Source organism: Juglans regia, chromosome 6 (assembly GCF_001411555.2).
Source record: "Juglans regia cultivar Chandler chromosome 6, Walnut 2.0, whole genome shotgun sequence".
Lineage (NCBI taxonomy): Eukaryota > Viridiplantae > Streptophyta > Magnoliopsida > Fagales > Juglandaceae > Juglans > Juglans regia.
Window position 1 is genome coordinate 22,167,720 of NC_049906.1, and position 72,089 is coordinate 22,239,808.

At 39.1% G+C, this 72,089-nt stretch overlaps 1 protein-coding gene, 1 long non-coding RNA gene, 1 other non-coding gene and 1 pseudogene across 3 annotated transcripts in view; all 4 read right to left on the minus strand.

Moving 5' to 3' along the window:
- LOC108998350 (probable leucine-rich repeat receptor-like protein kinase At5g49770) overlaps positions 1-338 on the minus strand; it is a 9,103-nt gene extending 8,765 nt beyond the window's left edge. Inside the window, exon 1 of the mRNA XM_018974875.2 lies at positions 66-338. Within this exon, the coding sequence (XP_018830420.1) occupies positions 66-144 (79 nt within the window). The 5' untranslated portion in view covers positions 145-338. The remainder of the gene's footprint in view (positions 1-65) is intronic.
- Positions 339-2,716: 2,378 nt separating this feature from the next.
- LOC118348811 lies at positions 2,717-2,823 on the minus strand. The gene has a single exon (XR_004801818.1). It is a non-coding gene; the product is annotated as a small nucleolar RNA R71 (small nucleolar RNA).
- Positions 2,824-22,583: 19,760 nt separating this feature from the next.
- On the minus strand, positions 22,584-24,356 carry LOC118348738. Its single transcript, XR_004801723.1, has 3 exons — positions 24,105-24,356; positions 23,547-23,692; positions 22,584-23,358 (listed from the first exon to the last, which is right to left on the minus strand). It is a non-coding gene; the product is annotated as an uncharacterized LOC118348738 (long non-coding RNA).
- Positions 24,357-26,424: 2,068 nt separating this feature from the next.
- LOC118348642 lies at positions 26,425-29,314 on the minus strand (annotated as a pseudogene).
- Positions 29,315-72,089: the final 42,775 nt, after the last annotated feature.

The window sequence follows — 72,089 nt, forward strand, 5'->3', positions numbered from 1 at the left end:
TTAAGAATATATATATATATATATATACACACACACACATGGCAGCGTGGTGATCTGTTACATACCATCATGAGGATCAGTAAATGAGTCGATGAAGTGAATTCCTGAAAGAAACAAAACCAGAAAGAGCAGCTGCAACTTCATGCCGATCGATCGACTTCCTGCACGTTAATCTCTCTCTTTCTCTCTCTCACAGCTCGATGATCTATCTCTTCTTTCTCTGTGTGCGGGTGCGCTTAATAAGTATCTCACCACACATTCCTATATCAAAGAAGAGATAAAGTCTACGTACAGGTCTTCGTCTTAATTTTTCTTCTTCGTGGAAGACGGTTCAGTTTGAATGGAGAAATATGATCAACTCCTCCCTTCTTATCCCATTCTATTATTGTAATTTTTATAAAATTTTATATAAAATATAATAAATAATTTAATTTTTTCAAAATTTAAAATAATAATAATATTAAAAACTAATATTCTAATAATTTTATTCAACTTTTAACTTTCATCTCAACTCATCTAATCTCAACTCACTATCCAAACTTAGGCTGCGCTTTGATGTTGAGTTGAGTTAAGTTAAGATGATAAAATATTGTTATAATATTATTTTTTAATATTATTATTATTTTAGAATTTGAAAAAATTGAATTATTTATTATAATTTGTGTTAAAATTTGAAAAAATTATAATAATAGGTTGATATGGGTTTAAGATCCAAACGTACCCGTAACCTAACTCACTCATCCCCCTGCTCAATACTAGACCAACGCATGATGATACTGTAAGTCACTCCTTGATGACTAATATTTTCGATGCTTGATAAGTGTAACTTTTACATGATTTTTATTACTCTTTTACTTATTAAAATTGTTAGTTTTCCTTTATTTATTTTTATTTGACTTGATTTTTATTTATTTTTCTTTATTTGCTTGTGTTTAAAGGAATGAGAAGTTTAAGTGCAAAAGAATGGCATTTTGGTACATTTAAAAAAGGAAACAAATGGGTTTAACGTAATCCTGAATTGGAAGCGTCTCTAGAAAGTTTTGAATATTCTCACCATATCTCTCGTGTTAGAGATCAGATTGACCTGATTCAAAAGGTGTTGGCAAGCTAACTTAACGGTCTACAATTGTTTCTGAAATAGAGTTGTTGTAATTCCCACATTTTCCAAGCAAAAAATGGCCCGCAATCTAAGCCTAAAAATATGCAGAATTGACAGCACGGATTGGGGATTGATTTTTTTTCTTTATGAGGATGGCTTCAACAAAAAAAGGAGAGCATCAAAAGTCTATGACTTGACTTTGGAGGGGAGCTGCCGACATCAAGGAAGAGCCAGATTTTTGAGTTTTATTTTTTATTTTTTAATTATTCCATATCTCTTTCAATTGCTGGATATTAAACTAAGTTCTCTTTTCTAGGGCTTCAATGTAGCCCAACTATGATTATATGAATCTTTCTTTAATTGAATTAATTTAGTATTTGTTTCATGTTGTTGAGTAGTTCATTCTGGACTTAATGCTTGTGAATGATTGATCACCGTTTACATGATTTATGATTCAATTTGAGATTGAGAAGTGATAATTGTTTCAGCCTATGTTTGAGATACCATAAGGAATCCGTAGGATAGAGATATTTATGGACTTGCGTAATCTTTATGAGGATTTTTTTGTTCTTAATGAATTTTGACATGTTTAGAATTTTAAAAGAGATGTAAAAAATTTGCTTGCTGGGATATTTTGTTAATGTTTGAGAAAGATTAATGAATAAATTAGAGAGACTTGATTATTAGCAATAGGAAATAATTATAATTAATTCAAATAAAGAATTCGCATAGGATTAGTTATGGTGAATCGGAAACCCTAGAATTGTTTTTATTATCTCTAAAACCTTAAGTTTTATTCTCTTTTCCTTTTAATTTATTTTTGTCAAGCACTTTAGTTTAATTTAGGTGTTAAAATCTTTAAAATTTTGATTTTATTTCCAAATAGTAAATAATTTGGTAAATTTCAATACTCAACAGCATAATTAGTCATTGTGGGTTCTACACTTTTTTCTTTAAAACTTTACTACTTGTTATGATTTGTGCACTTGCGATTTCAACCAACAAGTTTTTGGCACCATTGCTGGGGTTTAATTATTTGTTATTGATATTGATACTAGCTAGATTGTTACTAATTTGGATTTTTTTATTTTTCAAGATTTAGAAATGTATGCCCTGATCTAAACCATTAGAGTCTATATTTTTTTTATCCCGAGATTGAGAGAACTTTACATCGAATTAATAGAAAAAAGAAGCAAGAAGTCACCACATCTGTCATCACTATGGTAGATCAACGGAATGGAGAGGCCACTAGGGCTTTAAGGGACTATGCTATACCCTCGGTTAATGGGGCTACATCAACCATAAGGAGGCCGGCTATACAAGCTAGTAATTTCAAGATTAAGACATATATAATTCAAATGATACAACAAACTGTTTTGTTTGGGGGGCTATCGCAGGAGGATTCTAATGTTCTTATCGCAAATTTTCTAGAGCTTTGGGACACCGTCAAGCACAATGGAGTGACGGATAATGCTATTTGGTTGAGACTTTTCCCTTTTTCACTTAAAGAAAAAAGCAAAAACCTGGCTGAATTCTCTACCACCTGGTGTCATTACGACTTGGGAGGAGTTAGCACAAAAAATTTTGGCAAAGTATTTCCCTCCAGCCAAGACAACAAAGCTAAGGAATGATATTACCACATTCACTTAATTTGAGAATGAATCTTTGTATGAAGCATGGGAGAGGTACAAAGATTTAATGCGAAAGTGTCCTCATCATGACCTTCTGACATGGCTTCAAGTCCAAACATTCTACAATGGTTTGGAAGCTACAAGCAGGTCCATGGTTGATCTAGTAGTTGGAGGGGCTTTAATGAGTAAAACTCATGAAGCAGCTTATGAACTTTTGGAGGAATGCCAAGAAAGGTGGCTGGAATTTTTGAACTTGATTCTACTACCACATTAGCAGCACAAATGACAACTTTATCTAAACAACTAGGTAAAATGAATATTAATGCTATTCAAACTAATGTTGTGTGTGATTATTGTGCAGGAAATCACTCAAGTATCGATTTCCAAGTGAGGAATCCTTTTGCTCAATCAAATTCTAGACAAGCTAATTACGTGTCCAATTTTCAACGTCAAAACAATTTTTATTCAAACACGTTCAATCCCAAATGGCAAAATCACCCAAATTTTTCATGGAGCAACAATCAAGGGGCAGCTAGACCACCTCAAAATTTTCTACAACAAGAAAAGAAGCTGATACTTGAGGAGATGTTCATGCAATACATGCAAAAGATAGATTTGGCAATCCAAAACAATTCAGCTTTGATTCGTAATCTTGAGGCTCAAATTGGTCAGCTTTCAAACATTCTTACAGAGAGGACAGTGGGAACTTTGCCGAGCAATACCGTTACCAATGCTAAGGAACATGTCAAAGCAACAACATTGAGAAGTGGCAGGACAATTTAGCCACAAACAGCAAGTACCGAGCAAGATAAGGTTAGAAATCATGTGGAGTCCGAGCCAAAGATGGAGGAATTGGAGCAGCAAGTGGCCGACCAGTAAGCTAGAAATTCTAAGGAGAATAAAGAAGCTTCAAAACCCATGAATTTATGGAAGTTTACATTTGAAACTAATTCTCCTTCAATTTATGATCTGTCAATTCATTTTCCTCAAAGACTTAAAAAAAATAAGTTTGATAATCAATTCTCTAAATTTCTTAGTATTTTTAAGCAATTGCATATTAATATTCTTCTTATTGAAGCTTTGGAGCAAATGCCTAAATATGCTAATCTTTTTAAAGATATTTTATCAAACAAGTGGAAGTTGGAAGAGCATGAGACAGTAATGTTAACTGAAGAGAAGAGAGTAGCGCAATTTACAACAGAAGTTGCCTTCTAAATTCAAAGATCCAAGGAGTTTTACAATTCCTTGCACTATAGGAAGTTTTTATTTTGATAAAGTTTTATGTGATTTACGAGTAAATATTAATCTTATGCCTTTTTCAGTTTTCAGGAAGTTAGGTCTTGGAGAAGCCAAGCCTACTACGGTCTCTTTACAATTGGTGGATAGGTCTATCAAGCACTCGAGAGGACTCGTTAAAGACGTTTTGGTGAAGGTGGACAAGTTTATTTTTCGGCTAATTTTATTGTGCTAGACATGGAGGGGGAGGATAAGGAAATACCTTTGATTTTGGGGCGACCTTTTCTTGCTACAGGGAAAATTTTAATTGATCTCTAACAAGGGAAACTTATTTTGAGGGTTGATGATGAGCAGGTTACTTTTGATGTATTTAAGGCTATGGATTCTTCTTCCGAAGTACACTCTTGTTTCAAATTAGTGACTAAGACTTAGTGGTAGTGTAACACCTGGGCTCAGCCTGAGTCTGCTTTGTAAATATTTTTGGGCTCGTGTATGAAAAATTCATTTGAGATTTAAACGAATAATTTCAGAGCAAGTTACGGGCCCAAATTTTATTTTGGCAGAGTATGAACTTCATGGGGCTCAATGATTGGATAAAGGCAAAATTAATAATTCGCAAACCAAGGGGCCATAATAATTAGAACTTGGCCCAATAATTTTTTTTTTCTCTAAACATCAAAGATATTATTGCACAAGAGATTTGTTTTGGACATAAGTATTATGGCCCAAGTTATTTATCAAGTCTAAGCCCATTAACATGTCCAATTCCAAGCACACTAGAGTCACAATTTTGGAGTTCCCTTTGTGACAAAAATTTCCTTAAAACACTGTCTTATATATATATATATATATATATATATATATTGATCCATGGATGTAAATCACAGCGCACTTTCTACTTAAATTTCCATTAAGCACGACGAGGCCACCACAACACTCATCATGCACATCCCCACGTGTCCAAGAAGCAAGCACGACAGCAAGCTTTCCACCGCCTGGATTTTTCTTTCGGTGAAACAAATATTTCACGTCATTACTCAGCTCAAATGAAAACCGAATACCACCTTAAATTTTTCCCCCATAAACCACAACAACCCACGAACCACCTTAAATTAACCTCACCAAAGTCAAGCCCTTCACATACGTCAAGCACCTGTCCCCTCCGCATGCAATCACCTCTCTATGTGAGTTTGAGATTTTTCCATTGTTGCTAACCACCACCACGCGAAACCAGGATCTCCCTGCGACCTCCTCCACGAAATCTTTTGCACCGTAGCCCACTGCACCACCACCCAATGTGCTGAGACCTCCCTCGCAAAACAGAAATCGTCGGATCACTGCCTTAAAACCTCTACCTTACACCACCATCGCCCAAGCTACCACTGCACGTTTAAGAGGCCCCTGCTTTTACTTCTCAAAACAGAGGAATTTTTGTCTCCATCGAGTGCCTCAAACCTAGGGGTGTAATTTTGAACTGAAAAACCGGTCCGGACCATACCGGTTTTGAACCGGTCCGGGACCAGTTCTTATAATGTAAAAACCAGCCGGTTCCGGTCCGGTTCCGGTTTTGAGATTTTTTGGCCCGGACCGGACCGGTTAATTAAAAATATATATAAAAAAATAATATTTATATTATTGTATATATAAGTTTTATATATTATGTATAATTATAAATTTTTATGTGAAATTTTTATATATAATATATATAATTAATAATTATATATATATGAAATAATATCATATATGAAATAATTTCTTATTATAATTTATAAATTATTACATAAAATGTTAATACTAAATCACTAAAAGTTTATAACTAATACTAATATTAAATATATAGTTTATAACTAATACTAATATATAACTTATAACTTATAACTATACCAATAGTCTAATATATAATAGTTATAGACTATTTAACTATTTAACTAATACTAATAGACTAATAGTCTAATATAAACTATATATTATAGTTATACTTATAATTAATACTAAAAGTTTTTACTAAAATTTTATAACTAATACTAATATATAACTATACTAATAGGCTAATATTAATACTATTATATAGTCTAATATATTATATAGCTATACTAATATACAAGTCTATGACTATTTAACTAATAGTCTAATACTAATAGTTTAATATAGACTATAGACTATAGTTATACTTATACTAATATAGTTATACTAAATCACTATAACTAGTACTAATATATAACTATATTAATATGCTAATATTAATATTATTATATAGTCTAATATACTATTAGCTATACTAATATATAAGTCTATAACTATTTAACTAATATTAATAGTTTAATATAGACTATAGTTATAGTTATACTAATATAGTTATACTAAATCACCATAACTAATACTAATATATAACTATAGTACTATACTAGTAGGCTAATATTAATACCATTAGACTAGTCTAATATATTATATAGTTATACTAATATATAAGTCTATAACTATTTAACTAATACTAATAGTTTAATATATATATTAAATGTATTACAATTTAAAAATATATATTATATAGTCTAATATATAAAATATTTGACTATAGTATATTAAATGTATTACAAATATATATGCGACTATCGAGGTAATTTAGCTCTTAACTTACTATCAGGTTACTGTGTATGTGTGATAGGTAAGGGAACTACAGTTTATGTTCGTATGTTGCTTTATATGCCATGCCTTGCTATGTTATCTTTTACACAAAGTATTCTATCACGAAATACTTATATGTTACATAATATATTCTGTCTCATGTTACTATCTGTTGTAAGTATGTCACATTACGTATGCCATCTATTACATGTATTTCATGCCACGTAATATTCTCTGTTAGATGTTATGTCATGTTATGAAATATTGTCTGTTACATGTTATTCCATGTTACAAAATTTTGTCTGTTACATGCATGTCATGTTGTGAAATGTTGTCTATTTCATTTATGTCTCGATGTATGTCATGTTTGTTGTCTTACATTCATGTCACGTTACGCTACGTTAGGACTTCTATCTTTTCGTATTCATGTCATCCAGTCTCGAATACAGTTTGTGTACCTCGAGAACAGTCTTGTTAAGTTATTTATGTCAATCACGACCCTAAGCACTATGATAGGATAATATCCTAGTGGGACTCTTTTGTTCATGCTGGAGTGTCTAAATAGGTGTGAAATTCCCTGGGTTGACAAAGTACAGTCAACAGGTTGCGAATGGGGCCTAACTAGCTGGTCACCGGAGCGCGCCAGACATTAATACCGATGGAGCCACTTTATTTTACGTGTGCCCACAACAAGTGTGGCACAAACAAATCATTGGGTTACAACAACTGTGGAGCATACACTACGTGAGACGCAACAATTGTGACACGTAGAATACGTGGGGCCACAACAATTATGGAGTACGTATTAACGCACTCATAGCTCGTATAGACACTTATGTTGTGATGTAGTAATTAGCAAGGACACACGGCTTAAGGGGACCCGTGTAACATCCGTATGGTCACTTTTTTAATTAAGTCTACTGAACAAGATTTCAAGTTCATGTATTTCACGTTCAAGTCATGTTTCATCTTATGTTATGTTCAAGTTGATATTCATGTCAAGTTTCAAGTTTATATCCTGTCAAGCTAAGTCTTAGTTTCAGTTCAAGTTATGTCAGCTCATGCCATGTTATGTCAAGTCACGTTATGCTTATTATTTCATGCCATGTTATGTCAAGTCATGTTATGCTTATTATTTCATGCCATGTTATGTTAGGTTATGTTATGTTTACTATTGACTTTGATTATGCATTCATGCCTTTACTGTCATGCATGCATTATTAACCTGTGTGAAGATTTTTAATTAACTTGCTGAAATTTGTAATCAAATCTCACTGTGATAGTCCCAACTACCATTCCTCCCGAATGGTAGATCTTATTACAAGATCTGAAGAAGAACCAAGAATCTACCAATTGGAAACGGTCGTCTAAGCGACGATATGACTTAGATGTAGTTGCCTTAGGTTACTACTTGTATTTTGTGGAGTTCAATCTCCAACACTCTTTTGTTCACAACCATTTTGGACTAGCGTTGTGATCTCAGTTGTTTAGTTTGTCTTTATGTATGAAGTATGTTTTAAGTATTTGAGATATTATAAGTTTGGGCATAGTATTGTTAAAAAAAAAAAAAAATTATCCGCTACGAATATTGCATAATACTATATGCATGTTAGGAACATTGCATCTTATATGTCATGAACGGGATCAGGTAACCTTGTATTGCATGTGCCGATGCTTCAGATGTCCGTCCGATCCCTAGCGAAATCTGTGGGCGTCACATGCATGGAGTCAGTCATTCATGCATCCACGTTACATGTATTGCCATTATTGTGTATGATTTCCCTTATGTTACTAATGAATGATATATATGTTATGTGAATGTGTGATGATATATGTAAGTTTTTAAAATTAAGCCTAACGTTAAACTAAGTTAAGTTTATAATATGATGTGCTAATACTGAGTCTTGGACTCATTTGTTTGTTTCTCCGTTTTTATGTTTTAATGTCCCAGATGATGATTTCGCGGATACAGAGTAGGAGTGCCAGGAGTAGAATAAATTTCCAGAGATTTAGTGTATGATTGGAGTATTTAAGCAGTGTTCGTTTCACATAGAAATAACTTATGTCATTTCTATTATATTTTCAGCTTTATGTTATCAAAGACTGTTGTGTTAGGCAAGTTTTATGATCCAATAGATGAGGTATTTCATGAGACTGAATCTCTTTACTGGGCATTATGTTATGAATGTACGTAACATTCCAGATCTGCGGGAAGGGGTGTTACAGGCACACTATTGAAAGAGTGGAAATGGAAGATATCACTAGTGTAGAGGAAATAGCAAAGGGTCAAGGGTTTGATGAAAAGGTCGAAGTGTGCATGAAACATAAGTCCATTCAATCCAAAGAAGACATAGACAACAGTCACTCAAAGACTTTGAGTGAGCAGATTATGCGACTACCAGCGGACTAAGGTCACTTCACGAGGTTGATAACATGAGAGAGTCTATATCAGGAGATCCTAATATGCTAAAGGGACTTGAACCTAAGGGTGAATCCGTTATAGAAGATGGACTTATGACTCCTCTTTCAAAATCCTTCAATTCTCTTAAAGAACTGGATGATGAGGAAGGATTGTTACAAGCCATAGTCAGTACACACAAGGGATATAGGTCTGATTCTGAAAGACAGACCCAAGATGTTAAAAAGAAGGGTAAAATGAAAAAATACTTGTCTCAAGTTAATGGGACTATTCTTATGGATTCTTCATGATCCCGAAGACCCTAGTCTGGAATATGTGGGGGATTGGTAATATGCCCACAATAGGAAAATTGAAGAAATTAGTCAAAAAGTTTCAGCCTCATATGATTGTCATTCTTGAGCCTTTTATTGCCTTTAACAAGGCAAAAGTGATAGCTAAGAGATTGAATATGCATAATTTTTTATCCAATGAAGAGAAACATGGTAAGATTTGGTTGCTATTGATGGAAGATATTTTATTTTCACCTGTTTCAATTCATCAACAGGTCGTTACGGGGATTGTGGTAGTAATCTGTCTTACATGGCCTCTTTTATTTATGCTAGTTGTGGTTATTTAGATAGACGTATCCTCCTGGATGAATTACAACAAGCCTCCAAGTTGTGCACTAAATGGTTGATTTGTGGTGATTTTAATACAAAAATAAGCAATTCTGAGAAGATTGGAGGCAGACCAAAGCCGCAAGTGGTTATGGATGATTTTAATAACTTTATTTGTCAATTTAATTTGGTGGAACCTAATGCTAAAGGTTCTAAGTATACATGGTGTAATGGGCGTGCGGGGCAAGCTCATACATGGGCCAAACTTGACAGAACGCTAGTTTCACACAGGTTACTCACGAACTTTCCTTAGCTTTGTACTTCAATTTTGGCTAGGATATGTTCATATCACAATCCTCTTATTATTGAAATCTAAAAGGCAGCTCCCAGATATGGCCCTCTAGTTTTCAGATTGATGAGGATGTGGTGCACGCACAAGACTTTTACTCAAATCATCTCTAATAACTGGAATCAACCAATTTTTGGGGGAGGACTAATGAAATTTGCTGCTAAAATTAAAAGGTTGAAACCAACTCTTCAGACTTGGAATAAAGAGATCTTTGACAAGGTCGATAATCATGTGCAGAATGTTGAAGACAAAATTTTGAATCCAGAGGCTCAGTTAATGGCTAACTACAGGCATGATCTTGAATTGCAACTGAATTATAAGCAAATAGAGCTTGAACAGTTTGTACTCCAAGAAGAAATTCTCCTTAAACAGAAATCCCGAGTGAAATGGCTTAAAGAAGGGGATTTGAATTCCAATTTTTTTTTTTAATGTTGCTTTACATATTAAAAGGAATAAATGAATGATACAGCAGATGACGTTGAAGGATGGAACTCATCTTAATTCTCATCGAGAGATTCATGAGGAAGTTGTTGAATATCTTCAGACTACTCTTCATACAAATGGGGTGCACCAAATACTCTAAAATATGTCTTATTAATCCCTTGTTTCTTTTATCTTTTATTATTTTATTTGTCAGTTGGCACAGCTTTGATGATTTCACTTAAGGAAAGACCCGTCAACAATGTTTATGCACAATTGATAGTTTCAGAAAAAGAGAGATGAGAACTGTTCATGTAAGATGCTTTCGATTCGAATAATGATTATCTTACTATTCTTCTACTATCTTTCTATTATTTTTTTTAAAATTTTCTTTTACTTAATGATTAAAAAAGTGACTATGAATCAAATTATATATATTTTTAAATTTTTTTTAAATGATTAAATATATTAAAAAAAATACATTAAAAATAGTAAAGTGGCCACAAAAGGATTGTAATTCTTGATGCAGAGTAGCCAGCCAGAAGTTGCAATTATCCTACTCATAGTTCCTTTTTCAAAATGCTTGTCCTACCACCGAAAGAAAGGAAACTTCATGGACATTGCCTTTGTAAAAGAAAGATGCCAATCTATAAATTATTATTTATTTTGCTCATATGGGCAATAGGTTAACTGAGTGTCAGGTTTTAGTTGGTTATGAGGCTTGGGCTAACAAATTTTGTTTCTTGCAAGAAGTGAATGACCTCCCTCGTGAGATGTCATTTTGTCATATTGTGTTGCCCCTCTCTAAAAAATTATCTTGGTCTCCTATCTAAAAAATTATCTTGATCTTATAGATTATTTTGACTCAAAAGTAGAATAAAAAATATTTTATTATAGTTTTAGCTTTACTCGGCCCCCTTATAACAAATTTATGGTTCCGTCACTAGCCATATTGTGATACCTCATATGATATGGATAAAGGTAGGTAGTGTATGGGATCCCACATTGCTTGAGAAGGAGAAGTTCTTGCTCTTTATAAGGTTCCAATGGAGCTCTAATTGTATCATTGATTAGTCCTTTTGGAGTATAGGCCATGTGGTTTGGGCCTTCCATTGGGGCGTTACAAATGGTATCAGAGCCTATCCCAATCAGAATTGTGGGACTTGAGCAGTGCTACCTACAATGGACAGGCCCAACGAGGATGTCGGGAATTTAAGGGAGGTAGATTGTGATACCTCATATGATATGGATAAGGGTAGGTGGTGTATGAGATCCCACATTGCTTGGGAAAGAGAAGTTATTGCTCTTTATAAGGTTCTAATGGAGCTCTAATTGTATAATTAACTAGTCCTTTTAGAGTATAGGCCATGTGGTTTGGACCTTCCATTGGGGCGTTACACATATTATGTTTTCTGGGACGAAAGAAGTGAGTCAGCTACATGAATATTCATGAGGAGACAATAATTAGGGAAATTGGAATACATGAGCTCATAAATAAAAACAAAAAAAAAAAAATGTTGATTAGATAACTACGCCTCCATCTGTGCGGTAGAAATATTGGTGCAAAGAATAGTCAATAAATTAGCTTAATTTGGATTCCTTTTGGGACAACTGACCAATGTGGTCTTTAGAGGTGGGCTGCACTTCACACTCTTGGATGTAAAGAAATTTGGTTTTTGTGGTTTTCTACTTTTGTTTTATTATTCTTTTGTCATTTTTTGCTTTCCCCTCTCTTTAAAAAATGAAAAGAGATCACCTTTTATCTGGCACATGCTCTGGTCTTTTGATTGGTGGTGAGGTTTGAATTCTGTTTGTGATTGAATCATGCTTAATAAGATGGCCTACCACCAAAACAAAGGAAACCTCGTGGATATTTCCTTTGACTTGCAGCCAACAGATGTATCACAAATATTAATTCAATGATATCAATAAGCAAATCCAAGGTGACGGATGGAATAAAAACAAACATATATATATATATATATATCATGCATATCATGGTTTTTGATGGTGAGATTCCTGTCGATCTATTAATTAAATGGGGCCAAACCATGTGATGGAACCAAATTAATTAAGGAATATCAAGTTAAGGACAGTGCTATACTGTGCCAACAACATGCAATTGAACTGTGCCTCTTCAATTAATTGGCATTTTGAAAATTTGAATGAGAGGCAGAGCCTTCTTGAGAAGAGGTTTCTTAAAACTCATAACCCACAAGAATAGTAGCCACGAGAAAATCCTCTGCTCAGTGCTTCCTTCCATGCATTTATTAAATTTTTAAATCTTATCAATTAATTATTGTACAAATTATAAAATATAACTATGAAGTATATTTAATATATAGGCATAAGTAATTAAGTTACATATTATATATTTAATTATAAAAGTGTTATACTTATATTATTAGCTAATACATATATATATGTATATGTATATGTACATTGGTGTATGTATATATTTATCAATATATGAATGAGTTTTAATCGAGTCGAGCTAACGAGTCGATTTTGGTATAAATGAGCAGGCTTTAACGAGTCTTAATCGAGTCGAATTTTATCGGGTATTTTTCATTTACTAATCAAGCTGGTATCAACTTTTACGAGTGAGATATATATTTTGTTTTCATGAGTCGAGTTTGATTCGAATTTAATTGGCCGAGTACCGAACGGGCTATCAAACATATTGGTTCATTTATAACCCTAGTCTCTTGATGTGTCACCAATAACTGCCTTGTCAAGGCTGCTATTGTACATGTTGTAATGCTATCCTTTGATTTTCATTGCTCTTGTTAAAGAATCCTCATCTGTCCAAAGCTCAATAATCAATTTTCTGATTACCTGGTGACGTTTCAAGCAATAGAGAAGAATTGCATTAAAGATAACTGCTAATTCCAAAATAGTAGGAGTGGCAATACGTGACATGACCCGTAAATTCAACACAAATATGACATGAAATTAACGGGTTCGATGTTAATGAGTTTTGATCAAAATGGGTTGACCCGTTAAGACACGATTTATAAACGGGTCAATAACATGTCAACCTACTTAATACGAAATCAACTCGTTTTGATCCGTTTAGAATTTATTTCAAAATTAAAATTTTATTATTGTTAAGTTGTAATTGTGTGATCTGTCATGGAAGTTACATAGTTTTGCCAGATGAAGATGAACAAAATGGTATTATTGTACCCATTTGCTTTCCAAGAAGCGGGCAGCAAATCAGTGGTTGGTTTTATTTGACAAGCATTATTCTGAGTGCTCTTTGATATTTAGAATATTTCATATATTTGTGAATAGTAATGAAATGATTTGAGTTAATATGTTTTATTGAGTTTTGGAAAATGAGATAAAAAAAAAAAAATTGAATAAAAATATTAAAAAATTATTTGAATATTATTATTTTTATTTTGAAATTTAAAGAGTAGTATTAATTTTTATATTTTGTTTAGAAATTTGTAAAAGTTATAATGATTAAGTAATGATTAGATAAAAAAAATTAAAAATTAAAAATATTTTATACTTGAGTGATATTTCGAGAATAAAATATCTAAAAAATATTTAAGAATTACCAAACGGACGCTAACGTGAAAGTGTTTATGTTCAGCTTAAGTGATAATTATCAATGTTGGTTTTTGTGCCTATGTATATTTGAAAGTGAAGACTTCATAAAAAGGATCTTTAAAATATTTCAGAATAATTGAAAGGATATGATGTTTAAACCTTTAAAAACCATTACTTTTGCACACAACTTAGTGAAATACAATATAATAGGTTTTTTCATTTAATTATGAATAGTGGTGTTATAGTAATTCTTAAAAGAGTAATGTAATGGACAAGTCTTATATACACAAACATTGTACAAGGCCTTGGTAAAAAAGTAGACATTACTATAAAAAGTGATTTTTTACATTTTTTATTATAAGGTCTATTATTTTATAAAAGATTTACGAGAAGCTTATATATTTTGAGTTTGTATATATCATTATTCATTCTAAAAATTATAACACATTCAACATCGAGAAAAAAAATTGTGGGGATTAAGAAAATGGGCAATTATTTTTGGTTTATTAGATATATTTAATGTTTTTTCTTTTTAGAATAACAATATATGTAGTGTTGATTCAGAATAGAAAGTAATAAAGATTGAGCGGCAGCACTTTACAAAAGACGAGTCGAGTGGTCAGCTATAATGTCTAAGGAGTTGGCCTAAGGTCCATTTCATGCTACAGACGCCCCTCGTAACTTTCTCCGATGAAAAGCATCTTGCTAGAGAGATTAATGCCTCCCTCCAATGCCTAGGCTTAATTCAAATCATTTGAATTTTCTTCTCACTTATGGTGGGATTTCTATGACCTGATTGATAGGTTAGTATTCCTTAAGAAAACTTGAAGATTCATAAATAGCGAACTCAAATCTCAACCATAAAAATTATATCGTTCACGCCCACGGATGATAAAAAATATTTAAATTTATAAGGTTGATTCACACAATTAATCATTATTTAAAAAGTTGGTAAAATTATTACGAAAAGCTACGTTTGGATGTTGAACTGAATTGAGATGATAAAATATTGTTAGAATATTATTTTTTAATATTATTATTATTTTGAGATTTGAAAAAGTTGAATTGTTTATTATATTTTATGTTAAAATTTGAAAAAATTGTAATGATGAGTTAAGGAAGCAAACGTACCCTAAAGTCTTTTAATAAAAAGTTGAATTAGAAGTGAGCATGCATTATAAATCGGTTGATTGTTAACTTTCAATAGGGATGGATGAAGGCATAAATAAATCGAAATTATTTATTGGATAACTAAGTAAAGCTGCACTACTCCACATTTAAAACTCTATTATTGTAAGATAAGCGAAGACAATCCTACTTACCACTCTGAATATATAAATAAAAGTGACACATTATTTACTTAATTAAATTACGGAACTAAAGATAAATGAGAGCGCGAAAACAGATTTCTCGACACTTTGATAATTTTGTCTCTGTTAGTTGGCACATGCTGCATGCTCTGGTCTTTGACCGTTGACGGATTGCCGGTGAGATTCCTGTCGATCCATTAATTAATTGGAGCCAAACCATGTGATGGAACCAAATTAATAAAGGAATATCAAGTTAAGGGTAGTGCTATACTGTGCCTACAACGTGCAATTGCACTGTACCTCTGCAATTAATTGACATTTTGAAAATTTGAATGGAAGGCAAAGCCTTCTTGAGAAATGTTTCTTAAAAATCATAACCCACAAGAATAGTGACACGAGAAAATCCTCTGCTCAGTGCTTCCTTCCATGCATTTACCTTTTCAAACCTGGCAGCTCTGATCAAAGAAAACATCATTATCTACTGGTAGTCAAGACCGCCACTTTAGACCAAACAGAGAAAGAAAGAAATGAAATGAAATTATTATTTAGTTTTGCTTTTCGACTTTCTAAAATGTCCACAAAATCCATATATCATTAGATATAGAGAAGGAAGAAATAGCTTACAAACTTCATTTTATTTTAGTTTTTACTTTGAATTTCATTGAATATCCTGGAGTGAACCACTCTCAGAGTATTTTATATAGAGGGGTAAAAAATAAAATAATCTCTTGTTTCTTTATCTTTTATTATTTTATCTGTCAGTTGGCACATGCTCTGATCATTTTATCATTTCTTTGATGATTTCACTTAAGGAAAGAGCCATCAAGAATGTTTATGCACAGTTGACAATTTCAGAAAAAGAGAGATGACAACAATTCTAAGACGTTTTCAATTCTATCCTGGCTTGATGCAGAGTAGCCAGCCAGAAGTTGCAATTATCCTACTTTTTCAAAATGCTAGTCCTGATCAGATGGCCTACAACCAAAAGAAAGGAAAACTTCGTGGACATTGCCTTCTTGAACATGGGAATGGATGGTGGAATTAGAAGGTTATACTTAGCAATTGGGATAGGGTATGGAACTGTCTTCTTAAATGGTTTCTTAAATATTGGAGCATCATTTGGTTTCTTAAATGGTACACACTGAGCTCTGCACAAACAAAAGCACAAGACTGTGGTGAATCATATGTTAGGATGTCAAAAAAAAAAAAAAAAATGCCAATGTAAAACCATCATCTGCTAACTGCCAATGAGAGTCAAGATGTTTAACCCACAAAGGAAGCAACCTAAATAACTTGTGAAAACATCCTTGTGTTTAAAAAAAAAAAAGGGGGTATCTGAAGTGGCCAGGCCATAGCAGTTCACAGCAAACAAGAAGCACAAAAGGTAGCCGAGCCAAAGGGATTTGGTGCGCATACTGAACCCACCTTTTAATTTCCAGCTTAGTTTTAAGTGTCTGAATTTGATCATAGTCCTTTTTCTGTGCTTACATTGTTTGTTATAGTTTGGTCTCCTCCGAGTACAGAGCCAACTATGATTCCCAGTTCTCACGCTGTACAAGTTGACGCATGCATGGCTGATGTTTTTACTTTTTTCCCCTTGGACAGTTGAAGTTTTTAGTTGAAATGATATCCCGTGCCCTCGTGCTGTCTATTCAAATTGATTTCTTCTAGAAGCTAATCCAATCAATATCCTCCAAACTCGCGCCAATGCTATAAAAATTCAACACATAGACGTAGAAAGGGAGCCCACTCTTCGCCACTCAGTCCAACAAATCTCCTTCTAAGGTGCTGAATGTAAATCTAACCATACGGCCAGAAATAGTATTTTCGTGGGCTAACCAACGGAAAACCAGAAAGAAATATGGAAGTGAACCTTAAAAGAAACCAAACAATGAAGAAAACAAAATAATTGCATGCCAACAACAATTGGAGAACTGGAAGTGGAAGAATAAAAATGGGTTTATTATATATACAATAAATCAACTTAGATTTACAGATAAACAGTTACAAGTTTCAAGTGTTAACTCTGCAGCCAACACATGTATCACTAATCTTAATCCAATGACACCAAAGAGCAATCCAAGGTGATGGATCGAATGAAAACAAACAAAGATGGGTACGGGTAGAAATCAGAATGATTTATATTTTTTATCCGAGCAAAGTCATCAAGAAGTTTTTGTAGTCTCCTTGTGTCTCTAAAAGAAATTTGATATATTAGAACAGATGGAGAAATCTCACAACACGCAAATCAGTGTGTGATCATGTATATTTATACAACTTTCTATCTCTTTACAAAAGGATAATTACAAGATGAAATGCTAAATACAAGGCTGCTATCACGCTAGAATTATTGACAAAGATTTGATTGCAGGCTAAACACAAGGCTGCTATCACGCTAGAGTTTATTGACAAGGATTTGATTGAGCTGTATCCTTGATCTTCGGACTTGTATCTACTGAAGCTCCCAAGTCTTCATCCATGATTCCAGCAGAAATAATAGGCAATGAATCCGTTGTTTTATGCAATGAATCCTCTGTTTTATCAGTGTCCCCAATAACTGCCTTGTCAAGGCTGCTATTGTACATGTTGTATTACTCCCCTCTGATTTTCATTGCTCTTGTTAAAGAATCTTCATCTGTCCCAGGCCCAATAATCGATTTTTTGATTACCTGGTGACGTTTCAAGCAACAGAGAAGAATTGCATTAAAGATAACTGCTAATTCCAAAACAGTTCTACTTTCTTCATTTTTTTGATAACTTTACCACTGGTTACAGCTACAAAGACGAACATTTTTAATTTGTACACAATTTCTGATCAACATTTAGGAAGTTCAAAGATCATGTTCTACTTCAATGGCTATATTCAAAATAAAAGCTTGGTGATTGTGTAGAAAGTAAATACAACCAGGTTTCAGAGAAGTAAAATGGGCTACTTGAGAAGAAAAGCTTCTACTTTTCCATATCAAGTTAAGGAAACTGATAGTTGTATGATCTGTTATGGAAGCTGCAGAGTTTGGCCATATGAAGACGAGCTAAATGGAATTATTCTACCCATTTGCTCTCCAAGAAACTGGCACCAAATCAGTGGCTCTGCATTGTTTGGTCCACGAAAGCTGTTAGTGATAGTCAAATGTTCATCCCAACCCACTCCAATCTTTAACCACCCCTGAAATTAAGTTGACATCAATCATACCTTTCAGACTTGAATCTGCAGCCTTAAACTGCCCAAAGGTGAACACTGGAAGCCAACTTTCACAAGAATTGCACTGAAAAGCATGATATTAATGGCCTGATTTTGTCCAAGGGTAAATAGATCCAATCACAATACGATTTTAAGGGACTGTTTCAGAAGCCTCCAACAGGTGCCTGAGGACTTTGTCCTTGTCCACGTGAATTCAATGTTATGATGCCTTTAGCACTTCAGCCCCATTTTGTTGTGAAAAACAATGATGACAAACAAAGCAAAACAAACACAAGCAAATCAATCACACAACAAAAAAATTAATGTGGTTCATCAACGTGCCTATGTCCACAGAGTTGCAAAAGATTTTATTATTCCTAGGAATCACAAAATACACTTTGAGGGCGAAATCTCATTGTTCAGAACACTTAGAACATTCATCAAGTACATATTTATAGTGTCACACGGCGGAAACCCTAATTTTCACTTTTATGCATTATTTGCTCAAGCGGCGTGTCGAGCGCTCATCAAGCGAACTCTTTGTCTGAACTTCGCGTGTTGACCTCCTTGAAAATGTAACGCCCCGACCCCGAGGGTCCGGAGAGTTAACTCATAACACCTGATAAACAACTCTAACAAGGCTAGAGTACTTCCAAATTCAAGAATATATCCATTTTACCAAACCTCAAATCGAACGTAAATACTTCAATTAAATAAATCAAATAAACTCATTTATCCAATATTCAATCCAACAACCCAAATAAAATCAACTCTTCTTCATGTCTCAAATAACAACTAGGAATAATAAAACATTAACATAGTCTCCATAAACCGTCTAAATCCATTGAAGTAAACTTAAGAAAGATAAATAACCTCTAACACCAACACTAATATCATGAGATACCCAACAATAAATCAATGCTAATCTTTTCCATAGACTTTAATACTGATCCTCAGCCGAACCATCAATGTCATCTGAAATATTATGGAGATAAGGGGGGTGAGTTATCAACAACTCAGTAAGCAGAGAACATATACCAGTGTATAAACATGAGCATTTATAGAAATCAGAATGCAGAACAAAACATTTTCATTTTCAGAGTGCGGAAGCAGAACATGTTATTAAAATATCAGAGCGAAGATTTAGAAATAATTTCATTCAAAATATTCTTTGGCATAACATAAAAGATCATCATCATCATCAGAACATCATATCAGATCAGAGGCCATGTATAATCCCCGTGGTAGGGTTGTGCATCTGCGGATAGCCAAGCAGAACATGAAACACTCTGTCACCAAGGTGTGCACTCAAAACAGAGACCACTACTATAACCCGTGGCAGGGCCGTATCCACTATTATTACCCGTGGTTGGGCCGTATCCACTATTATAACCCATGGTTGGGCCGTATCCACTATTATTACCCGTGGTTGGGCCGTATCCACTATTATTACCCGTGGCTGGGCCGTAACTGAACAGAACGGAAACAGAATCAAATTCAGAATCAGAGAGTCATGCCAAAGGTTTTCAGAAATCACGTCTTATCCAAACAGAGTACTGAACAAAAATCTTCGGAACAGAACAAAATCATATCACAACATAATTAATGCACAAATTTCATATTCGCTCTCATTTTCAAAGTTCAGAAACAAAATGTCAAAAATTAAGCTCATGTCTACACCAGTCATGACAGAAAATACTTTCTTCTTAAACAGAATCTCATGAGTAATGCAGAACAATTATCTGAGGTTGTTTCCAGATTTCTTTTCATAACCAAAACATGCACATTTTTCAAAAAGGACCTCAGTTAATTTTATTTTAATGTAAAGTCTAGCATAGGAACCCCGCTTACCTGAACTTCTTAGCTTTTTCGAAATTCCTCAAAACGTCGGACAATAATTAATCGTCACCTATAAAATAATCAAGTAATTCCCGTAAATTCTCAATCAATCACGTATTTCGTATTTGAACCTAAGAACCTATTTAAATCCTCAAAACCTAGAATTCTAAAAATTTCCTATAATACCACCATTATCTAAAAACACCAATATTGTTTACTCTTAAAATAAACCTTTACTTAATAACATAAAAAAAAAATACTTAAGTGATTTACTTTAATCATAAATAAAATGTTCAAAATACACTTTCAATAAAATAATCGTTGCACATAGTATAATTAAAAAAAAATACTATATAAACTCGGTACAATATCCTATACATCCCACAAAGGGTAAAAAAGTAATTATCAGACAAAATATTTCCTAAACTACGGAAAGTCTACGGAACAACACAACACAAGCAACGTGACCATGCCGCGCGGTTGAAGAGTAACGGAGGACCTACCGAGAGAAGTGGAGCTGCGACGGAGCTGGGCGGGTGCGCTAGTGGTGGTGGGTACTGCGGCGGTGCACTGGAAGAGAGAGAGAGAGAGCTGAAACCGAGAGAGAGACGGTGAGAGAAAGAGGGAGAGACCGAGAGAATGGAGACACCAACAAGAAATGGCGTGAGCTTACCGGGGAAACAAAGGCTGCGTGCGGCGGACAGGGGTGCTGAGACGTCCTCCTCGGCAGTTTCTGTGTGGGCACAGCGCGGAGAGGCTTCGGTGGAGGATGCTTTCAGCGGCTCAAGGGGGCTGGAAATGCTCTGTTTTTGGATAACAAAACAGAGCAGTCCGATGCTTGCTGAAGAGGCTACGGGAACGCTAGGCGAAAGCTTCGCGTGATTGGGCAGTGGGCACGGTGGTTTCGTGTAGGTTTACGGCGGCTTAAGGAGGTATGGACCTGGCGGCTGCGGTGGCTTCCCGCGGTATGCAACTCGGTGCACGGTAGGCTGAAGGCAGAGGCTTTTCTGTTAACTGGCGTGGTGCTCTCCGAAAGGGTGAGGACAGGCTGCGGTGATGCTGGGGCGGCGTCGCGGTACGCGGATAAACTTTGGGGTGCTGCACGACTCGGGGTGCGAGGAACCGAGGGGATGGAGGCTGAGGAGGAAAAACTGGGCTATGGTTCCGCGTGGGAAGGCAGCGGCGCGAGCCTTCATCGTGAATATAAGTAGACGATTGAACATGAAAAGAAAACCCTAGATGAAAACCAAACGGACGCGGGACGTGCATGAGGGACGTGTGTGTGCCAGCATGCCGTGAACGAAAACGTGCGTGTATGCATGCTGTGCGACAAAAAAAAAATAAGCCGTGCGAAAAATTAAAATAGACGGAAAGAGAAAGAATTAAAAAAAATGAAACCTGCGGGAAAAATAAAAATAAAACGGCCAAGAACTCCAAATTAAAAGAAAACAAAATCGCTACTCAAAATCGTAAATTAAGAACTTAAATAAACAATCAAGTTATAAAAAAAAAAAAATAAATAAGTAAAAATCTAAAGTCCAACTATACCAATATTGGGTCCGGGTGTTACAGAAAATCCGCCAAAAAAATCATAACACATCCTTGTCGGGTCAGGTTATCAAATTGGGGTGACACACCAACAAACCAGGCTCTACCAATCCAACACACTTCTCCATTTGAATTTAACATTACACATCTTCAACTTTCAAGATGGCCTGTTTGGCTTCTCACAAAAAGTTTTGTGCAACATTATTAGTAGTCGTAGGTACCAAATTTGGGCATTATTTAAAGAAAACTAACATACAACTTAATAGGGGATACAAAACTCTTTTGTCATCATTTACCTACAATCTGTTGCATAGAAAGGAAAACCTTGTCTGCATCAATAAAAGCAGTTTGAAATGCTAACCAATGCATCTTGGTTAGTGAAGAAGTTAGATATGAGGTTCTTCCCCTAGCCATTATCTCTAATTTCCATGGCAAGTCAGAGATTTAAAAAAAAAAAAAAAAAAAAAAAAGAAACAATATAAATCCCTTGGTAAGGAGGAAAGAATTTACCTCTGCAAAATGTTTCTCAAGGGAGTCAATGCACCAAATTACCATTTCCAGAAGAGACTCCAAATCTCCATTCCCACCTTGTTTGTTTTGGGAAAATATCTCATCTCATCTCATCTCATCTCATTTAATCATTACAACTTTCCCAACTTCCAATACAAAATAAAATAAACAATTCAACTTTTTCAAATCCCAAAATAAAAATAATATTAAAAAATATACTCTCTAACAATATTTTATTCAACTTTTTAACTTTAATCTCATCTCATCTCCGAAAACAAACGAGGCTAATTGTGATGAAAATATCACAAATGATATTCCAAAAAAATATGTATCCATTGATTAGCTAATGTAAAAGCTAAACCTGGTCAATGGAGTTTCCAAAGTTTTGCTTGTATCAGGCAAAAGTTGCTTTGAGCTGAAAGACATTTATTGTGCAGAGTATCCACACAACAGGATCACAACTAATTGCTTTGTTCTGATGGCTTCATGTAGGGTAGCTGCCTCTGATTTAGCTACCACCATATCCACCACTTCTTTGTCAAACCTGTAGGGGCTCACTAGACTTGCCAAAAGCTGCACAAGATCCTCATTATGGAAATTTCAAATGGCCACACTCATTCAAATTGCACAGAACTAAGCTACGTGGACGGACCTGAGCACTAGAGACTGGACATCAATGCACCCCTGAAATAAGCTTATATAATATGCTGCCATGGGCATGTTTCGTGACACTAGACACAAGCCTGATCTTAATACCACTGTTTTGTCAAACGTTTGCATCTTATGTTTTATGATAGAGATTGCCTAACCTTTCTGAGTGGCATATCGACACTGAAAGTGATATCCTCTTCAAGTGAGCAATCAAAGAGAAAACAGTATGCCTACCTGACTGCCATCAGATGGTGAGGAGATGATGCACATGCTGCCACAACTATTACTTCTAGGTGTTTGATTCCTTTACTCTTTCTCTTCCATGCATCCTTTGCCAGTTTAGCATCCCTTTCTGGAGGATCTTGTGTCCACAAAATCACTGCTTTCTGTCACACATCAGGTGACTCAAATGTTACATGCATGTAAACATATGGAATTGCATATACAAGAGCAATAGCTTATAAGAATGGTATGCTCCTGTCAACAGATATTTGATTTAATGATTTACATCTCTTAATTTTGGGAACTCTTTTCACATTTTTTACAAGGGACCTGAAGGGAAGAGAAAACGTACTCTAAAATCACCAGAAAGTTCAGAATAGAGACGATCGATGAGTGATTCATTGTAAAGCTGCTGATATCGGTCTTGAATTATCCTCCTTTGGCTTGCATTCCTGCACCCCAATACTTGTATTATGGCCTTCTAATCCGTTCCGCATCCTGCATTTTTTTGTTATGCAGATACATCAAGAACCGTATCATAGAATCAACCACGGACAAAACATTCATTAAAAGATATTTTAGATGAATATTGTGGTTCTTTAACAATTGAGCCATCTCATGCCCTTGGAAGGAAAAAATGAAATTCATAAAGGAAATAGAAAAGAAACTGATGCGCAGATAATAACAGAATAAATTCTAATAACCCCAGGACAGACATTTGAAAAATACAGGGAAAATTAAAACCTTCGTTTCTAGAAATTTGAAAAACACGAAAAATTAACAGTGGAGACAGAGATATATACCCTTGTCTCTTGGGAAACATTTTTATTTTTCTTGGTTTTGAGAGATGGGAAGGATGTTAATCATAAAACAAAGAGAATATCCAGAGCACTCACTACCACACACACACCTACTCATCAGGGACACACCATCGAAGGCTTTCTAGAGTCGCCTACAGTATTCGTTTGCAGAAGGAACCTCATTTGCCACTCTCAACGTACCCATTTTTTCCCCTTTTCTATCCGATTTTTTTCTCTGCAAATCAGATTCACTGAGCTAAACTCAGTGTAAAAAGATCCAGTTTTAGTTCTTCTAACAATATGTGACTGAGAGGTTATCTAATGAAGCACATGATGTCTATCCTTCGGCTGACTTTGTTTTGTTTTTCTTGGCTCTTTCCTCTGTGTTAGTTGGTTTTATCAAACCTGGCCGGAATAAGTAATTGCTGGTCTATATACTTCGGAGATATGCTGTTATGGTCTTTCCTCTTCAGGAACTCAAGAACCAAGAACCAGCCAGTAACTATCAAGAAAACAACAAGAATGGTACAAAATCTTCTTTATTGATGGAAGAGAATTTCGAGCATTCTCCAAGCTCCTTACAATCACACTCAACACAAATTCTCCGATGCTCTGCCTAAAACCCTACCCTTCCTTTTATAGAACTATCGAAAGCTAACAGACTTCGAAAGCTAACAGACTAACAAACTCTAACTAACTCTTATTCTGTTATACAAGAAGACCCAAACGACATCGGCCAATTTACAGAGAACGTACCGTTTGACTAACTCATTATTACATGAATTAAAACACACCGTTTCATTAATTCTCAAAACGCCCCGTTTGAGGATGGCCGTTAATATCGTTGCTTCCCTTGTGATCTTCATCCGTCTGCTCCTTCCCTTCTATCCAGATCTCTTCACACCTCACATTCTCCCCCCCTTAAGAACTTGACCACAAGTTCTTCACGTAGAGCACACCTCACAACACAGTTCCCACAAGGTGTGGGTAGAGTTGTCTCAATTTCCACAAACTTTCCCAAGAAGACTCCTCGACTGCAGCCCCCACCCAACTCACCAAGACTTCTGTCACAACATGATTACCATGCTTAGAAACTCTTCTTTCCAAAATTTTCTGAGGCTTGGGTTGTAACTGACCACTTGAATCAGTGGGAGGTAACGTTGGTAAGGGTACAATGTGCTGGCCAAGTTTCTTTTTTAAACATGACACATGAAAAACTGGGTGTATTTTTGAGGAGCTAGGCAAATTTAATTTATAAGCGACAGATCCCAACCTTTTCACAATCTAGAAGGGTCCATAAAATCGTGGTGCTAGTTTCATGTTATGCCTCATTGCAACTGATTTCTGCCTATAAGGTTGGAGTCTTAAAAAGACCCAATCACCTTCTTCAAATGACCTTTCACTTCTATTTTTGTCAGCATAGAATTTCATCCTATGCTGTGCACTCTTTATATTATCTCTCAACAAGGCCCACAGTTCCTATCTTGACCTGAGCTGCCTATCAACAGCATCATTAGAGCATGTTCCTGAGACATAGGCCATCAACTTTGGTGGTGCATAGCAATAGAGAGCCTGAAAGGGAGACATCTTGATGGTCGAATGTATAGTAGTGTTGTAACACCATTCAGCAATTGGTAACCATGAAGTCCATTCCTTTGGTTTCTGACTGCAATAACACCTTAAGTACCCTTCCACACATTTGTTCAATGCTTCTGTTTGACCATCGGATTGAGGATGGTAAGAGGAGCTGAAATCCAAAGAGACCCCTTGCATCTGAAATAACTGTCTCCAAAATGAACTAGTGAAAACTGTATCTCGATCAGAAACAATGGACCTTGGTAACCCATGCAGCTTAAACACCCCAGAAAAGAAAACTTGAGCAACTTTAACAACTGTATACGGATGTGAAAGGGGAAAGAAATGGGCAGATTTAGTTAGCCTGTCTACCACAGAAAAAATCACAGAAAATCCATTAGAATTGGGCAACCCATCAATGAAGTCCATGGAAATATCCAACCATGGGGATTGAGGTATAGAAAGTGGTTGTAACAGGCCAGGATATTGCACATTTTCATATTTGCTGACTTGACAAACTTCACATTCTTTTACCAGCCTTCTGATATCTTTCCTCATGCCTTCCCACCAAAAATCTCTTCTTGCCCTTTGTAAGGTCTTATGATACCCCACATGGCCTGCTTGGGGATTGTTATGGATGAACTGCAACACCTTGGAGTGGAATGAAGTGGAAGGAATGACAACCAACTTCCCTTTTCTCAGCAATAATTCTTGCTGAATAGAAAAATGTTTTGGTGTCTCCTGACATTGCTGCAACTTAGTCAGAATTGCAGACATTTTAGGACAAGAGGAGTAACTTCTTTTCAATTCTTCAATCCACAAGGGAGTTGGAAAGGAAATCATTGCAAGCACAGGCTATTCTTCCTCATCTCTTCTCGAGAGAGCATCAGCTACTAAGTTTTCTTTACCCTTCTTGTAATCCACTGAAAAATCATAACCAATCAGTTTAGACACCCACTTGTGCTGTGACTCAGTGCCTATCCTTTGCTCGACCAAAAACTTCAATGCTTGTTGGTCAGTTTTGATTTTAAAAGGATGGCCCAATAGGTAAGGTCTCCATCTTTGGACAGCAGACACTAGAGCCAAGAGCTCCTTCTCATATGTGGACAAGTGTAGTGCTTTTCCTTTTAAGGCTTTGCTATAAAAGGCAATGGGTTGAGAATCTTGCATCAAGACTGCCCCAAGGCCCACACCAGAAGCATCACACTCAATGGTGAATACTTTGGTGAAATCTGGTAGTCTCAACACAGGAGGATTGCTCACAGCTTTCTTCAAGAGCTCAAAGGCAGCAGCAGCTTTATCATTCCAACAAAAGGAATTCTTCTTCAATAATTCTGTCAAAGGTGCTGCTATGGAGCCATAATTGCGTATGAACTTCCTATAATAACCTGTTAACCCTAGAAATCCCCTTAAGGACTTCAAGGTTTTAGGAACAGGCCATTCAATCATGGTTGCTGTCTTGGCAGCATCAGTTTGTACTCCTCTCCCTGAAATAATGTGGCCCAAGTACTCGATCTCATGCACCCCAAACTTACATTTAGACATTTTTGCATAAAGTGTATGCTGCCTCAGAATGCCCAACACAGTCTCTACATGCAACAAATGATCACCAACAGTTTTGCTATACACCAAAATGTCATAAAAAAAAAACCAAAACAAACCTTCTCAAGAAAGGTTTAAAAATATGGTTCATTAAGCTTTGAAAGGTGGCAGGAGCATTGGTAAGACCAAATGGCATTACCAAGAACTCATAATGGCCTTCATGAGTTCTAAATGCTGTCTTGTGAATGTCCTCCTCCTTTACACGAATCTGATGATATCCAGCCCTTAAATCCAGCTTTGAAAACACATGAGCTCCAAACAATTCATCAAGAAGTTCATCTATGACTGGTATTGGAAACTTATCTTTAATGGTTTCTTTATTAAGGGCTCTATAGTCGATGCACATACGCCAAGATCCATCAGCCTTCTTAACCAATAACACTGGTGAAGAAAAATGGCTTTGGCTGGGTCTTACTACACCAGTTTGCAACAATTCATGTACAATCTGTTCTATCTCAGATTTCTGATAGTGAGGGTACCTGTAGGGTCGAACTATAATAGGAGAAGCCCCATCCTTCAGCTTGATTGAGTGATCAAACTCTCTTTTTGGTGGCAATCCAACAGGTTCAGCAAACACATCCTGGAATCTGTCCAGCAACTCAGCCATTGGTCCTCCAGAACATACTTCATAAGGTGGTTGCTCCACAGGCCTCAGCTGTAACAACCATGCTTGTTGACTTATAAAATCTGATTTGATTGCCATAGTTCCTGACAACACGTGGACACTTGCAGCAGTCAATCCTTGTAACTTAACCATCTGCTCATTCCACTGAAAGCTCATTGACATATCAACAAAGTTCCAAGTAATATTGCCCAAGGTTTTTAACCACTGAACTCCAAGAACTATATCACATCCTCCCAAGGTTAATACATGAAAAGGAACAGGGAACTTCGAACCTTGAATCTTGATTAGTTCTTCCCCCCTTCCTTGGCTCAAAACTTTATCCCCATTGGCAACCCTTACTTGCAAGCTATAGTCTTTTCTGACCTTCAACTTAGCTTCTTGGACCACCATAGGATCCATAAAATTATGTGTGCTCCACGAATCTATAAGAATTTCAACTGAACAAGGGCCAATCTTGCCATGCAACTTCATAGCATTTCCATTATTGCAACCAGAAATAGCATTAACAGAAACTTCCAAAGAGTCCTCAGCATCACCCGATACCTCTCCTTCTTCTATCATCACTGATTCTTCAAGAACAGGCTGGATTTTTTCCTCCTCCCCGTGGATTACATAAACTCTGGGATTCTTGCATACGTGAGTGGGATTCCATTTCTCTTCACAATGATAACAGAGGCCTTTCTTCCTCTTCTCATCCATTTGTGAAGAAAAAACCCTCCTCGTTGGCACTCCATACTTCTGAAACTTGGAACTATCCTCCACACTTTCCCCATGGCTCTTAACAGGTAGTGTTGTATTATTCTTCCAAGATCTCCTTGATGCCAAAACATATTCTTCCTGAATCTTAGCAAGACCGAAGGCAGCATTAAGATTTATAGGGTTAAGCATTTTTACAGGAAGTCGAACTTCATCTTTAAGTCCACTCATGAAACAGCTTAGTTTATGCTTTTCTGACAACCCTTTCAGCCTATTAGACAAGGCTTCAAACTGTGCTTTGTAACTAGCCACAGAAGACACTTGTTTTAAACGTGTTAAGGACTCCATAGGATCATCATAGGCTGTAGAACCAAACCTGACCAGCAAGGCTTTTACAAAGGACTCCCACGTTGTAAAAATACCTCCATCCACTGCATCTTGGTACCATACGAGGGCCTCACCCTCCATATGATAGGAAGCCATTAAAAGTCTCTGATTCATCGAAACTTGATGATACTCAAAGTATTGTGTTATTTTAAAAATCCATGCTCCCGGATTAGAGCCATCAAAATGGGGAAAGTCAAGTCGAATGCCCCTCGGAAATCTCTCCTCTTGATTCAAACGCCTACCAAACGAATTATCTTCAATATTCTCCTCTCTACGAGAGTTAACTTGATGAAAGTCGACTAGTGACTTCAACATGTCAGACAATTGATCGAGTCTTGAATGAATGCTATTAATAGCATCGTTGTGGTCTTCTAATTGCTTCATAACAGCTTCCTGTTGAGCCTTCTTAGCAGCTGCGCGCGTGTTTTCTGCCATGGATCGCCAATCTGATACCAATTGTTATGGTCTTTCCTCTTCAGGAACTCAAGAACCAAGAACCAGCTAGTAACTATCAAGAAAACAACAAGAATGGTACAAAATCTTCTTTATTGATGGAAGAGAATTTCGAGCATTCTCCAAGCTCCTTACAATCACACTCAACACAAATTCTCCGATGCTCTGCCTAAAACCCTACCCTTCCTTTTATAGAACTATCGAAAGCTAACAGACTTCGAAAGCTAACAGACTAACAAACTCTAACTAAATCTTATTCTGTTATACAAGAAGACCCAAACGACGTCGGCCAATTTACAGAGAACGCACCGTTTGACTAACTCGTTATTACATGAATTAAAACACACCGTTTCATTAATTCTCAAAACGCCCCGTTTGAGGATGGCCGTTAATATCGTTGCTTCCCTTGTGATCTTCATCCGTCTGCTCCTTCCCTTTTATCCAGATCTCTTCACACCTCACATTCTCCCCCCCTTAAGAACTTGACCACAAGTTCTTCACGTAGAGCACACCTCACAACACAGTTCCCACAAGGTGTGGGTAGAGTTGTCTCAATTTCCACAAACTTTCCCAAGAAGACTCCTCGACTGCAGCCCCCACCCAGCTCACCAAGACTTCTGTCACAACATGATTACCATGCTTAGAAACTCTTCTTTCCAAAATTTTCTGAGGCTCAGGTTGTAACTGACCACTTGAATCAGTGGGAGGTAACGTTGGTAAGGGTACAATGTGCTGGCCAAGTTTCTTTTTTAAACATGACACATGAAAAACTGGGTGTATTTTTGAGGAGCTAGGCAAATTTAATCTATAAGCGACAGATCCCAACCTTTTCACAATCTGGAAGGGTCCATAAAATCGTGGTGCTAGTTTCATGTTATGCCTCATTGCAACTGATTTCTGCCTATAAGGTTGGAGTCTTAAAAAGACCCAATCACCTTCTTCAAATGACCTTTCACTTCTATGGATGCACATGGATGCACCTTTATGATCCACAATTTCTTTAAAACCAATAATTTTTTTATGCAAAATCCACTCACTGTCAATGTAGTGTGCTGTGATACACATGTAGTAGACGTTCTGTATGGAAGTCCATGTGTCAGTCGTAAACGACACTATCTGGCCAGTGGTAATAAACATCTTCCTCATCTCCTCCTTGTCCTTCGCATGCCTCTTCATACAATCTCGCATCATTATATACCGTGATGGAATGAGAAATCATGGCTCAACAATTTAGAAACTTTCGAAAGCCTCTTTTCTCGACTGTGGTAAATGGCATCTCATCAGTAATTATCATCTCTGCAAGCATGTCCCTCAACATCTTCTCACTGTATTGAGAGATGACCAATTTCTTAGTCTGTGTACCATCAGTGGCTGTAGAAGTTTGGTAACTGAGGTTGGTCTGATCAGTGGCTTGCAATCCCTTCGCTATCTTATATCGTTGGCAACCATTTAAATGTGCTATTAACACACTGGTACCTTGCTTCTTCGAATGACATCCACAAAGTGATCCATAGTAATGGCATCTTGCTACTGGGTTCGCAATATCACCAAGAATTTTGGTGAAATGCTCCCATGTCCACGACCTCTTTTTAGAAGGCCGTGGTGGTTGATCTTGCTCAATGGGCATTTCCTCCTCTTCATTGAACATATCCTCATCCTCTATATCAACTGGGAGTGGGAGTCGACTACTCGCACAAGATGTAGCTGCCCTAGATGTGGCTCTAGGGGTGGAAGTACCCACCGGTGTAGGAGTTGTAGCATTGGCATCTGCCATATCCCCTTGTGGACGATCATCTCTACTATGTCTAGGATCCATATCACAATCAATGAAGCTGAAAAAATTAAATTAGAAGCAAAAAATTAGTTTAAAAATAAACTAGGCTATTGTATTATTGTATAGGACATGTATTATTGTATCATAATGTATTATTGTATCGATGTATTATTACATCGAGGTTCGGTTGACGTGCGCTCGACTCAGCGGAACCCATCCAGAGAGGTTCGCTAGACGTGCGCTCGAAGTGGCGCTCGAGAGGAACCCATCCAGAGAGGTTCGCTCGACATGCGCTCGAAGTGGCGCTCGAGCGGAACCCATCCAGAGAGGTTCGCTCGACGTGCGCTCGAAGTGACGCTCAAGCGGAACGCATCTAGAGAGGTCCGCTCGACTTGCGCTCGACGTGGCGCTCGAGCAGAACCCATCCAGAGAGGTTCGCTCGACGTGCGCTCGACGTAGCGCTTGAGCAGAACTCATACAGAGAGGTTCGCTCGATGTGCGCTCGACGTAGCGCTCGAGCAGAACTCTTCCAGAGAGGTTCGCTCGACTTCCGCTCGACATATCGCTCGAGCCAATGTTCAATACAACATGCGCTCGACACCTCGCTCGAGCGCAAGTGTTCAATACAATGTAAAATTCAAGATTTTGAGTGCCGTGATTTGTTGGGACTATATTCAATACAACCAATTCACAAGAATCACAACTGCTGGCTCTAATTCATAAGAGACGTGCTTGAATTAAATTGCTTGAATTAAATTTAGGGCTCATAACCTTACTCTCACCGTAGGTGGAAGCTGAACAGAGGAGCAACGAGGAACAGCGGCACGGAGGAGCAAGGACGAATGGCGGCACGCTGGAAAGAAAGACATGAGACGTGAGGCGCGAGACGGCTTCACTGGTTCAGTGAGACGCGAGAGAGAAGGGAGAAGGAAGAAGGAAGCAGAAGAAGGAAGAAGAACTGAAGAAGGAAGAAGAAGGGGGGTGACGCCGTTCTTCTTCCCCCTTTTTAATATGAAATGACGCCGTTCCATATTAAGTGGAACGGTGTCGTTCAATTTTTTTTTAAAAAACCCAGCTGTAAAACAACATCGTTTTATTATCCTCTCATTCCTTTACTACCTTATACTTCTTCATTGATGGCTTATGAGAAATCCACTCAACCCAAGGATTTTGGTGGTGGTGATACGGACGTCGGGCCGTCATTCGATGGCAGCAATTGGGGTTCAAATGCCTCTATGACGATGCTGGCCTCACTGGCCCTCACTTACGAGGTTCCAAAAATAGTGTTTTTCGAGGTTCCTAGTCCAGACGAGGGTGTCGTCGATGCTGAGGGCCATTCTACACGAGTGGCCCTATTTCTTTCTATGTTTTCATGCGGCTTGAGGCTACCTTTCCCTCACCCTGCCCACGACTTGCTGGACCGCCTTGGCTTGGCCCCCTTGTAACTGCATCCGAACGCTTGAAGGCTTTTAATTTGTTGCAGCATTATCTGGCAGCGTGCTCTGCTGGAATTGGTCCTAGACGGTGATGACCTTACCGGCTGTGAGTTCCTCCTTACTCACAAGGTGCTTCGGCAGACGAGAAACATTTGTAGTTTCAGGGCAATACATGCCCTTGTTAACCTAGAGCCGAGGTATTGCAAGGTGAAGGACTGGTCTACGAAATTCATCTTTGTGTCTGGCCGGGGGGTGGGAGTTCCCAGTAGGCCAAGTGAGTTGCCATGGGTTCCCGATTTGGACTAACTGGGGGAGAATTCCTGAGGACAAGGCAATGCCCCAATCAGCTACTTCCAATGAGGTGTGACGCATTGCAGTTGTTCGAGAGTGGGTGTAGAAGAACCCTGGTAGTGTCTTCTCGAAAGTCCTCCTTTCCGAGGAAAGCCTAAGGGAGTCTCTGCCTCCCATTAGCCATGTTCCTCTAGACGACATGGTGACCGTTGCCCGACCCTAGGTTAATTTTCCCAGTTGAAAGCATCCCTTGTGCCCTTCTCCATCGGGTAAAGGGAAGAAGCCTCGCCTAGAGGTTACTCGTATGGAAAGCAGGCCCCATTTTGGAGTCCTGATTCCTCCATGGTGGGAGTTAGCTACCTTTGAGGTTCGTCGTCCCCACTGCCCTGGTGACACCAGTGGAGGTGTCGGCGAGGGGTCCTCCAGTTGATGTTCCCCCCAAGATGCCACCCTCGGTTGGTGCTACTGAGGTGTCCCCGGATGCTGTTGAAATATATGCCATACTTCGGGGAATCTTTGTAGTTGAGGTCCCTGGGCAAGCGGTCAAGGAGCAACATTCTTTGTGGGTTTCTTGTAACACTCCGCTCCTTCTTTCTTACGTACGCTTCTTCTTTCTTATGTATGTTCCTTCTTTCTGACGTAAACAAATTCCAAAGGCTGAAATTATGTGATTGTCTGCCCCTTTTATCTAGCGACTACAAGCCTCGTCATGTGTGCCGAACCCCGATACCGTGCTTTCAAAGATATTATGTGACTTCTAAGGCACGCCCAGTATTTTAAATGTGCTGTAAATATTTATAAGGAGTATTTTCAGTATTATTGAATTAAACTTGATTTTAAATACGACAATTATAATATTTTTGAAGAGCTCCAAAAATATTATAATTGTCGAAAATCATTTTAATATGATTATTAAAATGATTTCAACTATTTAAGATATTATACGATTTAAATTATGTTGAAAGCTTTAATTAATTAAATGGTTTTATTCTTTTAAATATATTAAATAAGACTTCATCATTTTATTAATGATGAAGGAATATTATTTTATAAACTAAAGTTTAGTTTAAATAATATTCTACCTTTATTCCTCTAAGTGCTTTTAATTAAGTTAATGTTTACATATTTTCAAATCAGTGTTTTAATCCTCCATCGTTAGATCGTTTCGAGGATCCCTAGATGAAGGGATTAGGATTAAAACCTAGAACCCTCTTCCTTCTCCCTCACTTTTCCCTCCCCTCTCTCTCTCCTCCCTCTCCCCAGCATACGTCGCACGTTGCCCCTCCCCTAGCCAATCCTTCCCTTTCTCAGCTCGGTGCCGCTGTGCGCCACCTGGCCTCACCGCCCCACTAACGGCCGCTGAACCTCCACCACCGAAGTCAGTCCCCATCTCGCGGCCACCTTCCCCATCGCAAGCACACAACACGATTCACCGTGCGCATCCGTTCCACCACCGTACGCGGCCACCCAGGCCACCACACCTCCACTAATTGCCTCCCCTCTCACTGATGAACCTCTCCCTTGGAACCCAAGCCACGGTAACGTCTCCCCACCATCACACACATGCAAGAAACCCATAAATGGGTTTCGCAAGGCTTTAAGGCCATCGATGGCCCTAGCGCCGCCGTGTGTAAGTCCAAGCCCCACCAAGCACTTCCCCTAGCCACCATGGCTCCTTCCCAAGCTCCTCCAAGCCAACCAAGCTCTCCCTTTGTTTTCCCATGCTTCGAGATCCACAACCTTAGCTCCTCCACGAGCCGCCGTGTGCCACCTCGGCACCAGCACGAGACCACCACTCCAGGACCACGACCCGACCCTCCTATGCCTAGACCCGCACCTCTAGCCTCTTTCAATGGCCAAGGCAGCCATTGTACGTGGCTAGCCGCCACTGTACACTGCTAGATACATTGTGTACTGCCCCTCACCGCCACCACAAGGCCACCACGAGCCCTTCCAAGACCACACCTAGCTGTCCAAATGCCTAAACAACCACGTATGACCCTTCTAGTGTCATCAACGGTGATGGTCAGCGAGCTACACACGGGTTATCTCGTCGATAGTTTAACCCTCTATCCCTCGTTATTTATGTTATTAGTTGATTGGTTAGGTTATGGACTGTGCTGTTAGTATTGTGGAGTTCGTTGTATAGTATAGAGATGTGTTGTTCTGCGTAATGCACTATGAAGTGTTGGGCATAATTGGGAAGTGTGCTATGAAGTGTTGTGGACTGTGCTGTGTAGTGTGATTGTGGAGTATGCGCTGTATTGGTGATGTGGCATGTGGAATGGGAAGACTACATGTGGAGTGTACTTTGTGAGGTGTAACGTGTGAGAAGAGAGTACACGTGGAGTGTACTCCATGTGGTGGAGTGATGCACCATATGGCGAGTATGCCATAGTGGTGATGTGGCATAGCGTGTATGAAGGGAGTACACATGGAGTGTACTCCATGTGATGGAATGATGCACCATATGGCGTGCACGCCATAGTGGTGATGTGGCGAAGCGTGTATAAAGGGAGTATGCGTGGAGTGTACTCCATGAGGTGTAGTGATGCATCGTGTGGCGTGTCACAGAGATAAGGATGGTTGTGTGGTTGATGGGCGTAGAGTGTGGTGAGTAGTGTCGAGAACTGTGGAACATTGTCTTGAAGTAGTTATGGTGTAGCCTGTAGTCTGAGTTGACAAGTGTCACCCTGTTGGACTTATGGCTAGGAGTATGGGTGAAGTAGAAGAACAATTATAAGAGTGCACAATGGAAACATGACTAGGGAATGTCACGAAGTGATATGGTTACTGGCAGAAGTGCTTGCGATGGGTGAAGAGTTAGTGTAGGGATGGCGTAATGGAAACGTGACGAGATGTCACGATGTGACGAGAGTACGTGAGGAACCGTACTCACAATGAGTTAGGAGTTAACGTAGCAAGATGTTGGGTGACGTGACAAGGTCATGGTGTAGCTTGGGAGTAGTCTCGAGCTATATGACATGACGTAAGATGTTGTTGTGAATGGAGTTCTGTCTTGCTAAGTGTTGGGATAAACCGTCAAAAGGGACGGGTAGCATGAAGAGTCATGCTAGCCAGGTTAAAAGAAGGTTGGTATCGGAGTATGGTGCTTGTTTATACAAGCAGGTGATCAAAGTGTTATATGTTGATCTTAGGTGATAAGGGGTAAGACACATGTATAATCTGGTGAGACACATGTGCCGAACAGATTCACCATATGTAATTAGTAATCTGTCTTTATCATGGTTACATGGTGCTTAAGACTCAGAGTTGGCTTAGAGCCGTGTGGCTTGTTTGGATGGGAATGAGGATTTAGTGTGAGCTAAGGTTCATGAAGATAGTGATGGGTGTATTTTCTAGGATTGGGATGCATGATTCCATCGGTCGAAATCATGCATCAGAATGTGGTTAGTAAGAAGAGTAAGACGAAGGTCCTAGTGTCTTAATTCTATGGTGAATCATGGGTTCACTTTAGTGGATGAGCACTCGAGGCAAGACCTTGAGTTGGAAGATGTGGTGACCGTAAGTAGATCCCAAAGGTTTTAGCATAGTAAAGGGCACGTAAGTACATGAGATAGAATGAGAGTGTTCTAAGTGAAGTGTAGCTCTATTTCTAGTTTAAGTTGCTTATGCATTAGATAGAGAATGACGCTAAAGTATGTGTATGCATGTAGGTTGTCATCTGACACGCACATGAATGGACTGCATGATATGCAAGTAGCATGGAGTCTAGGTAAGTGTTACATTTATACTCTACTAGAGTTTTCCAAAATACAAGAAAAGAAAAAGAAACTCTTTTCCTTTAAGATGCCTTACACGAAAGACGTTTTATGAAAGAAAGTGCTAAGTGTTCAAAGGTATAAGTATGTAACGGCCCTCCTTGGCAGCCCCTTTTACACACCCAAAGTATTAATTGTATGCATGTGAATTGATGACTATATGCTGTATCTATTGTATGTATTTTCCAAGAAAGGAAAAGAAATGTGGAAGCCTGTGCCTCGAGCTTTAAACTGATGCTTTGATTGAAGCGAAGAAAGTGTTTTAAAAGGTCCTCATGAACTGATGTTTTAAGGATGCCATGAACTGATGTTTTAAATGATGCCATGAAAGATGAGGCTTAAGCCATGCTCTTAAATGGTGTTTCTACATGAATGAATTGCTAAGTGAAAAGGACTGAACTGAAAGGAAATGACTGAACGTTTAATGTATGAAAATAAGTAATGGCTATATGAATGAATGAAAAGGGTACCAATGAATGGGCAGATTGTAATGCCAGGTAAGTAGTACTGGTAGTACACCCAGTGCTGCCCCCTCACTGAAAAAGGATTCCCAACCTGTGGCCACGAGCGGAGTCCCGATCCAAAGGAAGACCACTAACCCCAACACATGGCGCGTAACAGTGTGTACTAGACAATGAAAGTGATAAGAAAGAATGGATGAATTCATGAATACACGAACTCTTTAAGAAATGAAGGCACTGACGGGAGACACGTTTTACCAAAAGAAAGCTCATTTTAAAAGAAAAACCCGTCTAGTGATGTTTTCAAAAGAACGCACGTATGCATGTATGTATGGTATGATGAATGCATGAATGAAAACCTATGTTGTTATATTTTAATTGTATGAAGTAATGCTTATGAGTCATCGACTCATTTTAGTTTTTATGTATGCCCCTCCCCTCACAGGAATTGAATGAAGTACAAGTCAGGACGGACATGGTCTAAGGGGAAGAGCACGGAAGTTTAGGCATGAGTTTTAAATGTATGATATGCCTTTTATTGTTAAAATTGATTTTTCTGCTGTAAACCTCTTTTATTATCAAATCACATTTTATTTTATAACGTAGAGTCTTGCACCATGGGTATGGAAGCAAAAAGTTTTAAATCGGACGGTAATTCCCGTCGTCGTTTCTAGAAACATTTTATAAAAAGTCTCACCACAAGGACGAGCGTTACATTTATCCTCCTTCCTCTGCTCGCTTTGTTGCTGGTAGTTACTCCTTTGAGGCCGAGGCTTGCTCAGGAGGTTTGGGCGCTGCTAATGAGGGGGCGATAGCTGCTACTTCCAACGACCATGTTGAGACGGAGTGCCGCGAGGGAGGCGACTCCCTTTTAGATGTTGTAGTCCGTTGGGGTCCAAGGAGTCCGTGTGATGACCCGCCTACCTAGGTAGACACCAAGAGTAAGGTGATTCCCTTCCAGATGTTATAGTCGGCTCGGGTTCCAGGAGCTCGTACGATGAACCGCCTACCCAAGCAGAGAACCCAATGGAGGGTAATTCCCTTCTGGATGTTGTAGTCGGCTCTAGTCCAATAGATTCATGCGAAAGCCCAACCTCTCCTCCTGAGGTGGCCGCACAAACATCTGAGGCCGAGGGCTCCGTAGAAGTCATCCCTCCTTTGTCCCAGCTGGAAATGGGAGGGAGCCGAGTGAAGGCCATTAGCCAAGTTTTCAAGTGCTTGTCCGGTTTTTTCTACAAGGTTCGACCATTTCTTTCTGTCATTTTCCTTTCTCACTTTTGTAATCATTTTTTTTAGTCTTCCTTTACTAATTGTTGTATCTCGACCCTTCTTGTTGTCAGGGTACCTCTCAGTTGGCGGCTTTTATTGTGGACGACTAGGAGGCTATTGAGAAAGAGAACCTGGACCTTTGTTTGATGACCCACACCACCCTCCGCTATGCTTGCGATGAGAGGGAAGAGAGGGAGTGGCTAGAGCAAGAGCTGAAGAGGGTACAACTTGCCTTGAAGGATGAGCGTAAGAAGAACAGGAAACTGGATCGCCATTGGAAGAAGTTCAAAAGGAAGGTGAGGGAAGCAAGGGAATAGTTGGAGTGGCTTAACGCAGACCTTTAGGATGACTTATCTCAAGTGCATGAGGTCGCCACCCGCCTGGATACAAAGCTAAAGTTGCTCTTGGGAGTTCATGATCAAGCGTGGGGGCATGGGTGGTGCCGAGGGCCATAGGTTGATGTGGGACCACCTCTTGGGGAGTCCGTAGTTGCGTTTAAGGACTTTCACCTCTTGCCTAAGCCTACCGCTCCTGAGCCTGGTGATCTTGTTGCTGACACTTTCGAGATTGGTACTCCCGGCACCGAGACCTGACGTTGCCATGCCCTAGCTCCCCAATGTTGTTGTGGCTCTTTTGTTTTGTTCTTCCCTTTCTTTTCATTTTGGCTGAATGTATGTCCTTATATGTTGCAACCCAACGACTTGTATACAACTTCAATCAATGAAAGTACTTTGCACTTTTGTCATACTATGTTGCCCATTATGTTTTCTTTTTCGTGTATTCTCTCCTTTTTTTTTTGTTTTTTTTTTGGCTGGCCTAGGGGAAATTTGGCACAGGAAATCGTAGGATTTCTGACTACCCCACTAGCCGCCCGTTTATTCATTTGCACTGCGTTCGCTTGCCCTTATTGGATAGTCATCCTCCCAGGACTTCCATGCTATCTTACTTTGCTTTTTCACTTTCTGTTGCACTTAGTTATTTTTGGTTGTATGCTATCGTGTTGAGCCGCCTTACGTTGCATCTTGCCCTCTATGACTCTGCGGCTTTATGTTGTAACTTGTGATTACCAATGACATCGCCTTATATTCTGCCGTGGGTGGTCATGTATCTTTGTGTATTTTCCTTCTACTGCTCCCTTCCTTTTTTCTTTTATGGCCGGCCTAGGGGGTTTTGGCCGCAAGGACTCGACACATAAGGCTTTATGGTCCACGCCACCAGTATCTGGCCCACGCCTGATGACCCCATTGGCCAACAACTTTCTTGGTCGCGCAACTTTCATCCACCTCTGTTGTGTAGTCGTTCTCCGAGGGCTTTAACAACTTTTATTAACGGGCCAACGTTCTCCGCATTCTCCTTGTGCTGATTTTCTTTATTTTTCTATATTTCTTCTAGTCATGCTTTACCCTGCTCTCCGTCTCAGGGAGACAAGACAGCCTAGGGCTCGGATTGCCTCCTTGGTCCGTGGGGAGGTAAGTTGTCCGGACAGTTTGGAACTATACCCATCTTCCTCCAATAGCATTATGGGTCTTCCGGCCTATATCGTGTTCTGCTTGTTGTTATCTGCCATGCTGCTGTTGTTCTTGTTGTTGATGTCCATGCCTTTCGCTCCTGTAATTGGGAGGTCAATAGATTCGGCCCACGCTTCACCAGGGAGAGGTTAGGATGCCTTAGGCTGACCTGCCTCTTCAAGCCCCAGAGGAGGTAATTTCTTCATACGATTGTGAGCCAGCTTGTTCTCTATTGCAGTGGGAGCCGAGGTAAGTATTTGGGCAGCCTGAAGGCTTGACCCGCTCACCTTCAAGAGAAGATCCAAGTGGCCTCTGGCTCAACTCGTACCTACTACCTAGCGGGGAAGTAAATTTTTGTGCAATTTGCAATTGGACCCACTCCCGCTCGTTGACACCGTGTAGCTTTACATGCGATGCTTTTCCTCTTTGGAGACTTTGTTTACGTTGGGTAGTCGAAAGACCAGGCCCACACTCCATTGTGGAGAGGTCGAGATGCCTCAAGTCAACCCATCCCTTTGGTTCCCCAAGGAGGTAACTTATTTGGACAACCGTGGGGCCAGTCTGCTTTTTCGTATTTGGATGGGAGTTAGGGTAGGTATTTGGGTGGGCTAAAGGCCGAATCCACTCTCCTCCGTGTGAGGGTCTGAGCAACCTCTAACTTGACTCGCCCCTATTATCCCTCGAGAAGGTAATTTTTTTGGTCAATTTGAGACTAAACCCACTCCCACTCGTTTACATCACAAGAAATTTATGATTTTGGGCCAGGCTGATGCTGAACCCACTCTTTGTTTGTAGCGGAGGTCGGGATAAATATTCAAGCCGTCCAAAGGCTAAGCCCACTCTCCTTTGCTGGTTGGTCCAAGTGGCCTTTGGCTCGACTCGTCCCTATTACATCGCAGGGAGGTAATTTTTTTGGGCAATCTGCAATTGGACCCCCTCCTGCCTGTTGACACTTACGAGAAAGGTAAAGTCTTTTGCTTTCGAGTACCTGAGGACTAACCCGCACTCCATCATGGGAGGGATAAGGCAACCTTTAGGCTTACATTTTCCTATGGTATTCCGTGGAGGGAGGTAAGTTCGGGCCGAGGGGGGCATGACTTGCTCTCCATCACTGGAGGGGTAAAACAACTTTCGGCGTAGTTCTCCCTTTTGGTCCCATGGGAGGTATGTTGTTCGGGCAGTTTGAGACTGGACCCGCACCCGCTCATTGATATTGTAGGGAAGGTAAGTGTTGGGTCAGGCTGGCGTTGATCCCATTCTTCATTGTGGCGAAAGTTGGGGTAAGTTGTTCAGGTCGCCTGGGGGGACATGGAGGGGTAGAACAGTCTTCGGCCTAGTTCTCCCGTTTGATCCCGCTGGAGGTACGTTGTTCGGGTACTTTATGACTTGACACACACCCACCTGTTGATTCTCACAAGGAAAGTAAGCCTTCGTCTTCAGGTCGCCAAGGGCTGACTCGCACTCAGCCGTGGGAGGGACATGACAACCCTTTGGCCCACCTTTGCATTTTGTATCCCACGAGGGATGTAATTTATTCAGACACTGATGTGGTTGGCCCACTCTTTGCTGCGATGGGGGTTGGGGTAAGCTATTCGGGCCGCCGGGGGGCAAGACCCGCTCTCCATCGCTGGAGGGATAGAGCTGCCTTTGGCCTAGCCCTTCCCTTTGACCCCGCAAGACGTATGTCATTTAGGCAGTTTCGGACTGGACCTTCTCTCGCACAATGACATCGCATGGAAGGTAAACATCAATCTGTTGATGACTTTGCCATTGCAAATTTCACTAATCGTAGATTGTCTCATCGGTGTTTTGTTGATAGTACGAAAGTTCAAAGTAGGCTCATTGTACTGTCCTGGAAAATCATGTTTTTCGTTAAATAGCAGGAATTTACAAATTTGAAATGACATACTACAAAATATGGGGGAACAGATTTTCGGTTTGGGAGCTTTTGTTCTTTCTGTCTTTTGGGGCCATGCACCCTTTCACTCCCCCTCGAGCCTGGTAGGGTGAGTTAGAGATGAAGGCTTGCCAGGGCTCTCCAAGCGGCGCATGGCCAATTCTTTCCTGGTGGTGCCATTCGAGGTAAGCCCACCATCATTCTTATTCAGTTCTTGGACATAACATTCTCTTGCCAAGACCTTGTTCACCTCAGATCTCTCCCACTCCTTAGGGAGTTGGGAACTTCATCTTGATGTGGTAGGTTGATGTGACGATCTGCAAGCTCTTGAGGGTGAGTTTTCCAATGATGGTATTGTACGATGACATGATTCTCAGCACCAGGAAGTTGACCATGATAAGGGTCGTGCAGGGGTTGTTGTTGGTAAGGAATGGTAGCATGATGGTGCCCAAGGGCTGAAGCATACTCTTAGAGAAGTCTTTCAATGGCATGGAGGCCAAGTGCAATCGAGCAACATCTATTCCCATTCTGGTGAAGGTCTCCTAGAACAAGATGTCGCCAGAATTCCAGTTGTCAATGAGGATTCTGCTAGTGGTGAAATTGGCGACCAATATAGTCACCACTATTATGTCGTCGTGGGGGTACAGGACCGCCTCATGGTGGTGAGCGAGGAAGATCTTCCTGCAGACTGAGCAAAGGCAACACCGGTCGACCCGGTCCCTGCTCCTTTCCCTCTTCCTTCCTCTTCTTTTGTTTTGGTCTCCAGACTAGGGGGTAGCACTGCCTTGTCTACTCCGCATGCTCCCTCCTCCCTTGTTGGGAGAAGCAATCTTCGACGTTATGCAAGGTGGACCTGTGGGGGCCTGCTATACCCCGATCATCCTATCCTAGGGTGATGGAAGTGTCAGCCTCGTGGATGGTTAATGTAGGCCAGTTGAACCGAGGTCTCGGTCCCCTTGTCTGGACTTCCTCCCACCTCGTGTCTTGGGAACTCTTCTCAGACTTTTCGTGGGCCTTAGCCTTAGCCAGGGCCTTAGGCTTCTTCTCTGCTCGCTCCAACTCCTTCCTTTTTGGTTTTGTCAGGGCCCGAAGAGTTTCCTCTGTGTTTATGAAGTTCTTGACCTGATCCATGAACTCCCACAACCACTCAGGAGTCCTCATTGCCAGTTCGACCATAAATTGGGATCGCGGTCAAATCCCTCCTAGAAGCGTCGCCAAGGTTATCTTCTTGTCTTGGTCGTCATTGGTCATGCGCTCCTTCTTGAACCAGGCTAGGTAGGACTTTAGCCTTTTGTCCTCCCCCTATTTGATGGTGAGGAGGTACGCCGCCTCCTCTGACTTGCCATGAACTGAGTTAGAAACAATATGGCTAGCTTGCCAAAACTGGCTGTGGATCCAGGCGCCAGAGACCCAAACCATATGCTTACCAGCCCCTTCAGGGTTAGAGGGAATGCTCTTCATGACACCTCGCCCGAGAAGCCATGCAACGTCATATGAGTCCTGAAATTTTCCAAGTGCTCAAGAGGGTCCCTTCCTCCGACGTACATTTCCATGGCTAGGACCCTGAACTTTGGTGGTAAGGGCACAATCATCACCTCCTCTGTGTAGGGTAGACAGTGCTTGTGAGAAGTTGGTCCACTGATGAGGAAGTACTCACCTTCCTGGCTATCTCCTCATATTTTCCTTCAAGGCTACAAAGCTCATCCTACAACTGCTTCTGCTCCTCCTCCCTATTTAGTGCAGCCCGTGTGTTTCGGGACCCCATATGCTGACTATCGTCGAATTTTGCTTCTTCCTCCTACACCTATTGAGGTTTTCTGAGTTCCTCATTTTCTTTACAAAGCGTTTGCACCTTGTCGGTGAACTTCGTCACCCATTCCTCCATGTTTTTCAACCTTGCTTCCATGGCTTCTCCTGTGTCTCTTCTGAGTTGTCCAGAATGGGTTGGCATAGGCATGGAAAATACACGTAAAATCTACTTGGATCCCATAGACGACACCACTATTAACATTGTGTTTCGCACGCCTTTATGCCAGTTTCGACAACTCAGGTCTTTAGAAATGGGCCTATAAAAGATATGGGAGAAGACAATTACGAGAGGGCGGCCTTGGGGCTAGAGAGTTTCCAATGCTAAAGTTGTAAATTCTCTTGGAAGTTTGTAAATAAGTGAAGTCTAGGGATCATAGAGCTTTTCTCGTACCTGGGACTTGCTATTCATATCGTAAGTCTAGGGGGACTGATCTTGTCTACCCCCATGGAGTCTATGTCTTTAGTAATATTCCCTTTGTCAGAATTCTTTAATGCGGTGTGGCTCAATGACGGCATCATTAATGTGGCCTATAGCTCGAGTAGTGGTGCCATTAATGCGAAGTAGTTTTCTGATTTCCCACTCCCAGCTAGTATCCATGGTGGTCCGTTGATGCCGTTCCTATCAGAGGATCGAGGGTTCCCCGTACATTACGCTCACTACTCGAGGGTTTTCTAGATCGATGAGTCCCATCTCCTGCAGCATGCTCCCTTATGCGGGTTGCGTCCAGAGGAGCCTACCCATGAGCTGGGTTGGAGATTTTACTCGTTCTGGGCTGGGCCTTCGGTTCTAGTTCCTTTAGTTGGTTGTTCTCGAGCCTGTTGGGTTTTGGGGGGTGGGGGGGGAGATCCCCTTACAGAGTTTGGAGACGATTGAGTGGCGAAAGAAAGAAAGTTTCAGGCTTGGAAAATTATTTATTATAACAAAAATAGATATCATGAAACCAATTTTTGGGTTAATCGACGTTGTCATTGATAAGAGAAAACACAATATTCCTAGATTATGGATCAAAGCACTCATGATATTATCATGAAAATGGGGAAAAAAACCAAGAATAATGTTTCCAAGAGACAACCCAAACAATGACGAGGAAGCAGTAAATTATATATGAAAGTTGCACCACGTTTGGTCAAAGCCTTTTTCACGACAACAAACATTTGTTAAACCTTATGAAGAATATATATATATAAATATACACACACATATATATGGTGGCGTGGTGATCTGTTACATACCATCAAGAGGATAAGTGAATAGATGAAGTGAATTCCTGAAAGAATCAAAGCCAGAAAGAGCAACTACAACTTCATGCCGATCGACTTCCTGCACAACTCTCTCTCTGCGCTTAGTTAGTATCTCACATTCCTATATCCAAGAAGAGATAAAGTCTACGTACAGGTCTTCATCTTTGTCTTCTTCGTGGAGGACGTCAAAGCATGTGTTTGACTAACTAGCACATTCCCCTGCTCAAAACTAGACCAACGCATGATACTGTAATTCACTCCTCGATGACTGATATTTTTGGTGCTGATCTGGACACTTTAACGTACGTTTCCCTCAGCAAAACTGTAACTACATTGACAAATTTTGTCGTCATTATCATTTGCTACTTAGTTTAAAGTGTTAATATCATAGTTTGTTTACTTAGTTGAAGTGTTAATGTCTTGACAGTTGTTGATTGTGATGCAATCCTCCCACCATCTCTGCACAACATTAGAAACACCGCATTTCATGTGAAGTCTGTTGTCGCCCAAACCTCTAAGGGTTGGCTCAAGGGGTAAAGGCCTTGGTATTGATGGTATGCTTCATTCAGATCTAAGGTTTGAATCCTCTTGAGTGCAAATAATTTTTAAGAGTCATCGATCGAACTAGGAAAACTTCCCATTGAATTACCCGAGGTCATCACTTGTAGGAAATTTGTTGTCGAGAGCCTGTGCATTCAAAGATTAGTCAGTACTTATTCTTGGATATCTGGTGCCAACTAAAAAAAAGTTGTCATCCAAAATCTAATCTTTATATTCAGCAAACATGGGAGACAACAAAATTCTCTTTCCATGTTTCTCTTTTACTCTAATAGTTTGGGTGTTGATACAGTGCTTGAATGCTCATCCAAGAAAAAAATAATAAATTAAATATTTAAAATATAAATAAAAAGTGACATGAAGATTTACGTGGTTTAACATGAAAACCTACATCCATAGGTCATTTGCAGTCAAAATCCACTAATGTTGGTGATTGTACATTTTCTCATTGTGACAACTGTGCCATTAGAAGAAAGGAACATCACGCGTACAAGACTAAGAGATTTGTACAATCTTGTCGAACAATCCAAGCGAGCAAAAGCCTAGGCTAATAAAGACCCAGACAAGCGTGGCCATAGGTGAGCAAAGGATCAGGAAAGTGAGCAATGACACGGGTGAGAAAAGATAAATGAGTGCAATGTGGTAAGGGCAATAGAAACACAACGGTGAGCAACATGTGGCGCATAATGCATATTATGGCAAGCAACAAACTACGTAGTGTGAGGTCAGCCAGGGGCTCAGAAAATTTGGAGTGCCCAGAGGCAACTTAGGAGTGCTCAGAAAGTAGTGAGTAACCTCACAAAGGATCAGACTCAAACAATGACATTTCTACAAGGAGCATGCATGGGAAAGAAATATTACAGACTCGAATACATGATTGAGTTGAATTATTGCATATTTTATATATATAGAACCAATATATTTTATTTGTTTCATTACATTATTATTGGTTTTAGATGAAAAAATAGTTAAGATGAATAAATCCAAGTTGTGATTTAAATTGGTTAATAACATGATTTATGCTTAATTTTATAACTTGTGATTTAATTGGACAATGTTCATTCACATGCACAACATATTTTTAAAATTCTATTATTCTTATTTTATTTTATTTCTAATTTCAAATTCAAAGGACTTTCAAGTGGCAAGACGTTGGAACAACCTAAGAACTTTCAACAAGTGTAGGACTCTTCAAATAAGGATAATGATGAGGTTTGAGAGTAATTCAGATCAGAGTCCAAAATGCGTTAGGAGATAGAATGGACACATTTTAGTATTTTAATCATAACTTTCTGCTCAAATATAGGATTGATGCGATTCTTGATGCGTTAGAAAGCCATCTTAAAGGGATACAAAGTTGTCTCAAATATAGGGATACATTAGGGTTTATTTCCTACCCTATTTTAAGCATATCATTAGCACGAAATTGGGGACTTTTGGAAAGTAGCGCCGCACATTTGAAGAACTCTTCCAGGGTCCAATTGCCGCTCCAGCCTTCTCCTCCATTGCCTACCACCTCCATCTCCATTCATTTTGCTTGCTCTTTTCACTCTCTACTATTTATTTAGTTTTAGTTTAAAGTTTGTGATTTATTTTTGAGATATTTGACTTAGACTTTTGGGCATTTTATTTGCTGTTTATTTACTTCATATTATATATTTTTCTCACTTCTTTAAACTTTCAATTAACAGTGATTACAATTGCTATAGATTAATTTTGAGAATTTGTGATTTGAATACAAGGATGAACCCTAGAATCTTGATTTTGGGGCTTTTCAATTCTCAATTCGTATTTTGTCAATTACTTTCTAATCTAGTTTAATTCTTAGATTAGTTTTATTAATCTTTTAGTTCCATTACATATTAGATTGATTAAAGTTTAATTAAGACTTAAATAATTTCAATTTTATTGTTTAATTTTCAGATTAATTCAGATTGTTCAGTTTAGTTGATTATTTGATTGTTAATTTCAATTTGTTAGTCTTTTACATTTCATTTCGACACTCAAAAATCCAAAATTATGAATCTAGTCCATAACTAGTGCTCTTTTCATTCCCATTGCACTCTTCCATTCATTGCATATACTATCATTTTATTTTTCATTGTGAATATTTTCACCATTTTAAACAAGTTTGATTTTAAGTAACTTTTCCTGAGGAGACGATCTAGGAATTTATTCCTAATTATTACACGATACCCTTCTGCACATGGGATAGCCTTTGTGCTACTCATTTTTTAGTGAATCAATACACCCGACTAAACACAGAAGCTTTGAACATATTGGCAACATTCACAAGCGACAGACTGAGCGTCCCTTCTCTTTGGTCAAAATCCTGAGACGCGTAGAGTACTTCCTCTGTCCCTATCACCCCTCCATCCAACATACACCTCAATAGCATATTTTTGCCGATTAACTAGACAAGCCACATCAAGAACTATGAAGCCCGTGAGACGCAGACTTCTTTGTTAAAAGCCTCGCCTCACTGAAGTCATCTCTCACGCTTTGGGATTTCCAAAACTTAGAGAAAATCACACATCTTCTCTCTCTCTCTCTCTCTCTTTGTGTGTGTATTGTCTTCACTAATCCTCGAGAGAACTCAAAAGCTCTAACTCCATAGGATAAGCTCTCACTCATGATTTCAGACATCAAAGTCTACAATAAACCAAGGGAGGCTGGATCATTAACTAGCATTTTAGTGAAAGCTCATTGCCAAGGTAGGTTCTTCTCTACGATAGTGCTAGCAATGTTGGTTAATGACTATGAGTATGTTGTGTTGCAATCTACAACGTCTTCATCCGCATTCTTTTGATATTTTTCTGCATACATAATACCCCACTATGATTTACTTCTTGTCTTTGTTAAAGAGTTTATGTTACTTTGTAACATGTTCCTACTTTATTGTTTAAAGAGGAGTATATTGGCTATGTGAGTGGATCAAAACCCCAAGTCAAGATGGGACGTTATCATGGTGGAGCTTTTCTAGTTACTTGGGAGCGTCTAAGAATTGAGTGACATCTCTTGAGTTATTGATGGGCAACAAGGACCTCTTGACTAGTCAAGGACGGAGTGCGAAGCTAGGGGTTACTCATTACAAAGTCGGACGCAAGGTGCATCGAAAGGGAGCTAGGATATGTGCACAGTCATTTTAAGGGAAGACTGTGGCGCACATGTTAATAAACGGAAAAAGGTTGGTAAAATGGCTTTCACACTATGGATTGGACCTAGGGTCCAAGAAATACATGTTATGCAATGATTTGGGCATTGGGTCCTCTGTGATTTTTATTGTGAGGTATGTTAACTTTATTTGCATGGAGGCTAGTGCCTTGGTATGTATGATCTCCCTTCTACTTATTCTAAAGTTAATTTACTTATAATCATTACCATTGTCTTGCATTAATAGTTGATGTCTTAAGTTATAACGTACTGAGATTTTCTTGAAATCTCACTGTGGTAGTCCCACTGAGGAGCAAAACTGTAGATTTTGATGGAGATATAGGGCCTGAGGAGTGTTACAAAGAAGGAGAACTAGTGCAACATGAGGAATAGTATAGAGGTCTGGTTTAAGATATTGCCCCAGCTTGACTGTAGATACAAGACTTCCATTACTAGACTCCTAAGTGGTTTGTCTGTAAATACAAGACTTCCAAAGGCTTGTGGAAGTAGCCTCCAATGGTAAGCTTGAGCATCGTAGCTTGGTAGCCATGACAACAGGTCTAAAAAGAAGGGTGCATGCTGGGGAAGGAAGTTGTTTCAAGTTCCCTCAAGATTTTGTATCTAGATACGATAAATGTTCGCAAGCTATTCTAGGAATGCCCATGGAAGGTCGGATGCCTATGCCTATGTGTAGCTAGTGCAATAGCTCCCACAAAGTGGTTTGCTGTCAACTATAATGTGTTTTAGATGTGGTCAAACCATGCATTTCACTAGGGAATGCCCTAGAGCGACTCAAAGAGACAGGATCAACCCAACTGAAGGGAGGATGGGTCAAAGGAGATTAGGGCAGGTGCGAGTGTATGTCTTGACACTAGGAGAAGTTGATGAGGATACCCTAGAAACCAAAGAGGATAGCATCATTACATGTATGGGCCCCCTCGATTAAAGTTCAAAAGATATTGGATGATGATTTTGGTCATAAGAGTAGAGGGCTTGACTGTATCAAGAAGAGTCAAGTTGTTTAGGTACTATGTGTGTACCTTGTACAACTAGGGTGCATCTCAATCATTCGTATCTAAAACATTCGCTAGGATGTGTAGTTTACGGACAAACACTATGCAATAGTGTGATACTCACTTTGCCAATAAGGGAAGTAGTAGCATGCATGAGAGTTGCTTTCGGTTCCCCTTTAGGGTTGCAGGGGTAAGTGCTTAAAGCAAACCTCATAGTATTCGACTTGCTTGGGCTCGATATTCTTGGAATGCACTAGCTATTCCAGCACTATGCCAATGTAAATTTCTAAAGTCAGGTGGTTAGCTTCCAACTACCCAGAGCGGAAGTAGTGGAGTTCACAAGTAGTAAGCTTAGGACATTGCAGAAAGTGATTTTAGCCCTAGAAGCTAAGAGAGATCTGGCTAGTGGAGCGGAAGCATACCTGATGAAATAGTGATTAAGCCAACGTAAAGGAAGTCAGTATGAGGATTCCTGTCATCAAGGAGTTCCCAAAGGTATTCACCAATGATCTTCCTGGATTGCCTACAATCAGGTAGATTGAGTTCACAATTAATTTGGAACAAGGGGCATCTCTAGTACATAAGGCACCCTATAGAATGGCAGCATCGGAGTTGAAGGCGCAGTTGCAAGAGCTTCTGGATAAGGGGTTTATTAGACGAAGTTCATCACCTTGGCGAGCACCGGTGCAATTTGTCAAGAAGAAGGATGGAACCCTTTAAATTTGTATAGATTACTGAGAGTTGAATAAGATGACAATAAGGAATAAATACCCCTTGTGTAGGATCGAAAATCTGCTTAATCAATTGCAAGGAGCATCATTATTCTCCAAAATTGACCTTAGGTCGGGAGGTATCACTAACTGAGGAATAAGGAAAGTGACGTGCCCTAGATTGCCTTTAGGAATAGATATAGGCACTACTAGTTTACAATGATACCTTTCGGACTGGCCAATACCCCTACAACATTCATGGATACCATGAAGGTTTTGGATATTTTTGTTGTGGTATTCGTCGACAATATTTTGGTCTATTCTTGGGATTTGGAAGCCACATTACCCATCTACGATTAGTATTGGGAAAACTATGGGAGCATTGGTTGTAAGCAAAACTCAAGAAGTGTCAAATTTTGCTGGAGAAAGTAACATTTTTGGGGCATGTGATCTACAAGGAGGGAGTTGTAGTGGACCCCAACAAAGTAGAAACAATAGTAGACTAGCAGCATCACATGACAGGTCATGTGGTCAAAAGTTTTAAGGGACTTGTCGGATACTTCCTAGAGATTTGTGGAGGGTTTCTCTAAACTCTCAAGTCCACTCATAGTGCTGAAGAGGAAAATGCCAAGCTCGAGTGGGCTGAGAAATGTGAATGGAGTTTCCTATAGTTGAAGAGGCTGTTAACCATGGCTCCTATGTTGGTTTTGCCAAAGCCTAAGAAGCCATTGGTGGTTTTCAGCAATGTGTACAAATATGGCCATGGATGCATTTTGATTCGAGAAGGTTGGGTAGTGGCGTACTCATCGAATCAATAAAAGGACCACGAGAAGAACTACCCCACCCCTGATTTAGGTTTAGGGACAGTGGTGTTCACCTTGACGATTTAGGGATATTATCCTTATGGGTTAGGCTGTGAGATATATATGGACCAAAAGAGTCTGAAGCATCTCTTCACCTAGAAGAACATCAACATGAGGCAAAAGAGGTGGTTGGAAATAATTAGCAACTATCAATACAGGATCAAGTATCACTCAGGATAGGCCAACTTGGTCACCAATGCATTATCAAAAATCTCGGTGTAATATGCAACTATGTCTTTGGAGATAGATTCGCTCTTTAGTGGGATGAGAAGACTATTGTTAGAAAGTTTTCAGTAAGAGGTCATCACCACAATGTCGAAAGCAAGGGTAATGGAATATGATGAGCTAAAGGTGCAACAATGAGAGATTCAAAGTTGTGGGACATTTGACAAAGGGTCAGGAAGGTGAAAGGACCCATGCACTTCAATCTTAGTAGGAATGGCATCCTAAAAGGATCATAGAGTGATCCCTGTAGATTTGGGGATCAAGAAAAAGAGACTCGCCAAAGTCCATGCAACACCTTACTTGGTACATCTTGAAAGTACAAAGATGTACCGAGATCTAAAGAAAATGTTTTGGTGGGAAGGGATGAAGCGGACATAGCTTATTTCATCGAGAGGTGTCCCACGTGTTGGCAAGTAAAAGCAGAACACCAACGACCCATTGGGAATTTGCAGCCCCTACCAACCCCAGAATGGAAATGGGAATATATAGTGATGGATTTTGTGGTTTGGATGTCAAGGGCTCCAAATGGAAACAATCTAGTGTAGTTGATCATGAACAGATTGGCCAAGAGTGTTCATTTTCTTCTAGTTACTAACATGGATACTCTAGGGAAGTTGAGCCAATTGTATGTTAATAGGTTATTCGAAGGTTCACTTCCTATTTCTAGAAGAGTTTGTAAGCAGCTATGGGCACCAAATTGAAATCTAGTAGCACCTAATACCCACTAGCAGATGACCAATCAGAATTGACCATTCTACGACATGCTAAGGGCATATACCCCTCATCGAGTTTGCCTGTAATAATAGTTACCAGACAACTATACAAATGGCGTAGTATAAAGCCCTTTATGGAAGGAAGTGTAGGTCACCACTGTGCTAGGATGAAGTTGGAGGAGCCAAGCTCATTAGACCAAAGCTAATTCAAGATATGAAGGAATAATTTGGAATCATACAAGAAAAGATGGCAGTAGTACAAAGTTGACAAAAAAGTTATGCTGACACACAAAGAAGAAACTCGACCTTTGAGGAAAGCGACTGGGTGTACATCAAGGTGCCACCCATGAAAGGCATAAGAAGATTTGGAAAGAAAGGAAACTTAAGTTTTGATGTATGCAGGACCTTATTAAGTGGTGGAAAAGATAGACCCAGTGGCCTATAGAGTTGCCCTTACGGCCAAATTTGGAGATGTGCATGATCTATTCCACGTCTCCACTCTGAGGAAGCATTTCAAGAAACAAGAACCTCGAATAGTTGACCCTGTAGAGATTCAGCTTCAGTCAAATCTTAGGTATGAATAAATGTCGATGCAAAATCTTAGGATTGGAAGGAAGAAAAGCTAAGGTCCAAGACACCCTTAGTGAATGTATTGTGGGGAAGCCCGGAAGCCCATGACATCACTAGGAAAGTGAAAACGTCATGAGGGAGCATTTTCCCTATTTGTTTGGTTTCTAGTAACCCAACAGTCATGTGTAATAAAGGGGGTCATTAATACCACTCTGACCTTTTGGTAGATGCGGCCTTATATATATAGACCCTGTTCGTCCTTGTAGTATGCCTATCCAAGTGTTCCAAGTGTTACCAGTGTTTAGAGCTTGCAATTATCATTGTAAGAGCCAAGAGAACTGCTTGAAAAGTCATTGCACCACTAAAAGTAATCAGATGATTCATGTAAGAGAGGCGTGAAGTCACAAGGCTATGGGGAGAACAAAAATGAGCTGAGGAGGAGAATCAATGAACAATGGCAAAGATTGTGGGGTATTGTTGTTAAGTCCTGGACTACCACAACAAAGTCGTCTTCACCCAGTCAGCAAGACACCACAAGGTTAGACTCACAACATGGGAATGAGAACTCCACTAGGAAATCAAGATGAGTCGCCTATAGAGAGTTACTCATTTGGAGGCAGAATTTAGCAGAGTGGCTTAAGAGAGACTACAAAGTGTCAAAAGGAGGTGACAAGGAAAAGGGGAAAGAGAACTAGTGGAAGGGCCTCTAAGCCCGTCAAATGAAGGACTGGATCCAAACACATTTGTAGATGCCTATTACAATTTTGCTAATGAACAATTTCATTACTACTCATAAAGGCAACAACTAAGATATCAAATGAGGGATCAAATGTACCCCCACCATTGCCCATCGAACTAGCCAACAAAAACAGAGGCAACAACTAAGGTACAACTTTAATTCACCCCTTGTCTATTGTTTGTAATGATAGTGGTAGTAGCCCTAGATTTTCGAGGACAAGTTTTCTTGTAAGGGGTAGGATGTGAGAATTGCACCCTTAGAAGTTAGTCCCGTGTACAAGACTAAGAGATTTGTACAGTCTTGTCGAAGAGTCTATGTAACACCCGGACCCAATATTGGTATAGTTGGACTTTAGATTTTTACTTATTTATTTATTTATTTTTTTATAACTTGATTGTTTATTTAAGTTCTTAATTTACGATTTTGAGTAGCGATTTTGTTTTCTTTTAATTTGGAGTTCTTGGCCGTTTATTTTATTTTTTCCCGCATGTTTCATTTTTTTAATTCTCTCTCTTTCCGTCTATTTTAATTTTTTTCGCACGGCTTTTTTGTCCGTCGCACAGCATGCATTCACGCACGCTTTCGTTCACGGCATGCTTGCACACACACGTCCCTCATGCACGTCCCGCATCCGTTTGGTTTTCATCTAGGGTTTTCTTTTCATGTTCAATCGTCTATTTTTATTCATACGAAGAAGGCTCGCGCCGCTGCTTTCCCACGCGGAACCATAGCCCAGTTTTTCCTCCTCAGCCTCCATCCCCTCGGCTCCTCGCACCCCGAGTCGTGCAGCACCCCAAAGCTTATCCGCGTACCGCGACGCCGCCCCAGCATCACCGCAGCCTGTCCTCACCCTTTCGGAAAGCACCACGCCAGTTAACAGAAAAGCCTCTGCCTTCAGCCTACCGTGCACCGAGTTGCATACCGCGGGAAGCCACCGCAGCCGCCTTCCCGACGAACCTAGTCCATACCTCCTTAAGCCGCCGTGAACCCACACGAAACCACCGTGCCCACTGCCCAATCACGCGAAGCTGTCGCCTAGCGTTCCCGTAGCCTCTTTAGCAAGCATCGGACTGCTCTGTTTTGTTATCCAAAAACAGAGCATTTCCAGCCACCTTGAGCCGCTGAAAGCATCCTCCATCGAAAGCCCCTCCGCGCTGTGCCCTCACAGAAACTGCCGAGGAGGACGTCTCATCACCCCTGTCCGCCGCACGCAGCCTCTGTTTCCCCGGTAAGCTCACGCCATTTCTTGTTGATGTCTCCATTCTCTCGGTCTCTCCCTCTTTCTCTCACCGTCTCTCTCTCTCTCGGTTTCAGCTCTCTCTCTCTCTTCCAGTGCACCGCCGCAGTACCCACCACCACTAGCGCACCCGCCCAGCTCCGTCGCAGCTCCACTTCCCTCGGTAGGTCCTCCGTTACCCTTCAACCGCGCGGCGTTGTCACGTTGCTTGTGTGTTGTGTTGTTGTTCCGTAGACTTTCCGTAGTTTAGGAAATATTTTGTCTTATAATTACATTTTTACCCTGTGTGGGATGTATTAGATATTGTACTGAGTTTATATAGTATTTTTTAAAATTTTACTATGTGCAACGATTATTTTATTGAAAGTGTATTTTGAACATTTTATTTATGATTAAAGAAAATCACTTAAGTATTTTTTTTATGTTATTAAGTAAATGTTTATTTTAAGAGAAAACAACATTGGTGTTTTTAGATAATGGTGGTATTATAGGAATTTTTTTAGAATTCTAGGTTTTGAGGATTTAAATAGGTTCTTAGGTTCAAATACGAAATACGTGATTGATTGAGAATTTACGGGAATTACTTGATTATTTTATAGGTGACGATTAATTATTGTCCGACGTTTTGAGGAATTTTCGAAAAAGCTAAGAAGTTCAGGTAAGCGGGGTTCCTATGCTAGATTTGCATAAAAATAAAATGAACTGAGGTATTTTTGAAAAATATGCATGTTTTGTTATGAAAAGAAATTTGAACTACCTCAGTTATTTGTTCTACATTACTCATGAGATTCTGTTTAAGAATAAAGTATTTTCTGTCATGACTGGTGTAAACATGAGCTTATTTTTGATATTTTATTTCTGAACTTTGAAAATGGGAGCGAATATGAAATTTGTGCATAAATTATGTAGTGATATGATTTTGTTCTGTTCCAAAAAATTTTGTTCAGTACACTGTTTGGAAAAGACGTGATTTCTGAAAACCTTTGGCATGACTCTCTGATTCTGAATTTGATTCTGTTTCTGTTCTGTTCAGTTACGGCCCTGCCACGGGTGATAATAGTGGCATACGGCCCAACCACGGGTAATAATAGTGGATACGGCCCAACCACGGGTTATAATAGTGGATACGGCCCAACCACGAGTAATAATAGTGGATACGGCCCTGCCACGGGTTATAGTAGTGGTCTCTGTTTTGAGTGCACACCTTGGTGACAGAGTGTTTTATGTTCTGCTTGGCTATCCGCAGATGCACAACCCTACCACGGGGATTATACATGGCCTCTGTTCTGATATGATGTTCTGATGATGATGATGATCTTTTATGTTATGCCAAAGAATATTTTGAATGAAATTATTTCTAAATCTTCACTCTGATATTTTAATAACATGTTCTGCTTCCGCACTCTGAAAATGAAAATGTTTTGTTCTGCATTCTGATTTCTATAAATGCTCATGTTTATACACTGGTATATGTTCTCTGCTTACTGAGTTGTTGATAACTCACCCCCCTTATCTCCATAATATTTCAGATGACATTGATGGTTCAGCTAAGGATCAATATTAGAGTTTATGGAGAAGATTAACAGTGAATGGTTGTTGGGTATTTCGTGGTATTAATGTTAATGTTGGAAGTTATTTATGTTTCTTAAGTTGCTTCAGTGGATTTAGACGGTTTATGGAGACTTATGTTAATGTTTCATTATTTCGGGTTTGTTATTTGAGACATGAAGAAGAGTTGATTTTATTTGAGTTGCTGGATTGAAAATTTGATAGATGAGTCTATATGGTTTATTTAATGGAAGTATTTACGTTTGATTTGAGGTTTGGGAAAATATATATATCCTTGAGTTTGGAAGTACTCTAGCCTTGTTAGAGTTAATTATCAGGTTTTATGAGTTAACTCTCCGGACCCTCGGGGACGGGGCGTTACAGTCTAAACAAGTAAAAGCCTAGGCAAACAAAGACACATACAAGCGTGACCATAGGTAGGCAAAGGATCAGGAAAATAGTGGATAACGAATGGAGTGGGCGACATGTTAAACGAGCAAAGGTAAGGCAACCAAAGGACATGCAAGATTTTCATCAGGCAGGTAAAGGATAGATAGGCGAATAGGCAATATTGTGTTTCATGTGAGTAACGATACGAGTGAGCAAAGTAAATGCGTACATTACGTTAAGGGCAATATAAATGCAATGACAAGCAACGTGTAGTGTGAAACACATTTTGGGCCTAGCAACAAACAACCAATGTGAGGTTAGTCGGGCGCCCAGAAATTTTGGAGTTCCCAGAGGCAACCTAGGAGTGCTTAGAGAGTAACAAGTAACCTCACAAAGGATCGAACTCAAACAATGGCGTTTCTACAAGGAGCATGCGTGGGAAAGAAAGATCACAGACTTGAATACTTAGAACCTTTTGAACAAGTGGGCAACATTGACAAGCGATAGCCTGAGTGTCCTTTATCTTTGGCCGAAATTCTAAGATGCACAGAATGCGACCTCTTCGTTGCTATCACCCCACCATCCAACGTACACCTGAAAAGTGGATTTTCCACCAATTCACTAGCCAACCCATGTTGAGAATTGTGAGGCTCCTTTCTCAACTCTTTGTTTAAAGGCCTCACCTTTCTAAACTCATCTCTCACGCTTTGGGATTTTTGAAACTTAAAGAAAAGAACACACACTTCTGTGTGTGCGTGTGTGTGTGTGTGTGTTCTGCTCTAATCCTCGAGAGAACCAAAAGTTTCTTCTACTATAATCCTCGAGAGAAGCCAAAAGCTCTAACTCCGTAGGATAAGCTTATACTCTATAACACCTCGCTTCCCTATGGTTAAGAGTGATGCCATTTTTATGAATTCTTAGGAACTGGTGTGCTACTACTGAACTTGAATTAAAAATAAAATCAAAGATTCTTTATAATAAATAAAGTCATTCAAAATACTAAAATCATAAAAGAGACTATGCGAAAGTACTTATTAAACTTTCTCAAAATGTTGTAATATAATAACTTAAAAACTCTGTACATGATCTAAACCTCTACCATGCCTTCTTAGACCAAGTTCTGTCTTGCAGCTCTGCCTTCATAAATACTCTCAAATGGTGCTCACAAATGGAAGAATTCTTGAGGGGGCTGAAACTGTTCATAAAGAAGCTGATGATTTCTTTTGTAACTTTCTCACAGATAACTCAGGTGTTGAGGAGTGTGTCCTCTCTAATTTGATCCAGGGAATTATTACTGAGGAAGAAAATGTAACTCTCTACGCAGAGCCATCAGATGAAGAAGTAAAACAAGCGATTTTTTCAATTCCTAAGGAGAGCAGTCCGGGTCTAGATGGGTTCGGGTCTGAGTTCTACATGTCTTGCTGGGATATTGTTAAGTATGATGTTATTGAGGCAGCTAAAAGATTTTTCAGGGGTGCACCCCTAACCAGGTTCTATTCTTCATCTTTCATTGTTTTAATTCCGAAAGTGCCTGATCCTTCAAGATTTGATAAATTTAGACCGATTAGTTTATGTTCTGTGGCATATAAGATTTTTTTCTAAAATTATTGTTTCAAAGCTAATAGTGATTGTAGAGAAATTAATCTCTCATGAACAAGGGACGTTCATTCCTGGGCAAAGTATTTTTGAAAATATCATGCTTGCACAGGAAATGGTGCATTCTTTACATAAGAAAAGTGTTGGTGGAAATGTTATGGTAAAACTTGACATGGCCAAGGCCTATGACAGGGTAAGCTAGGGTTTCCTTTTGAAAGTCTTTAGGGCCTTTGGTTTCTCTAATAACTTTTGTAGATTAATTTAGAATTGTGTGGAGTCCCCAAGGTTTTCTGTTATGATGAATGGGACTTTCATTGGTTATTTTCAATCTACTTGGAATTTGCGTCAAGTGGATCCTTTTTCACCTTTGTTATTTATTATTATGGAGGAAGTACTGACAAGGTTACTCAGAACAAAATTTGGGTCAGGGCGTATTGGAAAATTTCATCATCCGGTGGGTGCCCCTTTGTTATCTCATTTACTCTAAGCAGATGATATTCTCATTTTTCCAAATGGGGGCAAGAGATCTATGAAAAACCTTGTTCATACTCTTGAGACTTATGAGAAGTGGTCGGGTTAAATTATTAGCAAAGAAAAATCGGCTCTGTTTATGTCAAAGCATATTTCATCAACCCGTCAAAGGGGTTTGTTGAGACTTACAGGTTTTAAAGATGGAAAATTTCCTATTATATATTTGGGGGCGCCTTTGGTATCAGGAAGATTGACGGCCAGGATTGTGGAACCGTTTATTAAAAAAATAAGGAAGAAAATAGCAGGATGGAAAGGTAAGCTTCTTTCGCAAGGAGGAAGATTAATTTTATTGAGACATGTTTTATCAAGCATGCCAATTCACTTAATGTCTGTGATAAATATTCCCTTGGTGATCTTGTCTCGTATTAAGACTTTTTTGTCTAATTTTCTATGGGGGGAGGCGAATGGTAAAACAAAGTTTCATTGGAAAGCTTGGGGGGAAATTTATAAACCTATATCAGAAGGAGGAATGGGCTTGAGAGATCTCAAAGATGTACAAAAATTGCTTCATATGAAATTTGCTTACCGTTTATTAACCGCTAATAATTTATGGACTGAGTTTTTCCGAGCTCAGAAATACACATGTTTCGGCATATGTTGAGAGGCCTACAGACTCCCGTTTTTGGAAGTCAGTTATGTTATGTCTTCTGGAAGTAATGGAGAATGTTAAGGTACTAGTGAGAGGTGGAAATGCTTCATTCTAGTTTGACAAATGGCTTGCTTCAGGTGCACTATCAGTAAGAATGGAGGCTGTGTTGAATTCAAAATTGTGTATTAAGGATTGTTGGCTTAATGATTCATGGAACATTGATCAGTTAATGGAACTAAATGGTGCCGAAATAACAGAGGAGATTTTAACTAATGTGGTGGCTGGTAAAAACAGTAGAGATATTTTCGTGTGGAAACCTAATACTGATGGTAGTTTTACTACCGGATCGGCGTGGGAGGTGGTGAGAACCAAAGGTCTGAATGCTTTGTATCATGAATGGTTTTGGCATAGTGTCTTGCAGAAAAAAAACCTCTATTTATATGTGGAAAGTTTGGTATAATTGTTTATCCGTGGATGACAGAATGCAGAGTAAAGGTATTTATCTGGCTTCATCTTGTGATTGTTGCACAAGGAAAGCAATCGAAACAACAGATCATGTTTTATCTTCAGGAGATATGGCCGCGACTGTTTGGTTTCGGGCAAGTGCTGTGATGGGAATGCCATTTATGAAACATTGGCCTTGGAAGACCAGAGTTAGTATCTGGTTTTATTATGGAAAACAATCCTCCATCAAAGGTATGTTAGTTGGTTTAATCGCTTGTGTAATTACTTGTTGTTTATGGAGAAGGAGGTGTAAGGCTAGAATGGAAGGCGTGCAGGAAAATGCAGCAAAAGTTTGGGGAGATGTTCGGTATTGGGTAAAGTTATTGGTTGGTAATCTGAGCTCTATCCGGAAATTATCCACCCAAGACATTAAAATCCTAGAAGAATTCCAGGTTGAGCATCCAGGTAGTGGGGAGAAACCTATAAAAATTGTATCTTGGTCTAGACCCCTTGCAGGTTGGGTAAAACTTAATTGTGATGGGAGCTGTTGTGAAAATCTGGGTAACTCGGGTGGTGGTGGAATTATTCGGGATAAGATTGGCATGGTTAAAGCAGTGTTTTCGACTCACTTTGGAATTGGAACGAACAACGGGGCCGAATTAAAGGCTGTTTTGGAGGGCATTCGGCTTTGTAAACAATTTTGTTTTTATAATGTTATTATTGAGAGTGATTCGAGGGTGGTGGTAGAATGGTTCCAAAAAGGAAGATGTTCCTTATGGTATCTTTGGGACTATTGGGATGATGTAAAGGTGGAGCTTGAGGGAGTGAATTTTGTGGGGGTCCATCAATATAGGGAAAGTAACGGTGCGACTGATTTTCTAGCTAGAGAAGGAGAAATGGGAAGGAGTAATATTTATGAAGGGCATCTTGGTTTACCACAGCGTCTTAAAGGGGTTGTACGTGTTGAGAGGATGGGTATTCCTTACCTTCGTAACTGAAGGTGTTTACGCTAGTTTTTCTTGTTTTGGGTTTGTTGGTTTGTATTTCTTTGTTTTGATTTTGATGGTTTGTATTTGGGAGGATTTTTCTGGTCTTATTTGTAATCTCTCAGATGTCTGTCTTGTAACCACGGTATTCCTCCGTCATAAGTGAGGGTTTATTAATAAACTTGGGACGGTGCCACTAGTGTACATATGGCTACTGGCTCTTATATTAAAAAAAAATAAAAATAATAAAAATAAAAATAAAAATAATAACGTAAACATACTAAACACACTACACCTGTAAAATATTTCATGCTGCGAATTTATAATCATGGTTATTCATGCATATGCTTATGACTTGCATGACTTGTCTTGAATTATCTGACTAATCTAAATTATCTGACTTATTTAACTGGCCAGCATACCTAATCCTGTGTGCAACTTTGTGCACCAATCCCACATCCTATGGCCATAGGGAGAACTGTTGATATGATCTAATAGTAATATACTGTGGTGGACCATGCTTGAGTCTTTAGCTTGCACATCCACCCTTACTACATTGGTACCGTGCATCTGAATGACTATCTTATTAATATGATATTTATCTTATACTTGATCTTATGAAATTTTACATGTCTTATGCAACATGAGATACAAGACGTGCATAATACATACATAAGTATAATATGCAGAATTAAACATCATCAAGAATTATGATGAATGACATGCTTGCTAATATCATATATGCGTGGTACATAAACATTGCTTTTTATAGAACGAACTTAAATAATAATATATATAACTAACTAACGTGTGTTAATCCTAACTTTATGATTAAACTACTTACATTGTAGAATTAATCCAATATCTCTGGAGCGAAGTTGATTTCCTATAAAATAGGCAAGTAATTTCTTTAAGTTTCTAATTAATCACGTACTTAAGAATTAAAACCTAAAATACTAAAATAATCAATATTTTGTAAAAATTCCCAAAAACCTAAAATATCTTCACTCCACAAAGATTCTGATTTTCACAGAATTTCTCCAAATAATCGTGTTATTAACCTTCAAAATATCATCAAGCCTAAACAATTGATTTCTCTTGATTTTATTACATGACCTCATCCTATATATTAAATAAAATGAATACTAATTGAACAAGGATATTTTTGAAATCTCACTTAAAAGCCTCAAGCACTGAATGTACAGGTCTCAAGCTTCACGGTGCCGAATTGGCAACTGGTTTTATAAGCAATTGAAGAATGCATGGGCTAGATGGCTTACACCGATAGATTGGAGACAGAGATACAGAGAAAGAGAGAGAGAGAGAGAGTGTGTGTGTGTGTGTGTGTGCGCGCGCGCACTGTGAGGGAGAATCCAAGACTTAGAAAGAGGGTTTCACGTTGGGAGAAAGAGAGAAACTAATGTGTAGGAGAGGGAAACTAACATAGGGGGAGAGAGATTTACGGTTGTGAAACTGGTTAGGCAATAATGCGACAATGCTTCAGTGTAACCATGGTGCGGTGGCAACATGTTGGGTAGCTTGGTGCAATAGATGGAGACGGTGACCTGCTAGCAGATCACATGGTTGCTCAAAGCTGGTGTCAGGGGCATGGGTGCAATGGTTGTTGCCGTGGGGTGGTGTGACGCTGTGAGACGTGGGGCGATGGGAGGTGGGGGGCGTTGTCTGCTTCAATTTTTACTTTTGTGGAGGAGAGGAGGAGCACGATGACTAAGCGGTGGGCGCTACAGTCCGATGTATCTTTTTGTGGCATGGGTGCTCTATTCCATGAATGTAAAACAAGGGCTACGACGATCTCACTAGGAGCTAGTTTCTGACGTGGACTTGTAGTGTAGCTATATGAACGTGGTTACTCTTGGTTTTGGTTGTAGCTAGGAGTGTAACTGGTTTGGTTTGATCTGATTTTGGAAAGTTATTAGGACCGAATCAGTATACACCGATTTTATATTCTCAAGAACTAATATTGCACCGATAATGTAAGGCCCACCCTCTTTTTCTAAGTGGCCCGAACCATGTCTGAGGGCCCAGCCCGTTTGTGGATGGTGCGAGTGACGCCGTTTTGGAGGTTAGTAATTCCCTTCTCAATTCTTCTCTTTTCCCCCCGATTTCCTTTCCCCCTCTTCCTCTTACAGTTTCTGTTTCGTTTCTTTTCCTTCTGGTTTTTCTGGATTTCTCTCGTGCAGTCAGACTCTCCAACAGGTAAATCATTTTCGCCGATCATCTCTCCTTGTTTGCTTTGGGTTGATTTCATGATTTTGAATCACATGGCTTAGACTTTCTCTCATGCGCCTTCCTCTTCCTCTCCTTTTGCTTTTCGGTACTCCCTCTACGAATTAGTGAGCATCATTTTTCCCAGCCTTCATTTCGATTGGTAAAGGTTTCTTTCTCATCCAAGTTTCGGTTTCTCCTTCTATAACCGTGCGAATTCTGCTTCTTAGTTGGGTTTGATTTATCTTCATTTTTTTCTGCAGTTTTCTGTTTGGCCATGAGTTTGAGTACCATTTTGTGAGTTTCTAGTTACTGTGCGTGGGATTATTTCGGGTTGGTGTTTCGGGTAGGCATCGAACTTTTGCTGGATTTTCTCAATGCCGTAACATACTCATGCAGTTCTTCTTCAAATTTATTTTGATTTTATCCTCATTTCTGCAGTTTGTTGTTGCTGTGAGTTGAGTTTGCGTTTCGTCAGTTCTTGGACTTCCGTGGCTTGTGATTCCTAATTCTTGGTCTTTTAAGTGAGTAAGCCAACACTTTGTATTAGAATGGTCTTAGGATTCTTGATTATTGGTGTTGGGCATTGACTTTGGAGGGTGTTTTAGTAAATATTAAGATTAGTATATGATATTTTGGATTGAATTTAGGGCTGTTCAGATTACCACTTGGTTGACTTAGTAAACCATTTTTTTTGCTATAATATGGTTTGGAATGGTGGATTTTAATTTTTAGATGGAGGTTGTGTTATTTTCTTTTAACACTTAGTTTATATATTTTTTTTTATGAATAGGCAACGAGAGTGATAGAGGTCAATTTCAAGATTTAGATAATACGCTGCAGGAGTCAGGTAAGCGGGGTTCATATGCTGGGTTTTATACAAGCTAATAAGACTGAGGTTGATTTTATGAAAATTTGCATAATTTGTGTTGTGTTGGGAACTTATGAAAACAAAGATCAACCTCGGTCACTTATCTGCATTATTCATGAAATCTGTGTGAAAAAGGAAAAATATATTCTGACATGCATTGTGTAGACATGAGCTAAATTCTGTCATGTGGTTTCTGAAATTTGAAAAAAGAGCGATATTGAGAATATGAAAAGTGGTGCATTTATTTGTTCTGGCTTTTGTGTTCAGCGTGTGTAAACTGTTCTGATTCTGTTTTGGTACTCTGTAATTTTTTGATATAATATCTGAAAAACCTTTGGCATGGTGTACTGGTTTTCGTATTTGATTCTGTCTCTGCTTTGCTCTGCTCTGCTTTGTTATGCTCTGCTCTGTTTGGGTTGGTACCAACTTCTCTGTCTCTGAGTGCACCCACTTTGGAAACAAAGTGGTTTTATTGTGGTCTTTCCTGTGTGCACACTCGGGGCTCCGAGAAGAATAAAGGAAATATTTCACCTCTGTCTCTGCCTGGTTTGGCCACCGGGGTTAGCACAATCCTACCACGGGGGTGAAACACGGTCTCTGCTCTGTTTGATGCTCTGTTTTGATCTGATGATGATACTCAGTTTATGTTATGCCAAAGTACCATGGGTTTTATTTGTTTTAAAACCATCGCTCTGTTATTTTGAAAATATGTTCTGTTCTGCATGATAACTCTGGAAAATATTTTATTCTGCATACTCTACTTTATAAATGCTTATGTTTGCATGCTAGTATATGATTTCTGCTTACTGAGTTGTGATAACTCACCCCCTATCATGATAATATTTTTCAGATGATGTGGAGAGTCCAAATGAGGACCTGGATTAGATTGGTGAACATGGATTAAGCTGAGGAGATGTAGTTGGAACAAAGACTCTTGATGTTCTTAGTTTTTAATGCTTTTGAGTTTTAATTATATGTTTGGGTTTAGTAGGACCTATGGTGCTTTCAGTTTGGTATGTTACTATTACCGGGAGGTTATGGACCCCTTTGATTTATTATTATTGCATTAAAGTTTGTGTGGAGTTTGTAATGAGATTATTGAGAAGATTTTAGATTGATTTCATTTATAAAGTTTTTGGAGAATTTTTCTTTGGATGTGTTGGGAGACATGTTTATGAGTGACAAGTAGTAATTCTCCAAGCCACCCGGGTTTGGGGCGTTACAGGTAATCCTCCTAAACCAGTACTTTCGATTATATTGGTTCCAGTCCAGTTTGGTCTGATTTTTCAATTTTAATCAAGTGCCAATTTGTCATAAAAAAAATTATCTTATTAAAAAAAAACTGCTATAAAAAAATCTGTTGTATGGAAAAAAAAATTTGTTGTGCAAAAAAATTGCTATAAGAAAAATTTGCTATAAAAAAAAATATGCTATAAATAAAACTGCTATAAAAATAGAAAATGAAAATCTGCAATAAAAAGAATACTAATATATATAAATATTAGTAATACACTAATACCATTAGTAGATAATAATATTGTTGGTATAGTACTATATGTTAGTGATAATATAGTATTATTACTAATACTATAGTCTATAGTGGTAACATATATTCTACTAATAATATATTAAATGATGGTTAGACACTTTTTTACATGCGTGTATATGATCAAATGTATAGAAATGTCTTTATCAAAATTAAAATATATTATAATACTAAATAACTATAGACTGTACCTATACTAATACTAATAGTAATACTATATACTATATTATGGTGATATTATAATATTAATACTAACATATTAAGTTAACTATACTATTATACATATATTATAATTATACTATTATAGTGCTGCTACTAGTACTACATATAGTGTATATATATATACTATAATGATATAGTATTAGTACTAGTATAACTAATACTATAGTAATTTATATATAGACTTAAAGTGGATTGCTAATAGTATTAACTAATATATATTAGTATTATTAATGTATTTGTCACAAGAAATATGTTGAGAATTTATTAGGCCATAAAATGTAATTAGTATATATATTATATTTAAAACATATGATCAAATAAATGTTCATATTTAAGATTAAAATTTTATGTTATAAATTATAATATAACATTATTTCATATATAATTATATATATTATAAATTATAATATAACATTATTGCAAATAAATGACTTCAGCCACGAGGGCAACATCGACGGCGACTCCTTGGATCGGTAATACGGCGCAGGATGGGCTCGCTGTTGGCACCACCTTTTTAGGTGCTCTCGGGGGTGCCGGGATAGTAAGCACCAGACCGGATGACCCCCAGGAGGGATGGGAACATTGTCGGAGTCGGTAGGGATGGGTGAGATCCTTCGGGGCTTCTTCCCACTTCCATCAATTGGCGGACCAGGGCAATGACTGAAGACAAATGGTGCGACTAGTTTCAAGTGAATGCCTGCATTAGAATGCAAGTTGACTGGGGGAGCCAGGTACTGGCGAAGGTTGTCCTCCATCAACAGAGCCTCCGAAGAAATGTCTCCCGAATGATCCCAAGCATCAACTTCTCCTCCAAAGTCGGTTCAAGGCGACTGAGATCGAGTCGCCATCTATGGTGCCCCAACTGGCACGAACATAAAACAGGCGCTTAAAGGTCTGCCCAGCCGGGTGCTCCCATTCATCACCAGACAAGAAGAAGAATTTGCGGGTTTATCCCTTCGTGACAGTATGTCACATTTCCACCGGGACCAATTCCTGAACCGACTGAAAACTATAGATGTGCCGACCCTTCCGCACAACATTGTGAGTAATGAAGAACTAACGGGCTGTTAGATCCAGGAAATTTGGCCCAGCCTCCTCCAAAGTGCAGAGCCAGATGATACAGCATGAGACTAAAATCCTCCATGCCTGAGGAGGAAGCTGAGCATGCGCCAACTCAAAAAAGCCCAGCACTTCTCGCACCGGGCGATAAAATGGCAACCTAAGGTCGCAAGAGAACATTAGGGGTACACCACCACCTTGGTACTGTAACACTCAGAAGCCACCGCTTCATCAGTGGGGGAAGGTACCACGTGCTCCACCTTCGAAGGGATCCTGTAAGTCGCCCTCAACTCCTCTAGTTTAGCTGAGGTCACCACCAATCGCCATGAAAAGCCTAAGAAATCATCTAGGGTGGAACCGCCACGGTCAGCAGTGGCTTGGGCAATGCCGGAGGACCCCACTGGCCCAACAAGATGCGAAGACTTCTTTGGAGCCATGAAAGATGGAAGGAAATGCAAAGGAATTTAGGAAGAAAAGCAAAGAAAGACTTAGGGACTACGAACTCATGGAGTAAGAATTATGGAATGGAGGAGAAATGTCAGGGTAAGTAAAATGGATTTTTCAACATGAAGGAAGGTCCTTATATAGTCGAGGTTGACGCTTGAACCCCGCCCCCCTCCCAGGGGAGGCGCCAGAAATCCCCACCCCGTATCACCACGTGTCCCTCCCAAGTACCAGAATCATTATCGCAACCACTGCAAGGTATATCTGCTAATATGATGTGCGAAATTAATGGCTGCATAACACAAAGTCATGGTGCAAAAACCGAAGGGTAACCATTCAATGCAAGAACGTAACTGACACCTTATTGCCACATGGGTGTAATACGAATAGTCGCTAGGCACACAGCAAAGAAGGCCGTGAGATTTAGCAGAGCAAAGGGTTAAGAAATGAAGAAAGAATTCCCCTTGGACCTATCCAAGAAGAATTGGCTAGTTAACTGTAAGGGGATTTTTCCCACAGCTTAAGGCCCACTGGTCTTCGGCCCTGTGCCCAGCTCAAGGGCTCCCCTATCCATGTAAGGGACAAAATGTCTACCAGGAAGGAGTGCTGGATATTTGACAAGATAGATCAGCCTGACATTCTGTGGTTGCCTTCAGAACATAGGGACCTACATAGAGCACAGCGGGAAATGTTGAGGGCCCCTCGATCCATCAACATTAGATCATCTATGGCTCGTATATACCAAACGCGGGGTCAGGGAACCACACCGCATTAATGGCACTACTGCTAAGTTACACTCCACATTTATGGAGCCGATATAGAGCCACGCCGCATTAAAGAAGGTCTGATAGTAGATAAACAGAGAATAAGGCACGAACTTTGTGGAGAAGAAGACTATTTGCACCCTCCCACAGACCACGGTATAAATAGCTAGCTTTACGTACCAAAAAGCTCTCTGATCCCTAGACTACTTCACTTATTTACAAACTTCCAAGAATATTTACTAACTTTGACATTAGAGGTTACCTAGCCCCTAGGCTACCCTCTCGAAGCTGCACTTCTCTCCATCTCTTGCAGGCTCGTTACCAAAGACTTGAGTTGCCAGAGCTTGACCCAAAGACATACGAAACACGACGTTAACATAATTACTACAACTTCTCCAAAGTTTTAAACAAAAAATAAAAAATAATTCAACTTTTTTAAATTCCAAAATAAAATTAATATTAAAGAATTATAGTTTAATAATATTTTAACTTTATAATATTTTTTATTCTCTCATTTTCCAAATAATAAATATTTAAGTCAAACTTTCTTATTACTATTCACAAGATTTTCATTTCATCTCATTCTCCAAGCATCTCCTAAAAATTTTTTTAAAAAATTTAAAACAATGTATAAAAAAATCAATTTAAAATGAATATCATTTGTCGGATTTGTTAAAAGTTATAGTGTAAAATATTTATTCTAGAATATTCTTTAGCATATGTGTAAATCTATTATTTTGCTCGTCAATAAGTTTGTTAGGATTTCTCGTCTTTTTGTTCTCTGACAGGGTAGAGAAGAGGCCTCAAGTGTATATAGTAGCCACTATAGGAACTTTTGTAATAATACAATCTAGTAAAGAATATTCTTTCATGCAACAACTTTCCTTTTATGTCATGGTATCAAAGAGCTCTCGAGAAAAGAGTTTCCATATCCTTTCCTTTTCTTTCTCAGTTGCCAAACAGTATTCCTCATGGCTAATCCTGTTGCGAACCCTGATCACCCTTCAAACCCTTAATACCTCCATCATTCGGAGAGCCCTAGCGCCATGCTTGTCTCCCAACCCCTCTCTGTTTTAGGGGACAATTATCAATCTTGGCATCAATCCATGCTTATTGCCTTGGAGGCCAAAAACCAGCATGTCTTCCTCGATGGATCCATTTCTCGTCTTGATGATAATGACCCTCTCTTTGGTCCTTGGTGCCACTGCAACAAGATGATCTTATCTTGGCTCCTCAATGTTGTCTGCAAAGAAATTGCCAACAATGTGCTCTATATTGCCAATGCTCAAGAAGTTTGGGATGATTTAAAGATTGTTTTTCCCAAGCTAATGGTCCACGTATTTTTTAGCTTCAGTGGTAGATTTTTGGTCTCTCTCAAGGATCTCTCTCTGTTTATGTTTACTTTACCATTCTCAAAAGGTTATGGGATGAACTTAGTAACTATAAGCATCTCCTTGTTTGCTCATGTGGTGCCGTCAAAGAAATTGTTGCTGCTTAACACTCTGAATATGTCATGCAATTTCTTGTGGCCTTAATGAGTCCTTTTCAGTTGTTAGGGCTCAAATCCTTCTTTTGGTACCCCTCCCACCCATTAACCAAGTTTTTTCCCTAGTTCATCAAGAAGAAAGGCAATGTGAGATCCTTCCTACTTCTCTTGTGGAATTCATGGCCCTTTTATCTCTCCAAGACCATACTCGAGCCAATAGACAACCTCTTTCTCATGCCAAAGAGAGATCTCTGTTTAGTCATTGTGGTATTTTGGGTCACACTGTTGAGCGTTGTTACAAGTTGCATGGCTACCCCCTGGTTTTAAGTTCAAAAACGAGGAAAAACAAGGCATCTACAGCTTCTATTGCTGCTGCCTCAGGTTCTATTCCTACTTCTTATGATTCTTTGTTTCACCCTAATGTTTCTTCAACTATGGTAGCATCTGCTATGTCCTTCACCATCGAGCGGTACCAATACCTCATATCTATGTTGAATTCCAACTCTATGAAGCCCACAAGTTTTGCTACTCAGTTTGCAAATTTAGCCTTTTCTCACAGTATCTTAGGTATAGTAAGTTTCTCTTCTTCTCATCATGTATCTTGCTCCTCTCCCACCTGGATCATTGATACAATTGCCTTGGATCATATGATAAATGATCCCTCTCTTTTTTCTTTTTATGTACCTTGCTCTTTGCTTGTTAAACTTCCAAATAACACCTCTATATCTGTTTCCCATATAGGCACAATGCAGCTTTCCCCTGACCTGATTTTGTTTAATGTTTTTTGTGTTCCTGCTTTTCATTTCAACCTAATTTCTATTGGCAAATTGAGGCTTGACTCTAACTGTTCTCTTGTTTTCATGCCTCATTCATGCTTGATTCAAGACCTTACTAGCGAGAGGATGATTGGAGTGAGTGAAGAGTGAGATGGCTTATATTTCTACTAACAAGCAGCCTTGAATAATTATGTTTGTAGTAATTCTATTAAACCATGCTATTTTGATTTATGGCATTTTAGACTTGGGCATATTTCTGCCTCCAGGATCAGTTTATTACAAACATTGGACTCAAATATTACATGCTCAGATTCTTTTCGTTGTACTACTTGCCCTCTAGCAAAACAAAAATGTCTACCCTTTATTGTTAGCAGTTCTATTGCCTCTAACCATTTTGATCTCATCCATTGTGATATTTGGGGGCCATTTGGGGGCCATTTTATGTGCCTACTCACTCTGGCTTCAAATATTTCCTTACTATTGTGGATGACTACACTAGATGTACTTGGACTTATTTAATGAAGCATAAATATGATACTAGGTCCATTCTAATTTTTTTTTTTAAATTGTATATACTCAATTTGGATCTGCCATTAAAAGTATTCGAACTGATAATGGTCTAGAATTCCTTATGACTGACTTTTACAACTCAAAAGGCTACATACATCAGAGATCTTGCATTGAAACACCACAACAAAATGCTAGGGTTGAAAGAAAATATCAACACCTTTTAAATATTGCTAGATCTCTTAGATTCCAATCTGGTGTCCCTTTTTCTTTTAGGGGTGAATGCATAATGACTGCCACTTACCTCATAAATAGGATCCCCTCTCCAATTATAGGTAACATCTCACCATATGCTGCCCTTTACAAACAAAGTCCATCTCTTAGTCATTTAAGAGTTTTTGGATGCCTGTGTTATGCTACAACACCTTTTAGTCATAGACACAAGTTCTTCCCTCATGCTAAACAATGTGTTTTTATTGGCTATACTTATTTTACAAAAGGTTATAAGCTTTTTGATCTTGCTACTAAAACAATTTTTATATCTAGGGATGTAGTCTTCCATGAGACCATTTTTCCCTTTCTCACTTCTATTTTGCCACCCCCTCCTTCCACTAATATTTCTTCACTTGTACTCCCAATATCATTACCTGACCCTCCTCATGATTCACCTCATGATTTTGTCTCTATAACTTCATCTCAACTTATAACATAGCCTCCCCTCCTTCACCCTTTATTCCTCCTACAATACCTACTCGTGCTTCTACTAGAATTAGAAAAATTCTTGACTACTTGTCTGACTTTCATCACAGGCTTCTTCCCTTTGAGACCCCACTCCAGCCTTCCTCTATTGATGGTCCTCTACAAGTAGGTAACCCTCATTCCTTAGTTTCTACTCTTTCTTATCATCACCTTTTAACAACTCATAGAGTTTTCACTCTAAATTTATCTACCCTATCTGAGCCTAAATCTTTTAATGAGGCTTTTTGTGTTATCCTCATTTGAGAAAGGTTATGGCAACTGAGATAGCAACCCTAGAAGCTAATCAGGCTTGGGAACTCACTACTCTACCTGCTGGTAAATCTCCCATTGGGTGCAAATGGGTTTGGAAGTTAAAACTAAAGTAGGATGGATCTATTGAGAGGTACAAGGCCAGATTAGTGGCCAAGGGTTATACACAATTAGAGGGATTCGATTACTATGAAACTATTTCACCTGTTGCTAAAATGGTAACTGTTAGCACAGTTTTGGCACTTGCTTCCATTTTTAATTGGCATCTCATTCAATTAGATGTCAATAATGTCTTTTTGCATGGTGAGCTTCATGAATAAGTCTATATGAGCTTACCACCAAGATTTGCTAAACATGGGGAGAGTCAACGGGTGTGTAAGTTACTTAAATCTCTTTATGGCTTGAAACAGGCCTCGAGACAATGGTTTAGCAAATTCTCAAGAACCTTGATCACTCATGGTTTCACTCAATCTGCTGCAGACCATTCACTCTTCACTAAGGCCACAAGTTCATC